At 38.1% G+C, this 72089-nt stretch overlaps 1 protein-coding gene across 1 annotated transcript; it reads left to right on the forward strand.

The window, feature by feature from the left end:
* Positions 1–41273: 41273 nt before the first annotated feature.
* LOC307058139 (vasculin-like protein 1) lies at positions 41274–42734 on the forward strand (the record flags this gene model as incomplete). Its single annotated transcript, XM_079711534.1, has 1 exon — positions 41274–42734. Exon 1 carries the CDS (start codon positions 41310–41312, stop codon positions 42732–42734), a length of 1425 nt encoding a protein of 474 aa, XP_079567660.1. The 5' UTR covers positions 41274–41309.
* Positions 42735–72089: the final 29355 nt, after the last annotated feature.

Here is a 72089-nt window from a genome sequence, read left to right on the forward strand (position 1 = left end):
ATGCTAATTCTTGCAGGAAAAAAAAACAATTAAAGAATTTAGGTTTCTTTAGAAGCACAATTTAAATCTCAATCTAGTTCTGTAAAGGAAGGAGCACAATTAGCTGAACATTCCCTAAAAGACATGGTCTTTGTGGAGATAACTGGCCAAGCTAAACAGAGATGCTGCAATAAACCACAGGTTAATGGGGAAGAGTGTCTCATGGACTAAAATTAGTTACAATCTAGCAATATTTTATTTTAAAAAATAGCCATCTGTTGATGATACAGTGAGAATATGCATTTCCATTGTAGCAGAAGTGTTACTTCTTTTTTAAAAATCCCTTAGAATATGACTGTTTTACAAAGCAGTTTCAGTAACTTTGGCAATTAAAATGAAAATGTATAGCTGTTTAACCCCAAAACCTATAGAGCATCTGGGCAATTGAGACCTCCAAATCAATAGCCTAGGAGATTTTACAGAGAAACTAGAGTCTGTCTGCCCAAATCTTCAATTCCACCTCATCTTCTATGCCTTTCTAGCACTTGCCACACTATCTGTGCACTGAGTGGGGTGACCGGAGGGGAGCCAGGGGATTCCAGCAAAAGAGGAGGGGGGCAGAAAGGAGCAGAATGGCAGAATGCCACAGCAGGCTCAATTCCCTGCTCACCCACCAGCCTCCTCTCACTCTCCCGACCCCCAGCAGCAGAAGCCAAAATATACAGTGACTGTAGTGACCATGGAGCCACTTTGAAGAATTGCTTAACCAAAAGGTCTTCTTAAGAAGAGGAACATTAGGCATTATAATGGGAAGGGACATGGATCAATGGTAAACAAACAAGTGTACAATCCAAAAGCAGGGTGATTGCACTTGTAGGTGTCTTTACATCCCTCACTCTGGAGAGGGCTGAAGCTTGAGTGTAGCTTCTAGTGAAAACTAAACAATAAATCCTGCTACAATGACAACAGTTTTTTCATAGCAGTCTATGTTGGTTTAGTGTGGCACAACCGATTTTGCCTTTGTTGGTTGCCTTGTTCCTCCAAATTAAGCTATTAAGCACATTTGTTCACGTTAAAGGTAGTTGTTTGCTGTGGTCCATTTGAATTCAGGATCAATGAACAGTACATCGTACAGAATTCTAGGAAGCAGATGCTTCAAAGGAGGATGGGTAGAAGCACCACCTGCAGAGTATCTTGTAAATATGAAGGTTAGGGTGCCCGTTAGCAAGTGTCCTCAAACTCCTCTGCCTGTGTGAGGCCCCCTTACAGGTGAGTCAAGCTTTAATTTGTTTTCCTGCAAAGTGACTTCTTTCTCTGTCACAGAATGACAGAATATTGGGAGTTGTTTACTTGTCATTTTTTCCTGATGTAAAAAGCAAGGCTGAGGGGCTTCCCTGTTGGCGCAGTGGTTGAGGGTCTGCCTGCCGATGCAGGGGACATGGGTTTGTGCCCCAGTCCGGGAGGATCCCACATGCCACGGAGCGGCTGGGCCCGTGAGCCATGGCTGCTGGGCCTGCGCGTCCGGAGCCTGTGCTCCGCAACGGGAGAGGCCACAACAGTGAGAGGCCCGCGTACAGAAAAAAAAAAAAAAAAAAAAAGCAAGGCTGAGAAACATAATTTTCAAATTGCTGAGGAATATATGAGTGTGTGTGTGCATGTGTGTGTGTGTAAAATTTGCAGGGTGAAAAAAAAAGACGATTATAGTTAGAAAGCAGTCTCCTATAATTCAGCATCATGTTTTGATTTGGGGGAAAAATCTCTTCATCTCTCTTCAGACTGGGTTTTGTCCTCAGCACCAAACTAGGGTATATGTTTCCTGCCTGGGCCTATGAAATCGTTTTTAAAGTCCCAGAACCTGTCACCTCTCTCGAAGCTCTTATTCCTGCCCCAGGCAGAATTAAATAGCTCACTTACCTGTGTCGCTATACTGGAACTATATGTACATTCATGTCATTGAACTTTTAGCTATTTCTGTGTATGTTGGTCGCCCCCCTGACCCAGTCTCCCACCCTCCATTCCCTTAACCCCCCCACCCCCAATTCTTAACTCCACTGAGACTTAATTGAAGCCAGGAAGTACATTTTATCTGCTTTGGGATCTGAAGTACTGTGTACACAGCCTGACGCCTAATAGGCCCCAATATATTTTGTCAAATTGGATCAAGTTTAAGAATTCAAAATACATCTGAAGAATAATTGCTATGTATACATAACCTCCTTTGCTTTATGTTGTTCCACCTTAGAAAATATATTTCAGAAGACATTTTAATCTATCTAATCTTACTGTCCCTTCACTATAGTCAGAAAAACAGCCATCATATATGGGATTCCTAAATAATTAAAATTCCAACATATTTCACTCAAAATATGGGGAACCAGTATCTTCAAACCAACAGCCTAGGAAATGTAAAATAGAAACTCCACTCTTTGTTCTCTGCTCAGACCTTCTGTTTTCCCCAACCTTCTACTCCTTTCAGTAAATGACTGAGCTCTCTGTGCAAGTAGGTAGGGTGAGTGGAGGACAGTCAGGAAATTCCAGGCAAAAGAAGAGGGGGCTACTTTGTACAAGGTGCATTGTATTACATGCTCCATGTACATCATTTTATGTAATCCCAAAGTATAAGTGTTAATATTCCAGTTTTACGCATCAGGAAACTGAATCTGAAGGATTTTCAGCCACAGAAGTGAGTAAGCAAGAGAGTCACAATTCAAACATTGTTTGCTCTGATTTTAAAGATTACATGGCTCTTTCTGACTATACACAGCACCTAAACTCTTGCATTTTATTTTTTTATTGTATTGCTTTTTTTTTACTAGTTGGTAAAAAGTATTTCTTGTTCTATCACTAAGGACTTATTGAGTGCCCAAGTGATAAGGGTACATCTGATGCATCCTGTGTTTCAGAGTGAAAATTCCAGAATCAGAGGAGAGAATCTCTTATAAATTTACATTTAGGTCCCCAGCTGTGACTTGATTCTCTATTTAGTAATTTATATAAACAGTGATTTGGATCCACATATTTCATTTAAATCATTTTCATTTTGCACATTCACAGAAAGATGGACAAGATGAAAAGGCAGAGGGCTATGTACCAGATGAAGGAACAAGATAAAACCCTAGAAAAACAACTAAATGAAGTGGAGATAGGCAACGTTCCAGAAAAAGAATTCAGAATAATGAGAGTGAAGATGATCCAGGACCTCGGAAAAAGAATGGAGGCAAAGATCAAGAACATGTAAGAAATGTTTAACAAAGACCTAGAAGAATTAAAGAGCAAACAAACAGAGATGAACAATACAATAACTGAAATGAAAAATACACTAGAATGAACCAATAGCAGAATAACTGAGGCAGAAGAACAGATAAGTGACCTGGAAGACAGAACGGTGGAACTCACTGCTGCGGAACAGACTAAAGAAAACAGAATGAAAAGAAATGAAGACAGCCTAAGAGACCTGTGGAACAACACTAAACGTAACAACATCCACATTATAGGGGTCCCAGAAGGAGAAGAGAGAGAGAAAGGACCCAAGAAAATACTTGAAGAGATTATAGTCAAAAACTTCCCTAACACGGGAAAGGAAATAGCTACCCAAGTCCAAGAAGTGCAGAGAGTCCCATACAGGATAAAACCAAGGAGAAACATGCCAAGACACATAGTAATCAAACTGGCAAAAATTAAAGACAAAGAAAAATTATTGAAAGCAGCAAGGGAAAAATGACAAATAACATACAAAGGAACTCCCATAAGATTAACAGCTGATTTCTCAGCAGAAACTGTGCAAGCCAGAAGGGAGTGGCATGATATACTTAAAGTGATGAAAGGGAAGAACCTACAACCAAGATTACTCTACCCGGCAAGGGTCTCATTCAGATTAGATGGAGAAATGAAAAGCTTTACAGACAAGCAAAAGCTAAGAGAATTCAGCACCTCCAAATCAGCTCTACAACAAATGCTAAAGGAACTTCTCTAAGTGGGAAACACAAGAGAAGAAAGGGACCTACAAAAACAAACCCAAAACAATTAAGAAAATGGTAATAGGAACATATGTATAGATAATTACCTAAATGTGAATGGATTAAATGCTCCAACCAAAAAACACAGGCTTGCTGAATGGATACAAAAACAAGACCCATATATATGCTGTCTACAAGAGACCCACTTCAGATATAGGGACACATACAGACTGAAAGTGAGGGGATGGAAAAAGATATCCCATGCAAATGGAAATCAAAAGAAAGCTGGAGTACCAATCCTCATATCAGATAAACTAGGCTTTAAAATAAAGAATGTTACAAGAGACAAGAAAGGACACTATATAATGATCAAGGGATCAATCCAAGAAGAAGATATAAAAATTGTAAATATATATGCACCCAACATAGAAGCACCTAAATACATAAGGCAAATGCTAACAGCTATAAAAGAGGAAATCGACAGTAACACAATAATAGTGGGGGACTTTAACACCTCACTTAGACTAATGGACAGATCATCCAAACAGATAATTAATAAGAAGACACAAGCTTTAAATGACACTATAGACCAGATAGATTTAATTGATATTTATAGGACATTCCATCCAAAAACAGCAGGTTACACTTTCTTCTCAAGTGCGCACGGAACATTCTCCAGGATAGATCACATCTTGGGTCACAAATCAAGCCTCAGTAAATTTAAGAAAATTGAAATCATATCGAGCATTTTTTCTGACCACAATGCAATGAGATTAGAAATAAATTACGGGGAAAAAAATGTAAAAAACACAAACACATGGAGGCTAAACAATACATTACTAAGTAACCAAGAGATCACTGAAGAAATCAAAGAGGAAATAAAAAAATACCTAGAGACAAATGACAATGAAAACATGACAATCCAAAACCTATGGGATGCAGCAAAAGCAGTTCTAAGAGGGAAGTTTATAGCAATACAAGCCTACCTCAAGAAACAAGAAAAATCTCAAATAAACAATCTAACTTTACACCTAAAGGAACTAGAGAAAGAAGAACAAACAAAACCCAAAGTTAGCAGAAGGAAACAAATCAAAAAGATCAGAGCAGAAATAAATGAAATAGAAACAAAGAAAACAATAGCAAAGATCAATAAAACTAAAAGCTGGTTCTTTGAGAAGATACACAAAATTGATAAACCATTAGCCAGACTTATCAAGAAAAAGAGGGAGAGGACTCAAATGAATAAATTTAGAAATGAAAAAGGAGAAGTTACAACAGACACTGCAGAAACACAAAGCATCCTAAAAGACTACTACAAGAAACTCTATGCCAATAAAATGGACAACCTGGAATAAATGGACAAATTCTTAGAGAGGTATAACCTTCCAAGACTGAACCAGGAAGAAATAGAAAATATGAACAGAACAATCACAAGTAATGAAATTGAAACTGTGATTTAATATCTTCCAACAAACAAAAGTCCAGGACCAGAGGGCTACACAGGTGAATTCTATCAAACATTTAGAGAAGAGCTAACACCCATCTTTCTCAAACTCTTTCAAAATATAGCAGAGGGAGGAACACTCCCAAATTCATTCTATGAGGCCACCATCACCCTGATACCAAAACCAGACAAAGATAGTACAAAAAAAGAAAATTACAGACCAATATCACTGATGAATATAGATGCAAAAATCCTCAACAAAATGCTAGCAAACAGAATCCAACAACACATTAAAAGGATCATACACCATGATCAAGTAGGATTTATCCCAGGGATGCAAGGATTCTTCAGTATACACAAAACAGTCAACGCGATACGCCACATTAACAAACTGAAGCATAAAAACCATATGATCATCTCAGTAGATGCAGAGAAAGCTTTTGACAAAATTCAACACCCATTTATGATAAAAACTCTCCAGAAAGTGGGCATAGAGGGAACCTACCTCAACATAATAAAGGCCATATATGACAAACCCACAGCAAACATCATTCTCAATGGTGAAAAACTGAAATCATTTCCTCTAAGATCAGGAACAAGACAAGGATGTCCACTCCACCACTATTATTCAACATAGTTTTGGAAGTCCTAACCATGGCAATCAGAGAAGAAAAAGAAATAAAAAGAATACAAATCAGAAAAGAAGAAGTAAAACTGTCACTGTTTGCAGATGACATGATACTATACATAGAGAATCCTAAGGATGCCACCAGAAAACTACTAGAGCTAAGCAATGAATTTGGTAAAGTAGCAGGATACAAAATTAATGCACAGAAATCTCTTGCATTCCTATACACTAATGATGAAAAATCTGAAAGTGAAATTAAGAAAACACTCCCATTTACCACTGCAACAAGAATAAAATACCTAGCAATAGACCTACCTATGGAGACAAAAGACCTGTATGCAGAAAACCATAAGACACTGATGAAAGAAATTAAAGATGATACCAACAGATGGAGAGATATACCATGTTTTTGGATTGGAAGAATCAATATTGTGAAAATGACGATACTACCCAAAGCAATCTACAGATTCAATGCAATCCTTATCAAATTATGAATGGCATTTTTTACAGAACTAGAACAAAAAATCTTAAAATTTGTATGGAGACAAAAAAGACCCCGAATAGCCAAAGCAGTCTTGAAGGAAAAAAACAGAGCTGGAGGAATCAGACTCCCTGACTTCAGTCTATACTACAGAGCAACAGTAATCAAGACAATATGGTACTTGCACAAAAACAGAAATATAGATCAATGGAACAAGATAGAAAGCCCAGAGATAAACCCACGCACCTGTGGTTAACTAATATATGACAAAGGAGGCAAGGATATACAATGGAGAAAAGACAGTCTCTTCAATAAGTGGTGCTGGGAAAACTGGACAGTTACATGTAAAAGAATATAATTAGAACACTCCCTAAAACCATACACAAAAATAAATTCAAAATGGATTAGAGACCTAAATGCAAGACCGGACACTATAAAACTCTTAGAGGAAAACATAGGAAGGACACTCTTAGACATAAATCACAGCAAGATCTTATTTGATCCACGTCCTAGAGTAATGGAAATAAAAACAAAAATAAACAAATGGGACCTAATGAAACTTAAAAGCTTTTGCAGAACAAAGGAAACTATGAACAAGATGAAATGACAACCCTCAGAATGGGAGAAAATATTTACAAATGAATCAATGGACAAAGGATTAATCTCCAAAATATATAAACAGCTCATGTACCTCAATATTAAGAAAACAAACAACCCAATTCAAAAAGGGGCAAAAGACCTAAATAGACATTTCTCCAAAGAAGACATACAGATGGCCAAGAAGCACATGTAAAGCTGCTCAACATCACTAATTATTAGAGAAATGTAAATCAAAACTGCAGTGAGGTATCACCTCACACCAGTTAGAATAGGCATCATCAGAAAATCTACAAACGACAAATGCTGGAGAGGATGTGGAGAAAAGGGAACCCTCTTGCACTGTTGGTGAGAATGTAAATTGATACAGTCACTATGGAGAACAGTATGGAGGTTCCTTAGAAAACTAAAAATAGAATTACCATATGACTCAGCAATCCCACTACTGGGCATATACCTAGAGAAAACCACAATTCAAAAAGACACATGCACCCCAATGTTCACTGCAGCACTATTTACAATAGCCAGGACATGGAAGCAATCTAAATGCCCCTCAACAGACGAATGGATAAAGAAGATGTGGTACATGTATACAATGGAATATTACTCAGCCATAAAAAGGAACGAAATTGGGTCATTTGTGGAGACGTGGATGGATCTAGAGGCTGTCATACAGAGTGAAGTAAGTCAGAATGAGAAAAACAAATATCGTATATTAACGCATATATGTGGAACCTAGAAAAATTGTACAGATGAACTGGTTTGCAGGGGAGAAATGAAGACACAGATGTAGAGAACAAATATATGGACACCAAGGGGGGGAAATGGTGAGGAGTGGGGGTGGTGGTGTGATGAATTGGGAGATTGGGATTGACATGTATACACTGGTTTGTATAAAATGTATGACTAATAAGAACCTGCTATATAAAAAAATAAAAGAAAATCTGGACAAAAAAAATCTGTTAAAGAGAAAAAATAATCAAATAATTTTCATTTTGAAAGTTAGCATAGTAATAGTTGTAGCTTGGTATATTAAAACAATATATATTTTCTCACTTGTATATAATCATAGAGAACACTTTATTGAAAGAAAACGTTTATTTATTCTATAGAACAAAGCCTACACGTGTGCCTATATTGTAGCTGCAGAGACTAATTTAAAACAACAAAACCCTTTGCTTTTAGCTGGACCAGGCTCAACTTTTGCCCTTGAAAAGCGAACCCTGTGCCTTGCCCTCTTACTGCTGGCTCTTTCCACATGATGTTTCTCTTGCTGAGAGCACTGTTTTCTGCCTCCTTACCATTATTTGGTTCTTCTTCCTGATTTTTTTTTCCCTCAGAACAAACTTCCTCCCAGGCATTCTTAACCATATTTCATTAAGGTCAGTTTCTTTTGTAATGCTATGCACTTTATTTCATATATTTGAAATTTTTTTCTCAGAAGGGGCTCATGTCACCGAAGAGGTTAAGACAGACCCCTCCTTTACGTTCCCACATTGCCGTGGTCTCATTCCTAGATCAAAACATGATGCTTTGATTTTTGCCTCCACTAAGGGGTAGATGCCTCAAGGCGGGGAAGCAGCTGTGTTCACACTCTATTCCCTCCACCCACACGCTACTTGCACGTGGAAAGGGAACAAGAGATACTTGTGGAAAGGATGGATGAACTATATCAACTCAAAGTGAGAACCCTGGCTATTTTACGCTGCTCAGTAGTTCCATTTGAAATTTTTAGATAAATAAGAATGAGAGCATAAATCCTGATTAAATCCTATTTGATAGAAAAGAATCTTTCAAATACTGCAGTTCCAGAAAAGAACAGATTATGATGTGACTAACAGACCAGGACCCTGAAGACTGTCTGGCTGTCTCAGTACTGTTGCATTTCTCTCCCACTTCATCCCAATTCTGGCCCTACAAAGGATGGATATGAGGTTGGACTTGTAGAGTCCAATTCTTCATGACCACTGGCCTCCCAATGACTAGAGGAGAATGTCTCTGGGGCCAGAGCAAAGCCCGGCCCCTTAACTTGACCACTGTTCCCCAAATCCCTGGGTTTGTTTACCTGACCTCAGTTGCCTCATTGTTACTTAAGAAAATATATTTTACAAGGAAAAGAACGGAGTAGATGGAAAGTGAGGTGAACTAATATTTAGTATGCATGTTATATATGCAAATACTATACTACAGGCTGTTAGGGATAGGTATAATTCTTTTCAAATTATTTTCAAATGGTAAATAATTTGTTCAACATTATGTAGTGATAAAATCAAAGAGACTGAGCTTAACCCAGATCTGTGTGCTCCAAAAACTAGTGTCTTTTCTGCCTAGAATAGGGGTCTAGCTGCTGGGAGAGTTGAAGTCATCAAAAGCAGATGGTTGTAAAACCATCTTGATGTCAATTGATGCAATGCTCCCCAAGTGTGTGCTTGGGCCAGGACTGCTGTCTTCTGCAGATAATTTATTTCTGATTGTTACCTCTCGGCCCAAAAGGTTATTATGAGAATGAAAAAGTTACTCAAGACAGAAGACATAGGTGCTAGATGCATACTAGGAACCCAATTAAAAGTGGCTCCTTCCCTTTAACTTCTTACCTAAACTTTGATTGGCCTTAACTGCCACTTAACGTATCTTCAAAACCATAGGATAATCCACCTGACACTTTCACATTCTACCACCTTAGATGCCAGTTCTTCCCTAAATCCTTTCCTGATTGTTTTCAAACAGAAGTTTTTGTTCACTCTTTTCCAGACCTTAATTTCATTGACGCTAATTCTCCATCAACCATAAGTTACATCCTTATGGTATGCACTAAGAAAGAGAAAAACATTGCCAATTAAAGTATGACAAATCAACTGTAAGGTGCATCCCACTTCAAGCATGTAAAAATGTGAAAAGTGTGCTTCCTAGGATCATTTCAAAATTGTGTATCTGGTAGTAATCTTCAGAGTTTCTCCTGCCTTGGAACTGGGCTTTAGTACTCATGCAGTCAGCAAGTGACTCTTGACACTTCCCGCAATCCAGTCTTCCAGCTGCTGGGCAGAGCAGCTTAGTAGCCCAAAGATAGTCCTTGGAAGAGGACTGCAGGTGACAGCTGTTAGAAGCTCATTCGTAAAGGGGATCCAGTGTAATCCAGTAGGATGACAACAGCATCCACTACTGGGCATATCTAATAAATGACTAAAACAGGGATGCTGGCTTTAATGTGTGGGCTATAAAATCAGACTTCTATCAAAACCACATTTCATGTATCTAAGATAACCTCAATTATATTTTGATCGAAAATAATAAACATTACATAAATTATCAGAGAATTTTTAAATAACTTATGTGTTACTGGTTTCTGTTAAACATCAGCTGTATGGAATTTATTGTGATTTTTACAAATTAATTTTACTTTTTTTCTGGTTTTTAACAAATGGACACCCTTATTGAACATTATATAAATATTCAGATTATATGCAGGACAACCTATTTGGTTGCCTTGTTATCTGGTTCCAGGTTTAATAAGGTGATCTTACTTCCTACAGATTAGCTATATATTGATCGTTTACATCACTGGGCTCAAATCTGAGTAGCCATTAAGATCCTGAGAATCTACTATAGACATTTTTGAACTTGAAGGATGTAGAAATTGTCTATTGCTGATTGTTACTAAAGCAGGTGTGGAAAAATCTCCACTATTAAAATCTCTACTATTAAAACCTTTCTTTCCTAAAAGGGCATGCTGGCTATGCCGATAATACTGTAGCCTCAGGGCAGGGTGTAGCAAGAACAAAACCAGGATAATGTGTGAAGTCATTTCCAAAGACACAGAATTCAGCTGGATCCAAGAGGGAAAGACAGAATCAAGAGGCAAAGCCAAGGTCAATTACAGTGTTGGGCTGGAAGACGCCAACTAATGAAGGAATAAGTACCTGAGTTAATGGTCATGGATGAAAGCCAGAGGTAAATGAGGAAGCAGAAAACAGGGGTACAAGGAGAATATTCAGCTTGATTCAGGCAAAGAGCATCTTGCTGAACTAAGGTTCCTTTAAAAATGTTACGACACTCTTCCTCTGTTGTACAGGGGTGAGAAGGGTATTTAGAAGGCACTGACTCTGTGAGGCTATGGCAGTCTTTGTATTTGACTGAAGTACCACATTCTCTCACGTGAAGTTTGGATTTCTCATATCTGTAAAAGCAGTAATTCAGAATCTATCAGTGTTATTTCATAGAAACACACTCCACCTGGTCTACAAGAGTCACAGCCAACTGCTCTGGGAACTACTGATGAAAGAGCTGAGACCTATTTAAACTCTGACTTCTTGTAGTTTTTCTTAAGCTTTAATACCAGTCTTAAACATCACCTATTTAACAGCTCAGGGGAGAATTTTTTTTAAAGTGTTAATGAGAATGTAGGTCACTGTCATCTCAGTTTCTCGATGACTCAGTTATATGACATTTACTTATGCCCTTTGAATGACAACAGTCATGTCAGCTACTGGCTGAAGGGGAATTTTCCAGCAGCACTTAAATAGATTGTTTAGCTTCATTAGCTCTTTGCTAGAATTCACCCTGAACAGAAGAGGAGGCTGTCATTCATCGAATTCTAGAGCAGCCTTATCCCTGCTTTATGGTTCTGGGGTCTGCTTAGCTATTTCTTTTTCAGTTATTCATTTGAGGTTTAAAATTTTAACTTACATTATCAACATGTTTTAATACATGCCATGCATTAATCTTTATCTAAATTTAATGTTTGTACATGTTTTATCTTAAATTTATGACTACCATATATTTGCAACTCATTTTACTATACATTCTAGTTCAAGAAGATAAGTAGAATAAATGGTAGGAAAGTCTCTAACTAGGATTCATATCAAATTCAGATGCCTTTGTTGATGTGTTACAGAAGTTGTTTATAATCTTTCCTTAGCATGTAATACAGTAAACTCTCAGACATGACGTTTGAACAGTACGCCAGTGTAGTCATTAACAATTTCCCTGGATAAGGTTCTCCATCTGCACTTTTAAAAAATGTATATCATGAAGTCATTTTTTGATCATTTAAATGATGTAGCTTCTATCACTGCACAGAATAAAATGCAGAAGTAACTAATAAACAAGATTTCTAAAGCATGAAGGTTAACATAGAATTTTCTATACACAGTTGTATGACTTTCAGACTTCAAAAAGGTAGTTAGTCTCCCATCTTTGAAGGATCAGCCGGTGTTAATGTTGAGTCAGGTTCAACTAAATGAAAAAGATAATTGGAAAAAAAGAAAAGAAAAATATATTTCCAGAGCTGTTGAGAAGAATATTAATCACAAAGTGCCTACTGGGAATTCCTGGCCCATAAAACTCAACACTGCTTTAAAGAACTCTTCCTCCCTTTCCACTAACAATTTTCTTTACATCCTTAAATATGAAGATACATTTGTAAAGGTGGCAATTTTAAATATTGTTCTGACTATTGTATGTAACAAATAAAAGAGGTATTTTGTTAAGCTAGTTTTCCACAGCATATAATCAAATAGATACCTCCATGTTTTCAAGTAAGTATTGTTTACTACATGCTTATTATATTTGAGGAACTGCTAAGTGTATACTGTCCAAAATTCTTTCCCACTTCAGGGTCTTTGAACTGGTTGTTCTCTTAGCCTGGAAGGCATTTCCCCAAATGAATAGCTTCCCTGGCTCCCTTATAAATTTTAGCCTTTCCTAACAACATATCAAAACGTAGAGCACTCAACCCTCTCTGCCATGTCAATGTGTTTATTTCTTTCAAATTGCTCTTCCAAATCTGTAATTGATTTACTCACTTATTTGTTAACTTGTTTATATCTACCATCCCACTCATCCAATAGAATTTCCAGGAGGGCAGAAACTTTGTCTTATACGTCTCTGAATCTCTTACCCTGATACATCATTATTGTTCAAAAAATATAGATCAAGCAAATGTGTGAATGTTTTATAAGTATTATATCACTTAATCCTCTAAACAATCCCATGGGATCATTGCAAAGGAATTGAGGCTCAAACAGATTAAGAATATTGCCTGAGGTCACTTGAGCAGTCAGTCAGCACAAGGATTAAAGCTATACTCTTAATCTTCATGGATTTCTCACCTCTCATACTAATTTCACTTAGCAGTATTACCAGCCAAAGCAATTTTAAGGAAAAAAAAATGGAGCTGGAAGAATCAGACTCCCTGACTTCAGACTGTACTATAAAGCTACAGTAATCAAGACAATATGGTGCTAGCAGAAAAACAGAAATATGCAACAATGAAACAGGATAGAAAGCCCAGAGATAAACCCACTCACCTATGGTCAACTAATCTATGACAAAGGAGGCAAGGATATACAATGGAGAGAAGACAGTCTCCTCCATAAGTGGTACTGGGAAAACTGGACAGCTACATGTAAAAGAATGAAATTAGAACACTCCCTAACACCATACACAAAAATAAATTCAAAATGGATTAAAGACCTAAATGTAAGACCAGACACTGTAAAACTCTTAGAGGAAAACATTGGCAGAACACTCTTTGATATAAATCACAGCAAAATCTTTTTTGACCTACCCCCCAGAATAATGGAAATAAAAACAAAAATAAACAAATGGGACCTAATGAAACTTAAAAGCTTTTGCACAGCAAAGGAAACTATAAACAAGACGAAAAGACAACCCTCAGAAGGGGAGAAAATATTTGCAAACGAAGCAACGAATCAATGGACAAAGAATTAATCTCCAAAATATATAAACAGCTCATGCAGCTCAATATCAAGAAAACAAACAACCCAATCAAAAAATGGGCAGAAGACCTAAATAGACATTTCTCCATAGAAGACATACAGATGGCCAAGAGACACATGAGAAGCTGCTCAACATCACTAATTATTAGAGAAATGCAAATCAAAACTACAATGAGGTATCACCTCACACCAGTTAGAATGGCCATCATCAGAAAATCTACAAACAATAAATGCTGGAGAGGGCGTGGAGAAAAGGGAACTCTCCTGCACTGTTGGTGGGAATGTAAATTGATAGCCACTATGGAGAAAAGTATGGAGGTTCCTTAAAAAAACTAAAAACAGAATTACCATATGACCCAGCAATCCCACCACTGGGCATATACCCAGAGAAAACCAAATTCAAAAGAACATATGCACCTCAATGTTCAGTGCAGCACTATTTACAATAGCCAGGTCATGGAAGCAACCAACCTAAATGCCCACTGAAACACAAATGGATAAAGAAGATGTGGTACATATATACAATTGAATATTACTCAGCCATAAAAAGGAATGAAATTGGGTCATTTGTAGAGACATGGATGGACCTAGAGACTGTCATACAGAGCAAAGTCAGAAAGAGAAAAACAAATATCACACATTAACACATATATGTGGAACCTAGGAAAATGGTACAGATGAACCGGTTTGCAAGGCAGAAACAGAGACACAGATGAAGAGAACAAACATACGGACACCAAGTGGGGAAAGTGGAGGGGGATGGGGTGGGATGAATTAGGAGATTGGGATTGACATATGTACACTAATATGTACAAAATAGATAACTAATAAGAACCTGCTGCATAGCACAGGGAACTCTACTTCACTTTGCTGTACAGTAGAAACTAACACAACATTGTAAAACAAATATACCCCAATAAAAATAAATAAATAAATAGAGCTTTAGAAGAACACACACACACACACACACACACACACACACAAATGATATTACCATCTTCCCAGCACCTGCACTAGAAACCTGAAATCCACTCCCGTCTTCCTTTCTTTTGCACCCCAACCCAGCCAATTGGTTACCAAGTCCATCTACCCTCCAGATCTAGTTCTCCTCTCTAGCCCAGTATACACAGCCTTAGTTTTGGCCTCACCATTTCTCATCAACCTTGTCCTCTGCCTCCTAACCGGTCTCTCTGCTATTCATGACTTCCTCCAGGACGACAGTAGAGATTTAGCACTTCTGTTGGAATTGCTGAGAGGCTTCTCCATCTTTCAGATAAAATCATACTCCTTAGCTTTGCAAACCCCTTGAGGACTTGGCTTCTGCCTTCTTCTCCATTCTCACTTCCCTTCCTCCCTGCATTATAACCCATGCTCAGTGCCTAAAACACTGGCATTCTTCCATATCTCTGTGTTTTTATATTGTTTCCTCTGAATGTGTTTCCCCCACTTGTCTGCCTGATTCATATCTAATCATTTGTCAGGACTCGAAACAAACGTCACCTCTTTTTGAAGTCCTTACCTGATCTAACCCCTATATGACCATCACCACTAAGCTGAGACACGTCCCCGCTCTGGACTGTCATAAATACCTAGAACAAGCCTCAATACTATGGCATTTCACAGCATGTACTAATTGTCACACTGTTGTTTGTGTTTTTCGTTTGTGTTATTTCATTTTAAAAAATCTGGCAGGCCTTGATGGACTCCCCGATGTCCCTAGCGTAGTACCTAGTGTGCAATAATTACTCAGAAGTTATGTGTTGAAAGGATGAACCGAAGAGTGAATATATTTTTTAACATGATTGCAATTAAGTTCAATAAAGAAAAGAAAGTGAAGTATGAATTGTGCCATGAATGTATTAAATAGTGTCAATAGTTGTACACAGGGTATTCTGTTTCTAACTGTGGCACTAAAGAACCCTGTATGGGAGAGCACGGTGGGTGTTCTTCACTGCATCAATCCAGTCCCCAAAATAGCTTCAAACTGCTGTTCTAAGTACAATGGAAGATACATAAGTAAGACAGTCAGCTGCTCTGGAACTTCGCAAACCAATGAGAGAGACATCATTTTCCAAAGGAATTCATATGAACCCCATGACTTCCTCAAGCATAAGACCTGCAAATGTATCAGAAATTATTTGACCTGGTCTTTATTTTCAACAAACAAATCGTCTTGAAATACCAGATTGCCTCTAATCATTGATTTCATTTATTTGCTCTAAAACTCTCTTCTTTGAGACGTATTTGATAATTTGAAGAGCAACTCTATGTTCATAAACTCAGCAGCTTCTTAAATGTATGCTTTATTATATTTTTAAATCTCATTGTAAAAAAAAAAAACCTCTGGGTTTGAGCTCTCCTGAGAAATAACTTTTTAGTCACAGTCGCCAAGTCCTATTTTGCAGATTTCAGAGAGGCATAATGTTATATATAAATTTCAAACAGAGATTCCTAGAGAGCAAGGACAGGGCCAGCACTGAACTGCTCAGGGGACACTGAACTGCAAACAAAAAGCAAAGGGGGGATTTTTTTTCTTGTGGGCCTTGAAGAATTATTTTGCTTTGCCTTTGTCCGGGTTTCCATGGAAACTCCTCTCCTGAAAATGTGCAGTTCTTCAGAGCCCTCATCATGAATGCAAGCAGAAGACAAACCTGAAGCTGTAATCTATTTTAGTGCTTCCATGAGTTGATGAAATCAAGGAATAACTGTTATATTCATAAAGAAATCAGTCAACGTGAAAATGAGTATAATAAGTATAATGAACAAACACTGGGTTAGATGATACCTTTAATCTTCCTTTTGCCTTTGGGTAAAATATAATGTAGGGCTATATAAGGTTTAGGTTTCTGATATAATACATGAAATAATAAAAAGTACAGTCGCAGTGAGCGATCCAAAAGTACCAATAATCAGCCCAATCTTTCCCTCATCCAATGAACTTCAGCGAAATAAAAGAAAAATTTCAAAATAATGTAAGTAGACCCAGAAATCACTTTTTTATCTGTAAGAAACAACTCAGGAGAAGCGCTATTAAGGACAGGTAAAAGTAGTAGACATTACATTTTTAGTTCAAAAAGAGTTTGTTGTTGACAAGAAGGCCCAGGCTACACATGAGTAGCACCTGGGAAGCGGTATAAACAAGCAACATGCCAACAATATCACGTATTGTAAGAGAAGCACAGAAATTCCCAAAACTCACAGAGGAACAGGGAAAGGAAAAGAAAACTGTCAGGTTCTGGGTATAAGAAAGAAGGAAGCAATGTTTATTCATAGTGTAGTACATGTCACATACTGCTCTGGCTTCCTCCAGTCGGCACTGAGTTAAGGACGTGCTGGGCACCTGGGACAGCATGCTAAATAGAAGAAACGTGGTTCCTTCCCTCAGGAAGCGTATCTCCCAGCAGAAAGCAGGGGAGACAGACATAAAAGAGCAGATTTTACATTTAATGAATTACAAGCTGCATATTGTGCTATCAAATGAGACGTGCAGGGTTCCCTGAGAGGATGTAAGGAAGAAACCTAACCTTACATGTTACCTCCTCCACAATAATCCCTTAAACTAGATGCTGTAATCCTGTTTCACAGGAGCTAACAGAGGCAGAGAGAAAGGAAGCAATTTCCTCCAAGGTCAGTCAGGAACTAAACACTGTATTGGAGCTAGCCTTTGAGCCAGTGTTGGTCTGTAAGGGTTCATGGTCTTTTTCCTATGCTATGTGATTTTGTGAGTGGTTGTCTCAATTTATTCTAATTGCTAAAGTTAAGAATCTGAGAGAAATGCAACACATTTGTCAGGAGATGCTAGAATTTGTGTAATGTCTAGCACTCTCTGAATCATTTTCTTAGTAAGCAGTGATGGAGTCTCATTTAAGGAATCCTCTGGAATTGGTCATTCCATCATAATGACTCTCATTTAAATATTTATGAATTTGCCCATCTAAGATACAGACACATCCCCAGTTAGGATTCTCAAAGCTAACCAAGTGCAGGGGCTGGGAAGTCAGCAAGTTTACATTGCTACAGTAGTATGGAAGTTTGGAATCTACATGGCTCCACACTCAGCCCTCATTCAAATCTTCTCTCTGATCTGCCAGGGCCTCCTCTCTCTCACTTTATTATTCTGGGACATGCCTGTCACTCTAACTCAACTATAAACAACTTTGAATATATTAGAAATATATCTTACTTATCTTTGTACCAGAGTGACAAGCATGTCACTGTAGGTATTCAATGATTAAATAAAATAAATAAGTTAAAATGCTCTTAGGAATTCCCTGGTGGTCCAGTGGTCAGGACTCAGTGCTCTCACTGCTAGGGTCTGGGTTCAATCCCTGATCTGGGAACTAAGATCCCACAAGCCATGTGGTGAGGCCAAATAAATTAATTAATTAAATGTTCTCCTTCTAATATTTAATAGTAATACTTTTATTAAACATTATTGCTTCAAACCCTGAGGAAAATGAACAAAGCTGGAGGCATAACCCTCCTAGACTTCAGACAATACTACAAAGCTACAGTAACTAAAACCATGTGGTATTGGCACAAAAATAGACATATGGATCAATGGAACAGAATAGAGAGCCCAGGAACTTCCCTGGTGGTCCAGTGGTTAAGACTTTGCCTTCCAGTGCAGTGGGTGCAGGTTTGATCTCTGACTGGGAAGCTTAGACCCCACATGCGTCGTGGCCAAAAAACCAAAACATAAAACACAAGTAATATTGTAACAAATTCAATAAAGACTTTTAAAAAAATGAGAAAAAAACTGAATTTGAATCAAGCCATCTTAAAAAAAAAATAGCCCCAAAATAAACCCACCCACCTATGGTCAATTGATCATTGACAAAGGAGGCAAGAATATATAATGGAGAAAAAACAGTGTCTTCAGCAAGTGATCCTGGGAAAGCTGGACTGTCTCATGTAAATCAATGAAATTAGAACATTCCCTCACACCACATACAAAAATAAACTCGGGACTTCCCTGGTGGATCAGTGGTTAAGAATACACCTGCCAATGCAGGGGACATGAGTTCGAGCCCTGGTCCTGGAAGAGCCCACATGCCATGGAGCAACTAAGCCTGTGCGCCACAACTACTGAGCCTGCGCTCTAGAGCCCGCAAGCCACAGCTACTGAGCCCATGTGCCACAATTACTGAAGCCCACGCACCTATTGCCTGTGCTCTGCAACAAGAGAAGCCACAGTAATGAGAAGCCCACGCACCACAACGAAGAGTAGCTCCTGCTCTCTGCAACTAGAGAAAGCCCACGCACAGCAACAAAGGCCCAGTGCAGCTAAAAATAAATAAATTTATAAAAAATAAACTCAAAGTGGTTTAAAGTCCTGAATATAAGACATGACACCATAAAACTCCTAGAAGAGAACATAGGCAAAACATTCTCTGACATAAATTATAGCAATATTTTCTTTTTTTTTTTAATTAATTAATTAATTTTTGGCTGCATTGGGTCTTCATTGCTGCACATGGGCTTTCTCTAGCTACAGAGAGCGGGGGTTACTCTTTTGTTGCCGTGTGTAGACTTCTCATTGCAGTGGCTTCTCTTGTTGCAGAGCATGGGCTCTAGGTGCATGGGCTTCAGTAGTTGTAGGTCATCGGCTCATTAGTTGTGGCATGCAGACTCAGTAGTTGTGGTTTGCGGGCCCTAGAGCACAGGCTCAGTAGTTGTGGCACATGGGCTTAGTTGCTCCATGGCATGTGGGATCTTCCCGGACCAGGGCTCAAACCCATGTCCCCTGCATTGGCAGGAGGATTCTTAACCACTGAACTACCAGGGAAGTCCCAGCAATATTTTCTTAAATCAGTCTCCTAAGGCAAAAGAAATAAAAGCAAAAATAAACAAATGGGACTTAATCACACTTATAAGCTTTTACACAGCAAAGGAAACCATAAACAAAATGAAAAGACAACTATGGACTGGGAGCAACTATTTGCAAATGATAACACCAACAAGGGCTTAATTTCCAAAATATACAAACAGCTCATGCAACTCAATATCAAAACAAAACAAAACATAAACCACCCCATCAAAAAATGGACAGAAGACCTAAATAGACATTCCTCCAAAGAAGCCATACAGGTGGTCAAAAAGCACATGAAAAGATGCTCAACATCTCTAATTATTAGAGAAATGCACATCAAAACTACAATGAGGTATCACCTCACACTGGTCAGAATGGTCAACATCAAAAAGTCTACAAATAATAAATGCTGAAGATGGTGTGGAGAAAAGGAAACCCTCCTACATTGTTGGTGGGAATGTAAGTTGGTGCAGCCACTATGGAGAATAGTATGGCATTTTCTTAAAAAACTAAAAATAGAGCTACCATATTATCCAGCAATCCCACTTCTGGCATATAACCAGAAAAGAAGAAAAGTCTAATACAAAAAGATACAAGCAGGGCTTCCCTGGTGGCGCAGTGGTTGAGAGTCCGCCTGCCGATGCAGGAGACATGGGTTCATGCCCTGGTCCGGGAAGATCCCACATGCCGCGGAGCGGCTGGGCCCGTGAGCCATGGCCGCTGGGCCTGCGCGTCTGGAGCCTGTGCTCCGCAATGGGAGAGGCCACAACAGTGAGAGGCCCGTGTACCGCAAAAAAAAAAAAAAAAAAAAAAAAAGATACAAGCAACCCAAAGTTCATAGCAGGACTCTTTACAATAGCCAAGGACTTCCCCGGCGGTCCAGCAGTTAAGACTCTGTGCTTTCAGTGCAGGGGGTGTGGGTTCAATACCTGGTTGGGGAACTAAGATCCCACATGTTGTGTGGTGTGACCAAAACACAAACAAACAAACAAAATACAAGAGCCAAAACATGGAAGCAACCTAAGTGTCCATCAACAAATGAATGGATAAAAATGATATAGTATATACACACACACACACACACACACACACACACACACACACTGAAATATTATTCAGCCATAAAGAAGAAAAAAATATTGCCATTTGCAGCAACATGGATGGACCTAAAGATTATCATACTAAATGAAGTAAGTCAGAGAGAAAAAGACAAATATTATATGATATCACTTACATGTGGAATCTAAAAAATATTACTAATGAATTTATTTACAAAACAGACTCACAGACATAGAAAATAAACTTATGGTTACCAAAGGGGATAGAGGCGGAGGAGGGATAAATTAGGAATATAGGATTATCAGATACACACTACTATATATAAAATAGATAAACATCAAGGATTTATTGTATAGCAAAGGGAACTATATTCAATATATTGTAATAAACTACAATATAATGGAAAGTAACCCAAAATATACATATATGTACATACTTATAACTGAGTCACTTTGCTGTACACCTGAAACCAACACAATACTGTAAATTAACTATTCATATATATTATTGCTTTAACCAGATTCAAAGTTCTCATAAAAGATTCACATTATCAACTAATTTTGATTTTTTTCCCCAAGAGTCTCATTGCTGTAAGAAGCTTATGATGTGATGACATTATTCTGAGATCTGATTTGGAATGAGTCAAACTTCCTTCTGCATGAAAAGCTAGAGGAAGGGATGGAATATCAACCCATCTGATATTATCCCAAAACTCCTAATTCCCTGGAAATAAAGGCCTTCATAATTTCTTGTTTAGTTGTTCTGTCACTTTTTTCCTCCTTTCCTGGAACTGTAAGATTTGTAATCTTAGAGGTGGCCTCCCCTAATATACCACTCTAAACAATAAAGAACAGCCTATGGGCTTTTGTTTTTAGACTATGTTTCGGTATCCACTCTGGTGAAAGATGGTGCAAAACACCTTGAAAACACCATGTGACAATGTCAACAAAATATCATCCTCAAGAAAGCAATGCTCCCTTTACCCTAGATTACCCATCCAAGGAGGAGGAGGGGGCCATTTTGGTAAAAAAACAGGCACTGTAAAGAACACAAACCATGACTCATTTCTTCAGATCCTCTTAGTTCAATTCAGTTCAGATATTTACTACTATATTCCACATGCAGTGAGAGATGCTACCAATACAACAGTGAATCAAGGCGCACACACTGCCCTTACCTTAAGTTGGAGGAGACAGACATGGCAATGGATAATACCATCTAGTAAGAGAGGAACATGGTCTCTCCTCCTGTACCTCCCCCCAGCACCCAACCACTACTCCCCACACACAAATGACAACTCTTTTATCCTCATAGGAATTCATGTAGAAAAAAATTACATAAAGCTTTAATAATGTATGGACAATGCAATGACTGCCTCTGACTCATAATCCTCCTCATCCCATATATATTTTCCAAAAATGTCCCATATTCTCCAAATTTTTCTAGCCCTCCATCCACCTATGGACCAGAAGTTAAAAAAGATTCTGACTCTTGGAAATCCCTGGAGATGAACATTAGGAGTACAATAAGAATTATCTAGTTCTTTCAATGTTTGCTTTCAAAATCTTTGAAACTACTAAAAATGATAACTTTTTTCCTCAGTATCACCAAAATCCACTGATCTCTTTGTCCGTCTATTGATTTTTACATGTGTATTCCAACAATTCCTAATATATGTTTTTCATAACATTAGTCCAGGGGATACTAGGGAAAGAAAGGCAGTTGTTGAGGAGAGGGTTCTGTGGTCAAGAAACTTGGAAATGTTTACATACTGCTGATCCTTCAGAGATTCATAAGATATATGAAGACAAAATCTCTGAGAAGGGCTTCCCTGGTGGCGCAGTGGTTGAGAGTGCTGATGCAGGGGACACGGGTTTGGGAAGATCCCACATGCCGCGGAGCGGCTGGGCCCGTGAGCCATGGCCGCTGAGCCTGCGCGTCCGGAGCCTGAGCTCCGCAACGGGAGAGGCCACAACAGTGAGAGGCCCGCGTACCGCAAAAAAAAAAAAATCTCTGAGAAGTCTTGCAATATACAAGTGCAATTAATTTAACTCTGTAGTTCCCTAACTTACTCCGTTAAAACACTCTTTGATCTTAAGACATATCCTGAGAAATCAGATTTTCATGGAACACATTTAGGAAGCATTATTGTAAATTGATACCTCTGGAGTTATTTGGCTGAGAATGGAAGACTTCCATTCTCCAGATCTAAGATCTTACGATCCATTCATTTCTTCAGCAAATATTTATTGAGCATCTACTATCTGTTAAGCACTTAATTTCCACTTGTTCATTTAAGTCTAATCCAAACTTTGGGGATCAATCAGGCCTCTAAACATGTGAAATGTAAAGAACCTCCATAGAGCTCTGGAGTGATCATCAAATCCATTTTGTCATCAGCCCGGTTTTGATGGCATTCCCTTTCCATTAATTGGTATTCAGTCACAGTCCTTTCATCTAGCCTCAGCATCAGCCCTGTATCCAGTGATTGAGTTTCCACACTGTCCCAAACATATCAGAGCTTCTCCTTTGGCTTCCTGTTCAGTTCCTTCTAGACTGAGTCCAACTTATGCCCAAAGCACCCAGGGAATTGGAACCAGGTCTCTGAGGAGCAGTGCTCACATCTAGCTCCCTGATACCTACAGTCAAGCACCTATAACCAGGCCCCCGTGTTATTCTACATTTATTTCTTTCAGACCTTCCAGGATTTCCACTGTGACTTCATATGTATGGCTCTTGGATCCCAGACATTTCCAATTTCCTCTGTCCCCCATCAACCAAGCCCTAAGTGTGAAAATTCTCTCCTCTTTTAGAACTGTGCAACCCTGTTTTGTTTTTCCTCCTTCGTTTCTGAATACTCCTTTGCCACTTCTTTCATGGGTTTTATTTTTAGCTACAGTGTCTTAAACATAGTCTATGCTCAGACACAGTTCCAGGCCCTGTGTTTTCTTTCCCTACATTCTCTCACTGGCAGCACATTTACCCTCAACACTTCAACTACAATAGAAAATATGATGAAATGTTAAAATCTGACTTATCTTTCATCTTTTCTGAACAAATTTGTGAAGACCAAATGTGCATAATCTGAATGAAGCATTCATAAAGAACATGGTAGACACTTTAAAATATCAATATCAAAATACACACTTTTGTATATCAATACATACTCAGAGAACAGAAGACAATACTCATAAATACCATTTTAAGTTGGCATCAAAATTTAAATTAGCTTTTTTTTGGTAAAGATTTACTTATTTATTTATTTTTGGCTGTGTCAGGTCTTAGTTGCGGTATGCGGGATCTTCCTTGAGGCGTGCGGGATCTTTCATTGTGGCGCGCAGGTTTCTCTCTAGTTGTGGCGCACAGGCTCTAGGGCACGTGGACTCTGTAGTTTGCAGCATGCGGGCTCTCACTGAGGCGTGCGAGCTCAGTAGCTGTGGCACATGGCCTTATTTGCCCCATGGCACGTGGGATCTTCATTCCTCTGCGGCATGTGGGATCTTATTTCCCTGACCAGGGATTGAACCCACGTCCCCTGCATTGCAAGGCAGATTCTTTACCACTGGACCACCAGGGAAGTCCCAGTCTTTGTATAATTATTTGGAATGCACACATCCCAAAATATCTACATCTTTCCTCCAGAAGATGTAAAAAGTTTTGATTTCCATTCTGTCTCGTATCATTAAACACTCATCTCAAAAGACATTAAAATAAATACTCCTCCCCATATCATTATTTAACAAATGTCTTAGGTAAATTAAGAGTTGAAATTGTGTTCATATATGAAAATGGTTAATTCATTGACTCACTAATAGAACAACTGGTTCTCTTTTTCAGTTGTAACATTAAAATAATACCCTATATTTGCAATGTGTTATGCCCCTCAAATTCTTCCCGATTGTCCGTCCTCAGTAGATTTCACTGAGAAATGAGGAGTACGAATTAGAATCTCCATTTTATCATTTAGATATTGGGTCACAAAGAGTTTAAGTGACTTATTCAAGGTCACATACATGAACCCCAACAGAATCCAAATAAGAAAACGGCTATCTCCTGTTTCTCAAGTATAAGACTCTGAATATCTTCATATAGTTTTTATAATCACTCCTATGATGAATAAGCAATATATCTGAAAAAAACAATAGTGTACCACAGAACATAAATTTTAGATTGCTGTACCATTTCACAGGTAAAGAAAGATGAGACCCAGAAGTGTTATGACAGCCAAGTTCAAAAAGATATAAAAACCATTGCACAACCAAGGTCACAGAAATATGAAAGCCATTGCGCAACAAATTTAAACCCTGAAATTTCATTTGTATGGGTAAGTATAGATAATGTGATTATATTTTACCCTTTCTAGTGTCTTCATCAGCTTCTGAACACATTTTCTGGTTCATTTTTCATCTCTAATGCTGAAGATAAATTTGTCCTCTAACACTCTTCAGAGCTAATTTCCTGAGAATAAAGTGATTTGAGGTGAGCTATTTAATGAGGTCAGTCACTTAATTTCTTGTACTATTTTGAGGTAACTGGGCTAGTAATGACATTCTAAAGTCTGTCCTTTATAAACTTTTTCCCCCTTTTGTAGAACTGTTGTTGTTAGTACACCAGTAACATTTGAAGTGAACATTTGAAGTTCATAAGTGGATATATCCTGCCAAATCAAAGGTAGTCTGATATTCTCTTTAAAAAACAATACTACACTTTTTAGATGTGATAATGCTTGAAAATAGTCACACATTGTTTTACATATATATATATATATATATATATATATATATATATATATATATATCCCTTCACTATTACATATAATTGATGTAACTGATGTGGAATATATCTATAAAACATGTTCTTTCCACTGGTTTCCAGATCTTTGTTTGACTTTATTCTCAACTCTTCTTCAGTGTATATGCATACTTATTACTTTGGCTTACTTAAACCTGGCTTCTGGATTTCTTAATAGATAACTGAAATGTAATACAGACACCATGTGAGAAATTTCCAAAGACTTGCAACAGTAATAAATGATATTTTTAAGTACATAATATACTTATCTCACAAGCAGAAATAATGCAAAATATGGAAATGTGATAGAGAATTGATGAACCAGTTTTCAACTTGTATTGGACATATAAATAAATACATATCTGGTTTTAATATAGATTTATTCTGCAGCTTTTTATTTGTATATATTTATTTATTTTGGCTGCATGCATGTGGGATCTTAGTTCTCCGACCAGGGATTGAAACTGTGCCCCCTGCAGTGGAAGCACGGAGCCCCGACCACTGGACTGCCAGGGAATTCCCTATTCTGCAGCTTTTTAAAAGTTAGAAAATTAAACATATATGTGACTTTGAAGTAGTAAAAAGGACGGACCCAGATCTAAATTCCAATCCTGACTCTGTTAACCTAAGTCCCTTATATCTTAGCCTCTTCTCTTTAGTAACCATCAAGTCCACCAATGATAAAATATGATAACAAATTGCAGATTTCCTAGCATAAAACATGAAAAATAGTAGATATCTTTCATTTTTCTTTCTTACTACATCATTGCTTTTATACTTCTCCAAGTAGAACCATATTTCTTCAGTTTAAATACCTAAAATTTTTAATGCATGTAATGAAATTTCTACTCCGTTCTAGTATAAATCTTGTACAAGGAAGGACCCTAAACTCATTGCTTGAGTATCAAGAACAAAGGGTATATTTTTGGTTTGTTGTTTTTTTTGGCCCAAAGAAAAAAAACATTTGTTGATTTGTCATCTTCCCGAATTCTATCTCACTATGTTGATGATCTTTTTCATATCTTTGCCTACAAATGGAGTCTTTTTCTTAACTTTAATTTACAGCCATACTATCCCATTTAAGCATTTACCCTATATACTTCAAAACTCAATATCCTATAGCATGACACCAAACGTTTCTTCCAGTAATTCCTCTCGTGTGAAAGTTGCAACGCAAAACAGATCACAGGCATCCACTATCAGGAAAAACTAAGGTGTTTATACCTGACCTCATCCTAAAATTCTACAAGTAAATGGAAATCATGGTTCTCACAGTTACTATTTCCTCCCCTGCTAATTAACATCCTTCTTTGAAAATCTTGCTTGGAGCTCATACTGTTAGAACAGTAATCACAAGTGACATTCTACCTGGAACAAAGCATGCAAGGATTTAGAGATTTGTCATGAACCACACTTTCTTTCTGGGGCCCATTGATCAGCAAAGCTCTCCTGTGACACTTTTCTGGTTTCCTGGAAATGGAAGTAATCCAATCACATCGTGAACACAAGCCCATTCTACTTATCCAGGAGAACTTGTTCAACAGTAATAGGTTAATTTCCACTATCAATCTAATTCCGTATTTTTCAAATTGCATGTTGTAATCTAATAGTGGGTCTTGAAATCAAATTAGTGTGTTATAAACAACATTTTGAAAAGTGAAAGAAAATAGAATAACATGAGATGGATTGAAAGAAAACAAATAGAGACTATCAGAGAGCACCACATACAACAGGGACATATATTAAAACATTACTTTATAAAACTTTTGTTTTCTTCATGTGTATGTGTGCATACGCATGTGCATATGTCTGGGTAGTAATGCAGGAGGTATTTCTTATTGTGGACCATAGCAAAACAATCTTCGAAAGTCACTGAACTGGTATAACAAAGATCAGCCACCCGGATGTCACTTCAAGGAAGGGTTTCTTGCCCAGCTGCTGCAAATGATGGCATCAGACATCTTCAGGGATTGCTTCTGCTGCAAAGAGCCGCCTCCCACCTCAAATTAGATCTTACCCTTCTCAGGAGCTCCTGCATCCAACAGTTGACGCAGGGGAAAGAAGGCCAGACTATTTTGTTCCAAACCAAGACAACACTGAAGGATATTTTAATTTCATATCTCCTCTTGGGATCAGTTGAGACTGTTGTTCAGATCTGCAGAGCACTTCAATCTCTCCCTTTACCCAGGCCTTCTTCCTTCTTCTCTCTTCTACAGGTGTAGATTGCAAGGCACTCCTTAATAAACATTCTACTACACACTAAACTCCACTCTAGCATCTGCTACCCAGAGAACCCAACCTGTGATATCTAGATGATGGGGTAACAAGTTTTGTGGGCCAAGTCAGCTGAGAAGGCCAAACCTATAGGAAGCAAATAATCTTTAAATAAAATATAATACTTAATTTTTCAAGGGAACTGCAAATTCAAAGGCTAACATTGTAACCCTACCGTTTACCCTAATGGCTACTGATGCCTTTGATCAAAGTGAGCACATCCATTTATTAACAATGGTTAGTCCGTTACCATTTTTTCCTTCCCTTGCACAGCTGTCCTATCCCAAAGGAAATATGCTCAAGGGGCTATGAATAGTGCTTCATTTCTTCTGCCAGCACTGCTCCCATTCATCCCAGCTTAGCGGCTCTTTGGTTATTCTTGCCATCCTTTGTCTCACAAATATGCCTACATCAATGCAGCTGAGAAACAGTGAGCAAACCAGTAATGTCAACTATAAGGAGGGGTGGGGAGCAAGGAGGCATAGAGGGTGTTAATAGTGAACCATGCAAGTTACTTATATTAAGTATTATCCAAGGAAAAATGTTCAGAAAGCTGTTTAATACCTGAGCTGTGTTTTCTGGGACAACCAAATAAAATTCTTACAGCAGATGAAATATTCTCATAGAAGGTTATTTTGTTTTCTAGAATATAAATATTGGCAACAGAGACTGACTCAACTATTTTGACTGACTAATTTGGTCAGATCAGTTTTAAAAAAAAGACATTAGTTTGTTTTTTTTAATTTATTTACTTTTAAATTAAAATATTTGTATTTGCTCAGTTATCCTGCTGTCACATAGGATATTTCTAACATCTTGCTCCAACTCTGAGACGTCCTGTTTATTTTCTTCCTCAAGTATATTTTGATGTGTGTCCTCTAGATAGGAACCAATGGTGGTAGGTGGGTTGGGTGTAAGGTGGAAGTTTTTTTAACAAAAAATGGAGAAAGTCAAAGAATTTTTAAGATCTCCAAGTAAGGACATTAGCAAAGTGCATGTAAACTTGATAAAAACAGGCATTTAACTCTTAATATTTTGGTCCAGTATAATTATTGTATAAATTCCAGCAAAGGTGGACATTCTCACATTTCTTTTCATTTTATTTCCAAGGGAAAATAATGGTCATTTACTTTTCTTTTTTCTTTAAGTAAAGTGAGATAAATAGAAAGACTAAGAAGTAGCAGTGTATCTGTTGTGCTTTCACTAAAATGAGGTTTATTTTCTTCCATTCTGGGAATCTGCTCAAAGAGGAGATGGAATATCAGGTAGGTTTGAATAAGGGGAATGGAGTAATAAGCTTGCAGCCACAATATGAATGAATTAGAGGAAACAGCTGCCACCTAAGGTTGCTCAATAAAGTGATGCAGGGATTCCATGTGATCTGGCATTTCCAGTGTCTCGATGGTCAGCCAAATTTCTTTGTTTCTCATGCATTTTCTATGCTGGGAATGTTCTCCTAGCTTTTCAGTCTCCTCCCAGACCTGTCACTCCACTTTGGAAGTGCAGCAACTGTGGCTGCCTGAAGTGGTGACAACGAAACAGGGGCCCCCATCTGCTTTTTCTTTCACACTGTAAATAAAGCTGTTATCTATCATAAAATGATTGAAGAGGCCCAGAGATACATTGGGGGTTGAAGGAAGACCCTTCAAAGATTCACTTGCAAATGGAGCTGTAAACTAACTTGCAGGGGCTAGACAGCCTGTAGGAGGTGACTTCTTCTCATTGGAAACCCAGGTCCTGTGTGTCTACACTCACTGAAAAGGAGAAAGAAGCCATATTCATACCTGTCACTTTCCCTGTCACAGCCAGAGGAATCACATTGTTCCAGATGAAGGACAATGAGTAATATCCATTCTGCTGAAGGTCTGACCTCTAGATCACGTGCACAATGTCAAGCTTTTCTCATAGAGACATTTCGTTTATCATAAGACCTTTCTATTTACTTGAGGACTTGGATTCAACAAAGAAACCAAGAAGATTGAAGGGACTTCCCTGGTGGCACAGTGGTTAAGAATCCGCCTGCCAATGAAGGGGACATGGGTTCGAGCCCTGGTCTGGGAAGATTCCACATGCCGCAGAGCAACTAAGCCCATGCACCACAACTACTGAGCTTGCACTCTAGAGCCCACAAGCCACAACTACTGAAACCCACGCACCTAGAGCCTGTGCTCCACAACAAGAGAAGCCACCGCAATGAGAAGCCTGAGCACCGCAACGAATAGCCCCTGCTCGCCGCAACTAGAGAAAGCCTGTGCGCAGCAACAAAGACCCAATGCAGCCAAAAGTAAACAAATTTTTTTTTAAAAAAAGTAAATTATGGTAAGAAAAAAAGAAGATTGAAGATTATTTCTGCAGCTGTATACCTACACTGAAGATACATACTGTGTTATCTCAGTGTCATTCAGTTACTCTAATGACAATTAAATGAGTTTCATGGGGTGGTAGGCTATCGCTGCTACCTCTTTCAAAGTATAAATTTTAAGTCACTATACATGTCAAGAGAGAAATGTCTAGGACCCTCCTAGGTGGTAAACCTGTGGATACTCAAAAACAAATATAAAAAGAATGAGACAATCTAAGTGAGAAAACAACTTAAATAATTCAGTCATGTAAACTCTAATCACACTTTCTGAAATAAATTACGATGTCCTGTCAATGAATAATGAAACCTGTCAATGAATAATGAAACCTTCACACACTGGCAGCTATGAAGAGCAGCATTATAGACTCAGGCAAACTCATAAATAACAAATATTTTCTGCTGTGAGTTAAGTTCGAGACAATTTGGCACCCGGTCTGGTACAGAGTTATCCTTCTAGCTTTTGGCCACATTTACGCTCTTTTTACATTTTAGCTAGAGTCTATCCCTCAGAGTCTTTCAGTGGTTTTCTTTAAGTAGTTTCCAAACAGTTTAAATTAACCATCCTCTTCAAGAGAGAAGAGTTTAATCCTTCTCTAATTATATGACCTGATTGTGAACTGTGAAAGTAAACGATGTTAATTAGTAGGACAGACTGGGAATAAAAGAGGCAAAATAAATGCTTTTTTCTCCCTCTACCTGTTAACCCCCATTAGTCACTTTCCTGTGAATACTTTGGTTTGTCTCTTAAAAGAATTTTCAAAGCATGTGATTTCTCACTTTTCTACTTCTCTAAATAGTAAGCATAATCCAGGCTGGACCATTTCCATGATCTCTATTGTTTAAAAAAAAAGTAAAGTTTCTCAACAATATTAGGACAGTTTTCTTTGTTTACATATATAACTCAGGAAAAATACCATGAAAAAGTGTATTTGTTTTCTATTAGTGCATAACAAATTACCTCAAGCCTTAACAACTCAAAGCAATAAGCATTTATTACCTCACACATTTTCTGAGGGTCATGATGGAAGTGTCATACCTGAATGGTCCTGGCTCAGGGTCTCTTAGGAAGTTGCAATCACAACCTCGACCATGGATTTCAGTCATTTCAAGGTTCCGCTGGGGCTGAAGGATCCATTTCCAAAGTGGCTCTTCTGCATGGCTGTCGGCAGGAGGCCTCAGCTCCTCACCACATGGACTTCTCCGTGGGACTGTTTGATCATTCTCATGCCATGGAAAATAATTTCCCCTAGAGTGAGCATACGGGAGAGGGCAATGCCTTTATCTCCTAGTCCTAAAGGTCACATAGCATCATTTGTGCAATATTCTCCTTGTTAGAAGGGAGTCAGTTAGTCCAACACAGACTCGGGGGAGGACTCCTAGGTTCAACCCTTTGAGTTTGTGGACATGTATTCAAATCACCACAGAGGGGAATCCTATGGGAAGGTCAGCTCTCTCAGCGATCTCATATACAGTATCTGGAATCTCTATCCCAAAATAATCACCCCTCAAAAAGACAGATGCATTATTCAACCATAAAAAAGATGGAAATCCTTCCATATGCAATAGTATGGATGAACTTTGAAGACATTATGCTAAGTGAAATAAGCCAGTCACAGATGGACAATTATAGTATGATTCCACTTACATTAGGAGTATAAGTAGAATAATCTAACTCATAGAAGCAGAAAGTAGAACAGTGGTTGCCAGGGGCTGTGGAGAGGGGGAAATGGGGAATTGCTAGCAGTTCAAAGGGCATAAAGTTTCCGTTATGCATGATGAATAATTTCTAGAGATCTGCTGTACAACATTGTATATTGCGCACTTAAAAATGTGTTGGGAGGGTAGATTTCATACTATATGTTCTTACCACAATAAAAATATAATTAATTTTAAAAGAAAAAGTGAATAATTCACAATAAGAAGTTACTCTAGCTGGTTTCCCTGTGGTTAAATACAGCTACAGGTAACTTGTCACGTATGCTAGCACTTTCAGATGATTACATTTTTGAATTTTTTTAATTAAAGTTGTTAACTTGACCTACCAGTTACGAACTTAATAGAAAGATTTTCTAATAAAAATTCCATTATACCATTGTTTTTACAATACAAATGTATTGGTTTTCTATTGCCGCTATAATGAATTACCACAAACTTAATGGCTTAAAACAACAATCATCTGTTATTTTATAGTCTTAGAAGTCAGAAGTATAAAGTAGGTCCACAGGGTTGTGTTCCTTCTGGAGGCTCTAGGAGATAATGTGTCTCCTTGCCTTTTCTGACTTCTAGAGGCCACCTACATTCCTTGGCTTGTGATCCCTTCTCTTCTACCTTCAAAGCATCTTCTCTCCTCTTGACCTCCTGCCTCCCTCTTCTAAGGATCCTATGATTACATCAGGCCCACCCAGATAATCCAGGATAATATATCTATCTCAAGATCCTTAATTTAATCATATCCACATCTGCAAAGTTACTTTTGCCCTTTCACAGATTCTAAGAATTAGGAAATGAACAACTTTGGGGGGCTTTTATTCTGTGTCCCACAATTGATTTTAGGAGGATGTCACAGTTCAATTAAATTGTGGAAAATACCCTGACAGATTTAGTTAATACCATAAGAAAAAGACTTAAATTGATTTGACCTATCTGTTAACACATAACCAGTGACCAAAATGATCGACTTTACGTACAGAGATCACATTTGGTCTTCTTTCCAAAATCAAGCCTTAGGAGGCTGGAAAATTGCCTTTACTTCTAATACTTGTTTATAGTTAACATCTTGGATAAACTAGAAATGAAGCCTGAAATACGTGCAGGTAATACTCTCAAAACATCAGTTTCTTTTACCAGTGGCTCCCATCCCACATTCTTATCACAACCAACCAACAAATGATGAAGAAATACAAACTGAATATTGGGAAATGTTCACTTTGAAACATGAACTTTGCCAAAGAAACTCTGGACAATTTCTTTTGAGACTGGAGAAGAGCTTTTCATACACACAGAATCATAGGACTTACAGAGTGCAATGGGACCTAGGAAATTTTAAATAATACAGTTCTTCTCCACTCCTGATGCCCACCCCACACCCCTCATTTTATATGTGAAGATGCTAAGGATCAGAGAGATTAACATACTTTTAACCTCTTAGTAAAGTTAGTAAGTGACAGAGCTTGTCCTAGAGGCCAGGTCTTCAGACCCCTGACCCAGTGTATTTTTACTTTATCATATACCCATCACATGCCCAGATTTATTCCTTGTTTAAAAAAATGCAGTGTAACGTGTGTGAAGGCTGTGCATGGCATGGGGCAATGGCAGGAATGGCTGCCACGTGATAAGACCTCAACGTGTGCTGGCTTCTATAACAGACGCCTTTAAATATGTTATCTATCTATATTTTATCACAACAAGGTAGGAAGCATTACCCCTGCTTCTAAAATGAAAAATGAGATAAAAGATTTTTAGAAAAGTAAAAAAAACTGACCAAAGCAAGAGTGCTAGGATGTGGCCTGGGCCTCTCCTTTCAACAACAAAGTTCACAAATAAATTCTCACTACATTTCTGAAGAAAGAATAAAGAACTATGCAAGTTGAATATACAATTTCAGCTGTCAATAACATTATGAGAAGAAATTGCTACCAATTTCATGCATTAAAAGTTGCAAAACCACACGGTGTTAATAGATTCATTTGTTCATTAAACAAGCACTCACTGAGTGTCAATTATGTACCAGGTGTTATCTATATAAGACGTGAAAAAGATAAATTAGGTGCCACTCTTATTTAATAAATAAATCATAAAATTTTAGGTAGTGATATATATTTTAAAAGAATCATATAATTTCAGCAGGGTAGAAAGGGAACAGAAATTTACAGAAGAAAGACCTCTCAATAAGGTGACCTTTGGGAAGCAATCTGAAGATGTGAAGGAGATAGACATGAGGAGGCTTAGGAAAGAGTGTGCCAGACAGTAGGAAAAGCACTGTAAAGATCCAGATACAGGCAAACCTTGACCTGCTTAAGGCAGCAGGAAATCCAATGTGAGCTAAAGCCAAGTGGCTCAGGGTAGGACATCAGGCAAGGTCTTCTCCATGTAGATCATTGAAAATACTTTGGCTTTAATCCTGAATATCATGGGAAGTCTTTGGAAAGCATTGATAAGGAGACTAAAATGACTGAATTTACATTGCAAATAGGTTAAAAATTGCATATGAAGAAAACATGGTAGGTGGGCAAATATGGAAGTAGATCAGGTAGGTTGTACAGTAATTCGTGTAAGAAATAGCAGTGCCTGGGGTAAGTTGATAATGATGGAAGGTGTGACAAGTGGTTCAAATCAGAACACAGTTTAAAGGTAGAGCCAAAACACTAGCTGGTGGGTTGGATTGGAAAGAAAGAAAAGTTAAAAATGATTCCTAGCCTTTTAGCCTAAGTACATGGATGAAAATAAATACCATATACTGAAGTGAGGAAGAGATGGGGAGGATTATATTTTAAGTGAGAAGGTGAAGGTCAAGAGTCCTATTTTACATATATTAATGTGAGAAGTTAATTGGATGCCAAAATAGAAATAAGGAGTAAACAAATATATTTAGGAGTCTGGGATTCAAAAGAAAAGTCAGATAAAGAGATTAGAGCAAAAGATTCATCAGTATTAAATGGCATTTACAGCCATGAGATTGGATGAGTTCCCCTAGGAATTATAACTAGGGAAGAGAAAAACACCTCCACTATTTAGAAGTTGGGGAAAGCAAGAAGGAGCAGTAAAAAAGATCATGAAGGAGCAACCAGTGGATAAGAAGAGAATGATGGGAGTCTAATGCCTTGTAAGGCAAATGAAAAAAAAATGAATAAGCATAGGGAGATTTTCCTTTTGTAGAAAGGCACAGATGATACAGTAGAAAGATTAGAGGAGTTAGGGAAGAGTGGGAGATTGGGCCATATTAGGGGGTACGATATCAATGACCTGGGTAGCCTGGACTTCCGGTCGTATCCAAGGTAATCTAGACTGTTTTAGTTGAGAGCATAGAATGATTAGTTAAAGGTATGAAAAGATAGCTCACACTTTCTAAATAAAATTGAACTATGCTAAGTATTATTATTAATATCATAAAAATTCCAATTTGTGGAATGCTTAGGAATTGTAGTTTTCTGCTTACTGACTCTTCTGCATAGCTGCCAACTAGGGTTTCAGCTTTCAAATTATTCTCAAATATATCCATACTTTGGTATTCAGGGTACTTTAGTATATTAAAATGAACATGAGCTAACACTCTTTCTAAATATTATTCTCATGTTGAATAATTTTAGGTAGCAATTACACTGGACCATTCTCACATTTAGATTCAGGGAAAATCGGATTAAAATTAATGTCTAGGAAAGCCTTTAGACAGTGAAAAAAAATTCAAACTGGTTATATTAGAATAAATTCTGGTACTCAGAAAAGGGAAGAAAATTCCAGCATGACCCCTCTGTCTTGGTGACCCCAAGTGGCTGACAGATTTATCTATGCAGAATTACGTAGATCTTTCAGCATTAGTTGGCACTGCTTAATCTGATAAAATGGTTTGGTAAAGGTACAGATGCCAATCACTGCCACAGACCTAAGGAGTAGCCCTGAGGATCAGAAACTAGATTAAATTTGAGGTGACAAAAAGAAGTACCAGGGTAGTTTTTCATCCCTTATCCTTCCTTGTAGGAACTTTTTATTTTGTAACTTTCCCCTATTTTTATTTATAATCAAGTAAATAATAAATTTTTTTTTTTTTACGGTATGCAGGCCTCTCACTGCTGTGGCCTCTCCCACTGCGGAGCACAGGCTCCGGACGCGCAGGCTCAGAAGCCATGGCTCACGGGCCCAGCCGCTCCGCGGCATGTGGGATCTTCCCCGACCGGGGCACGAACCCGTGTCCCCTGCATCGGCAGGCAGACTCCCAACCACTGCGCCACCAGGGAAGCCCAATAAATAAAAATTTTTAAGAATATAGGGAACATGAATCTCTGCTTTATATCAAATACCTTATACTTTCTTAGACCTTAAAGTATAGTACCAAAATATTTTTTATTTATGCATACAGCACAGCTACATCTGGGTTATTAGTCAATTAAACTCTAAAAACAAGGAGCTCTCTTTTCCTATACAAAAGAAATTTACACAAGGTCAGGTAATATTTAAAATATTTTAAAATATTATTTAAAATAACTGAAACTGAATTCAGCTGCACATTACAAGGCTCATTCACCATGATCAGTAAATGGTTCAGTATAGTTGCGAGATAAAAAAGTTGACATACACAATTCAGTAGTGTTTCTCTACACTAATGACAAATTTTCTGAATAAGTAATAAAGAAATTGATACCATTTACAGTAGCATCAAAAACAATAAAATACTTAGGAATATATTTAACTTAGGAGGTGAAAGATCTTTACTCTGAAAAATCCAAGGCATTGATGAAAGAAATCAAAGAAGACACAAATAAATGGAAAAGTATGCCATGTTCATGGACTGGAAGATTAATACTGTTAAAGTAGCAAAACTACCAAAAGCCACCTATAGATTCAACACAAACCCCATGAAGATTCCAATGGCATTTTTTACAGAGGTAGAAAAAAAACACTCCTAAAATTTATATGGAACCACAGAAGACCCAGAATAGCTAAAGAAATCATGAGAAAACAGTTCAAAGCAGGAGGCATCACCCTTCCTGATCTCAAGCTATACTGTACAACTAGAGTCATCAAAACAGTATGGTACTGGCATAAAAACAAACAAATAGACCAATGGAACAGAATCAACAGTGCAGAAATAAACCCAAGCATACACAGTCAACTAATATATGACAAGGGAGCCAGGAATACTCAATGGAGAAAAGACATTTTCTTCAATAAATTGTGATGGGCTAGTTGGATATTCACATGTAAAAGAATGAAACAGAACCCATATCTTAAACCACTCACAAAAATTAACTTGAAACAGATTAAAGACTTAAAACATAAGACCTGAAACCATCAAACTCCTAGAAGAAAACATAGTAATAAAACTCCTTGACTTGGGTCTTGGTAATGAATTTTTGCATATGGCATCTAAACCACAAGCAACAAAATCAAAAATAAACAAGTTGGACTACAGCAAACTAAAAAGTGTCTGCACAGCAAAACAAACAATAAACAAAATGAAAATACAACCTAAAGAATGGGAAAATATATTTGTAAACCACACATCTGATAAGGGTTTAATATCCAAAATATGTAAAGAACTCACACAACTCTATAGCAAAAAAAAAAAAAACAAAAAAAAAAGAGAAACCCACAAATAACCCAATTAAAAAATGGGTAAAGGTCCTGAATAAACATTTTTCCAAAGAAGATACATGAAAAACCAATAGGTACATAAAAAGATGCTCAACATCACTAGTCTTTAGGGAAATGCAAATTAAAACCACAATGAGATATTACCTCATGCCTGTTAGAATGGCCATGATTAAAAAGACAAGAGATAGCAAATGTTGGTGAGGATGTGGAGAAAAGGGAACCTGTGTGCACCACTGGTGAGATTGTAAATTAGTACAGCCACTTTGGAAAATACTATGGAGGATCCTCAAAAAATTAAAAACAGAACTACCAAATGATCCACCAATTCCACTTCTGGGAATATACCTAAAGGAAATAAAAACACTAACTCAAAAAGATATCTGCAACCTCATGTTCATAGCAGCATTATTTACAATAGCCAAGACATGGGAAAGACCTGTGTCCATCAATAGATGAATGGATAAAGAAGATTGTTGTATACACAATGCAATAATACTCAGCCATAAAAATTGAGGAAATCCTACCATTATGTGACAATATAGATGGACCTTGAAGGCATTATGCTAAGTGAAATAAGTCAGACAGAGAAAGACAATACTGTGTGATCTCACTTATATGTGGAATTTAAAAAAGCTGAACTTACAGAACCAGAGAGCAGAACAGTGGTTGCTAGGGTTGGGGGAGGGTGGGTCAAAAGGTATAAACTTCCAGTTATAATAAGATAAAGAAGTACTAGGCATGTAATGTACAACACAATGGCTAGAGCTAACACTGCCCTATGATACATAGGAAAGTTGTTGAGAGAGTTAATCCTAAGTGTTCTTATCACTAGGAGAAATTTTTTTTCCTTTTTTCTTTCTTTTCTTTTTATTGTATCCATAGGACAAGACTGACGTTAGCCAAACCTATTGTGCTAATCATTTCACAATATATGTTAATCAGACCACCATGCAGTAAGCCTTAAACTTATATAGTGACATATATCAATCATTTTTCAATAACACTGGAAAAAATTTAAATATAATAAAATAACAACAGTAATGCACAGTAGACATCATTGTGTTACGTATACAGTGTTTTCCATATAACTTAAAACTGTGTCGTAAATACAATTATAATCTAAGACATTAAGGTAATTCTGTCAACATGTGAAAAATACAGTTATCTTCATTTTTTAGTTTAGATTTTGTAAAATTTCATAAGCTATATATATATATATATATATATAATAGTATAATTGATAAGTAAAATGGTCAATATTCATTGTCTAAAAGACAAACTGCTTTTAAAACATTCTTATTTTTTATCTCATTTCAGGAATGGAACTCATACTTACTGACTATTGTCAAATATAATTTTATTCACTTAAGAAATGTTTCCTATATTCTGAAAAATAATGTGAAATAATTCATATGATAAAACATCTGTTTTCTCATGCCAATAATTTTTTTTTCTTTGCATGAGGGATTACTTCAACATCCCTCAGAAATGGATTATATTTATCACTATCTTTATTTTTTTATCCTGATAAATTAGGGTTCAGAAAGTTTGGATGGCTTGATTATAATAAAAACAAAGACATAAGTGATGTTCAGTTTTCTTTATTGAATAATACAAAAATGAAACACTACATCCTCTACCTGTTTATTGTTCTCAAAGGATCAGACATAATCCTCTGCTTACTACAAATAACTCTTGGAACTCACAAATTCCTTTGAGGTGAACAGAGGGCCAGGGATGTGTGGATGATAAAGACTTTAAAGGGATTTTGATTCTTAATGCACCTTTGGAGGTACACTTTATTTTGTACATGATAAATATAAACTCCGTAGGCTCTCATGAGAAAGCTGCATTATTTTTTTAGATTAGAAATACCTGTACTTATGTTTTTTCACATTTACCCATGCCACTCAAGCACCTAATTTACTTGTAGCTACTACTTGCTTTACTAGAAATAATTAACAATACTTCTTTTCCCTATTTGTTCCAAGTGCAGCCTCTTGGCCTACTAAATCTTACTGAATTAGATTATGCCTACTTTTATGCTATATCTCTTGGAAAAGTAGCTGACCGTATTCTTGTTTCTTAAATTTACCTATGCTGATAAAGAGCAATAAATTTTGGAACAGAATTTAAAGACATAGTTTGGGGCAGATACAAAGAGATTCTGTTTTGTTTGTTTGTTTGTTTGTTTGTTTTCTTCTGTGGTTGTTACATAGTGTAAATCATCCTCTTAATCCTCTTATTTTGATGGTTGACAAAATTAACTGTACTGCAGTACATATGTGTGTATACAAGTACACAGAATACAAGGGGGAAAAAAACCCTATCATTTCCTCAAGACTGGCTTGGAGACAATTCTCTCTCCAAATTCACTCAGGAATCAGGAAGCAGAAAGGGTTGTTTTTCATAGACAAGAAGAGGGGAAAGGAAGGTATATGCTATAGAAACGAACCACAGTATTCCTTGATTTCAAGGGTCACACAGAAATCTAGAATTTTTAGGCTTCTATGTAGTTTTGTGTAACAGAAACAGATCCACAATGGCTGAAGCAAATAAAGGTTTACGGTTTCACATAATAGGAAATTCTAAAGTGGGCCATTTAGGGCTGGTGCATCAACCCCAGGATCTCATCAAGAAGCTGGGCTCTTTTTCTCTCCTGCTTTGCCATTTTTAATATGTGCCTCTCGATTTTGGGAAGAGCTTTGTTATGGTTGTGGACTCTACACCTCTGCCGGATCAGGAAGCTGGGGACGCGCCCTCAGACGCCGCGACTGGTCCCTAGCTGTAGCCCCGCCGCTGCCCGTGATAGATCCCTGTGGCCTTTAAAATGATTGAATAACGATGGACATGGATGCAAAGTGACTTCTCTACTGAAGCAGAAGATTCTTATTACCTTCCATTAACTCAGTTTAGTCTTCAAGAAGGGGCAGAACGAGTGAAATACAGAAAACTGAAGAGAAGAAAACCTCACTTTGGAACTTTCTCCATGACTGTTCCTTAAGCCCTATCTTTCTACTTGTTTTAATTTTGCTGTGAATTTATAAATAGTGAAGACCAAAGAAATAGAAGAAACATTTGAGAGCTTTATACCAAGAAATTTGCCTTGAGAGCTGCTATTCTTAGGAGGGAAAAGCATATCAAGTTCCTGTCTGATTTTTTTGTTGTTGTTTTTAAACAGGTTTCTTATGTCCTTAGATTTTGAAGGATAAGTCAAATATAAATACATACCTGCACACTATTTTTAGCAGCTGTGTAAGAATAATGAGATTTGTAAATTAAGGGCTTTGTAATGTGGATGTTTTGCTACTAGAGTTGACTACTCAGAAGATCTTTTATAGCTCTTCAGTGTTTTATTTTTGATTTATCACTTCAATGACATTATTTGCCCAAACAAAAGTCCATCTGTCTTTCTAAGCTATGACCTTTTTGTGAACAGTGTTTGCATTCAATGTGCAAATGTCCATGTATTATCTATTTAAGCAACATCATAGGGCCATCACTCAAGGAAGTTGAATGAGGTGAACATTGATATAGCTCTTTCCCCTTCCCCCTATTTTTTAAATGTAACAAATACTTTTCATGTTCCCCTCCCCCTTCCCCTTTCCCCTTAATTTAACGAGTCAGGATCTAGCTAGTTTAAGATGAGCAATTGAGGGGACTGAGAAACTGATCCACACAGAGCCTGGCTTCTTTGTGCTTCATCATAAGGTGTGCTGCCGGCCAGCCTAATTTTAAGTACCCTTTTAACAAGAGAACCTCGTGGAAATCCAGCCGGCAGACTCAAGGAGTTCAGGAAACAGGACCGCAGAGGTTACGCTCTGGGATCCTGGCCATGAGGTTGGATGCCTCACCTTGTTGAAAAGAGACACTGGACCTAAATGGCGCAGCATGACTTTGTTCCTGCTTGGCTAAATTTCTCAACACCACAGTCAGCTAAGTCACCTACAGCCACCTTCGAAAAACACGGAGAGCACCTACCCCGAGGAGATGGTAGATTTGGAGTAAGCCGTCGTCGACATAATTCCTCTGATGGCTTTTTTAACAATGGACCTCTACGAACGACAGGAGATTCCTGGCACCAGCCCTGCCTGTTCCGGCACGATTCCGTGGACTCTGGTGTCTCTAAGGGAGCATATATTGGAATCACAGGGAACCTGTCTGGTTGGCACGGCTCTTCCCGAGGTCACGATGGCTTGAACCAGCGTAGTGGGGGTGGCACAGGGAACCATCGCCACTGGAATGGCAGCTTCCACTCCCGGAAAGGCTGTGCCTTTCAGGAAAAGCCACCTGCAGAGATTAGGGAAGAGAAGAAAGATGATAAGGTAGAAAAGTTGCAGTTTGAAGAAGATGACTTTCCTTCTTTGAATCCAGAAGCTGGCAAACAGAATCAGCCATGCAGACCTATTGGGACCCCTTCTGGAGTGTGGGAAAACCCACCTAGTGCCAAGCAGCCCTCCAAAATGCTAGTCATCAAAAAAGTTTCCAAAGAAGATCCTGCTGCTGCCTTCTCTGCTGCATTCACCTCACCAGGATCTCACCATGCAAACGGAAACAAACTGTCAACCATGGTTCCAAGTGTCTATAAGAACCTGGTTCCTAAGCCTGTACCACCTCCATCCAAGCCCAGTGCGTGGAAAGCTAACAGAATGGAACACAAATCAGGATCCCTTTCCTCTAGCCGGGAGTCTGCTTTTACCAGTCCAATCTCTGTTACCAAACCAGTAGTACTGGCTGGTGGTATAGTTTTAAGCTCTCCCAAAGAGAGCCCCGCCAGCACCACTCCTCCAATTGAGATCAGCTCCTCTCGTCTGACCAAGCTGACCCGCCGAACTACTGACAGGAAGAGCGAGTTCCTGAAGACTCTGAAGGATGACCGGAATGGAGACTTCTCAGAGAGCAGAGACTGTGAGAAGCTGGAGGATTCAGAGGACAACAGCACACCTGAACCAAAAGAAAATGGAGAAGAAGGCTGTCATCAGAATGGTCTTGCTCTCCCCGTAGAAGACGAAGGGGAGGTCCTCTCTCACTCTTTGGAAGCAGAGCACAGGTTATTGAAAGCAATGGGATGGCAGGAGTATTCTGAAAATGATGAGAATTGCCTTCCCCTCACAGAGGATGAGCTCAAAGAGTTCCACATGAAGACAGAGGAGCTGAGAAGAAATGGCTTTGGGAAGAATGGCTTCTTGCAGAGCCGAAGTTCTAGCCTATTCTCCCCTTGGAGAAACACTTATAAAGCAGAGTTTGAGGACTCAGACACGGAAACAAGTAGCAGTGAAACATCTGATGACGATGCCTGGAAGTAGGCATATAAATGCTTACTGTTAAATCTGACCCAGTAAACTCAGCTTGTGTGTTTAGGGGTTATACAGAAGAAATCGTTCTTTTCCTTTTCCTTTTCTTATGTTGTTGTTGAATACTTCATGCACAAGGGAAATAATCATATCCCAAAGAGAGCGAGCGATTGGCTTGTTTAGCTTTTGTTGTTGTTCTTCCCTGTTATCTGCTTAATAGAACTTCGTGTGGTGGGAAAGATTTTTAAAACACATACACATACACACAGTATATATGGGGCGATGCACAGGTGGGAGCTGGCAGGGCAGAGAGGAGGAGACACTGGTCTGCAGCAGCAGCTTCTACTACCAGCCCTTGGGGCACTCACCCCTGTGCTCAAGCAATCATTGTCAATGACAAAGTGACTATTGAAGTTATAATTGTATTAAATTAATGCTAATAATTTGGATATTTTATTTTATTTCTGGCTGCTCGGGTAACATTAGCCCTTAACCCAGCATATATGGTTTTTTCACTTTTTTTTTTTTTCCTTTCTGGGTACAGCTGTAAAATATTTGGATATAGGAAATGTTGTGTTATTCTTGCAGCCTTGATATTCAGGGTGGATTGTAAAATATACATTTTTGTGAGATTTCAAAGATTAAGATTATTTTGATAACATTATTTACAGATTTAAAAGATGTGGTTATCACAAGTCTGTTGAGGGGGAAAACTACTGCATAAAATAACTAACTTGGAATAAATATTTTGCATCAGTTTGGAAAAAAAAAAAAAAATGTGCCTCTCATTCTTATAGTCCCAAGATGGCCTCACCTCCTCCAGACACTGTATTTTTGTTTAGACATAAGGAGTAAAAAGCACAGAGATCAAATAGCTAAAGTGAGAATGTCAATTATTTGACATCTAATTGTATTTCATTGGCCACAAATGTGTGTCCACCAACCAGCCTAGCTGGTTGGTAATAAAAGTACTTATATTACTTACTTAATATAAGTAAGCCCCATACAAAATGTGGGACATACTTATACCAAAAAATTATTTCATTGCTTTCCTGAAATTCAAATTTAACTAGGCATTCTATGTTTGTTAAATCTGGCAACTCTAAGAAAGGGAAACTAACTATTGGACAGGCAGCTAATATTATCTGCTATAGAACCTGTGCAAAATTCCTCCATTCCCCATTATAATGTTGATACATTCTCTCCTCAGAGAACCTAACTTCAGAGATTAAATAGATGGTTTTATAATTGCGAACTGCAATGGTTAATTTTATGTATCCATTTGGCGAGGCCAAGGTACCTAGATATTTGGTAAAATACCAGTCTGAATGTTGTTGTGAAGGTATTTTTAGATGAAATTAATGTTTAACTCAGTAGACTTGGAGTAAAGCAGATTACTCTCTGTAATATGGCCGGACCCCAGCCAATTAGCAGAAGGCCTTAAGAGAACACATTGAGATTCCCCAAAGAAGAGGGAATTCTGCCTCAACACTGTCTTCAGACTCAAGCTGCAACTTCATCTCTTCCCTGGGTCTCCAGCCTGCCGGCCAGTTTTGCAAATGTTGGACTTGCCAGCCTCCACAATCCTGTAAACCAGTTCTTTAAGATAAATAAGTCTCTCCATAGATAGATAGATAGATAAATAGACAGATAGATAGATACATAGATAGTTAGGCATCCTTTCTGTCCTGTTTCTCTGGAGAACTCTGACTGATATACAAAGTCAAAAAGTTAAAGAAAATATTTGACTGAAGAAGTTTAAGGGTGTGAGCAGGCCTATAAACAACTGAAAAGTATACAGGCTGGATTCATGTATTCTTTTTATGTTAAAATAAAGAGACGGTAGTTAGGTAATAACCAGCTACAAAGCAGTTTTTTCCCCACTGGATTAAAACCTTCTCTTCAGAACCTCCCTTGCAATGGCAGCTGCTAGCGAATTTAGAGGCACGTTTCTTTTCTTTTTTTTTTTTTTTTTAATATATTTATTTATTTATTTTTGGCTGTGTTGGGTCTTCGTTTCTGTGTGAGGGCTTTCTCCAGTTGTGTAGAGAGGAGGCCACTCTTCATCGCGGTGCGCGGGCCTCTCACTGTCACGGCCTCTCCTGTTGTGGAGCACAGGCTCCAGACGCGCAGGCTCAGTAGTTGTGGCTCACGGGCTTTGTTGCTCCGCGGCATGTGGGATCTTCCCAGACCAGGGCTCGAACCCGTGTCCCCTGCATTGGCAGGCGGACTCCCAAACACTGCGCCACCAGGGAAGCCCAGAGGCACATTTCTTTTTAATCTATACTTCTTTTATAATCTAGTCATAGTAGATGCTTCAGAATACTTGACTTTGAATAATTGTACATACTTTAATAATTTTATTACTCCTCCAAAATGAGGTCTATAAACTTCTCCACCCAATTAATCTACTTGTGGGAGTCAAAATGTCTCAGAGGAGTTCAGTGAAGTCGAGTAAAAAGTGTTACGGCAGGCATGGACTTACATACACTACCAAACGTAAAATAAATAGCTAGTGGGAAGCAGCCGCATAGCACAGGGAGATCAGCTCGGTGCTTTGTGACCACCTAGAGGGGTGGGATAGGGAGGGTGGGAGGGAGACGAAAGAGGGAGGAGATATGGGAACATATGTATATGTATAGCTGATTCACTTTGTTATACAGCAGAAACTAACACAACAATGTAAAGCAATTATACTCCAATAAAGCTGTTAAAAAAATGTGTTAACAGCAATTTTTTAAAGTTTATATCAATGCTATCCTGTGTACTCATTTTCTAATATTTTGCTAGACCTTGTACTCAAAGAAAATATCTTTTTTCTATAAAAAACAAATTTCTAACACTAGTAATGTGTTGATTTCCCTTCACCTAAGAATGTGTCTCTAGTGACAGTTTTATCAATATTTTTAAGAGACTTCCTGGGTGTGGCTGGAGAACCTGTCATCCTTTGATAAGAAGAAGAAAAAAAAAATGTTCTAAGTGAAGGCCGAAAGCAAACCTCTTACTTTGCATTCACTCTCTTAGGTTTATTTAAAAAAAGAAAGAAAGAAAAAGAATCTCTGTGAATCCAACTACTATTAGTTTCTCTTAAAATTAAAAACAGAAAATCCAGAATTACCAACAATTTAGATCAAATCTGTGTTCAGAATGGAACATGTTAAACTCTAAAAGAATAGAAAAAATGAAATTTTAAAAAATGAAGAAAAATGAACACAGTAAGAATTTGAGATTTTTCAATATATTTCCTTTGGAAACAATTATACAGAAGAAAGCTAGAGTATTCCTTTTTGTTCCTCTTAACAGGACAAACCCAACTTCTGGGTTTAGACACAGTGAAACCTGTGTCTAAAATTTTTGTTGATTTTTTTTTTCCTCAGGTCACCCATACCCCTGTTTACTCACAGAAAACATAGTCTGACTTTACCCCACACGTGGTGTTTTCCTCTTGGTGTATCAGCACTGCCTTCCCCCTGCCTGACTCATGTTCACGTGATAGAAATAACCAAGAATGAATATTTCTGTAAAGTTACCAGGACACCCTTCAACTGAAACTCAGGATCCCCAAGTTAACATGAGCTACTGACACCTCAGACCTTCAGTCTCTCTCCCCAGATGCTCACCCTTTGCTCCACGCTCAAGCCAACAGGTCCTACTTTTCTTTAGAAGGTTGGGATAGACCCTTACTCTTTAATGGTAAGGAGATGAGAAAGGAGGAGGGTGACAACATAGTAAATCTTAAAGAATCAGTATTTCTCTAATAGAGAAAGGGTGGCAGGGGAGGTATAAACAAAAACTGGGTGATTCTGAAAGACTGGATCCTGGTTTCCCACCTTGCTGCTAGCTGTGTCAATCTGGGAACTATATGCTGTTTCCCTACCCTTTCTAATCTTACTGGGGGGGATGTGAGTCTTCCTTCCAGATCCTCACAAAACCCCCCAAGGCAAAACCTAAATTCTGTCTATTTCAGCCCAGTCTTATGACCTCCCCCTATCCTTCAGTATTTGCAAAAGGCAGATTAAAAAAAAGAACACAGTAAACAGGTGACATTGGGTGGAAAGAGGACTGTACTTGGAGACACTACATGTGGGATAGATGTCCCAGGCCTGTCACTTAGAAGCTGTGCAACTTTAAAGCATATAATTTTTGTGGTGTTGTGGCTTAGAGTGAAAATGAAAAAAGAATGTTCGAGAAGAATGAATAGTTGCTATTTGAGCCTCAGTTTACTCATCTGTAAAATGAGATAAAAATTCCTAACTCTGGGGTGAGGAAACAGTGGTTGGGGGTGGGAGAGTAGTGCTGTTATGAGATTAAATTATGCATGTACAGCACCAGCACAGCCTCCATGCTGTATTTCAATGAGTGGGTGATTTCCTTCCCCTTTCCCTCTCTGAGAAAATTTCATATCGTGGCTGGGAATTCCGACTTCTCCAGTTGTCTGTGGCTGTCACAATTAGTAATCCAAGATCCCCACCTTCATGGATTGTATATTCTAGGAACTATGGGGGTTATTTGGAGGAGTAACTGAAATGACATACGGTAAACTGATTTTTACATGTGTTAGTTGTTTTTTAAATTAAAATATCCCCTCAAAAATATAACTTTTGACCTGTATATTTATCATATATCAGTCCTTTTCACTTTGGGCAATTTCTTGCAAAGACTGGTTAAAAATTGCTGACAGACTGTAAGAATTCAGAATCCAAATATAGGAAACAGCAAATTTTTTTATGCAAAAAAAAATAAAAATGCTAATCCTTGCACTTTTCATTGTTTTATTGGACTAATTTAGTCTTTAGACTATAATCCCAAGTATACAGGCAAGTCTTTTGGAAATAAATAAAGAAAAAAAAAATCTAAAGGAAGACATCTATTTTTAGCTTCCCACCAAGCCATTTCTTGCTCAGCTGTAGTTATTCCAAAATTGGTCACAGTTTTATTTGACCTGTTCTAAGAGGGAAAAAATAAACTTGTAAAATGGATTTTTATAATATGCACTACCAAATTTAATTTTGATCTTTAATGCAAGTATGAGCAGAACAGGCCCTGTCAGATATTTATCACCACCATTTGCAAAACAATCAATCTATCCCATTCCCAGACTCAACCTGCTGTTGACCCGACACCCCAAAGAGGGCAAGACAGGCTTCCTCCCGCCCACCCCTGCCTGTTGCTAGGGCCGCCCATTGTCTGGCTAATGAAATCCTGGAACCCAGCCAGAGCTGTAGCCTGTGTGCGTGGTTTAGTTTTGCTTTGTTTTTAAGGATCACACACATTTTGGCCTAAACTGCAGACAGAAGGCAGAGGAGGAGGATCTTATTTTATTTAGAAGAGAAAACCCAGAAAAGTGAGCTCTGCCTGAAGTTGTCTCATGTTTTAAGAAACAAGCTTAGGTAAATGATTAAAATACAAAAACATGACAAAAGAAGAAAAAAAGAAAGGAAAAAGGATGTCAAACCTTAATGGAAGAAATTCCCAGACATATCACCAATAAATAGCCAAACTTTATGCATAGAGATATTTTTATGCATTATAAATAAAAACTAAATCAGTCTGCTTTCCTCCCAGAAGCTACAGAGAAAAGTTTCCTTCAAGTAAGTATGCAAGAGTTTAATTTTCTGTTGTTTACGCATAAAATCTGAAAATAAAAAGGTATATACAGTGTTGCTGAGAATTATTTCTAGGCTTTTTAAAGTATTAATGAACAGTTACACTTAAAATCATATAGGTGTGTATGTGTGTATAAAAGTTAATCACATCAAAGAATTTACGTAGATGAAAAGTCTAAGAAACTACCTTCCAAAGATGATGTCAGCAAGTAAAGAGGCAGTACACAGAACTGCTTGTTTTTAAGTAAACTACCATAAAAGAGTTCAGAAAGGCATAAGGCTGGCTGTCAGGAAATGAGCTTAAGCAAAGGAAATGGGAGATGTCTCCTTCAGGGGATTTGAGGAAGGCTTTTACCAACGGGTGCTTTTGTTTTCCTTTTCATGCTAAGTCAGGATACAGGCTTTGTCTTTCATATGTACAAAAAAGAAATACCAAGGTGGTAAGATAACATCTGGGACAGTATAAGGCCTCATGTTTTCTCTAGTATAGAAAGCTGTTGACTGGCAGCCTACTGCCAGTCTTCCTTGATTTGGGCTGAAATACATTCAGGAGAAGGAGGGAATTACTAACAAAGGTTGAGCACTGATGCTTTTTACTCGATAAAAGCAGAAGCTGGGGCAACTATATTCCCTGGCTTAGGAATCTGGAATCAGGACACTGAAAGTCACATTGAGTCATCTACCAGGATACTCACAGACAGGCCAGGGGACAGGGATGCGTGATAGTGCACCTGTGGGTGTTTAAGCCCCCCATCATCCCATCCAAAATTAATATAATGTCTAATTTAAAACAGTTTGCTCGCAGCCTCTGTACACACACCTTACACTCCCTCCACAACCAACATAGGTTGTTGCCCCTAACCCTTCCTGCATAGAAATTCTGGAAGTGTTTACAGGAGATCAGTCTCCACGGACCACAGACTATAGCAGACACCTTAGAGAAGCTAGGACAAGAGACCTTGTGGCCCTAGAAAGGGAGAAACACAGAGAGACAAATACCCAGTTCACCCGAGACCAGCTCTGTGTCCTGAATTTTTCTTTGATGAGAGTCACCAAGATGCTTGCGAGAAAATTCTTAAGCCTGGTTGAGTGGGTAGCATGCAACCTAGTAATTTCTCACCATGACATATACAGGATTTAGAAAGAATAAAACCAAGTATGCTCAGATGGAAGCCCTTTTGCTGTGGAAAAACTAGTGGGCAAAGATGGGGATGCAGTGTCACGTTTCCGGGGTTCAGGGTTTGCCCTTACCCAAACTGGGAAAACTCTCCAACTCTGAGACCTACCATGTGTCTTGTGTCTCATGTTACCTGTTCTGGAGGTGCAGATTTTGCCAACCTCTGGCAGTCCCAACTAAATAGCATTTGTTCCAGAGCTGCTCTCCCTAGAAAGGGCTCTACCCCGAAAATGAACTTGACGAGTATCTTAACACCCACCTCCACCCATCTTTCCCTTCCAACTCATCCCATATTAAAACTTACACACACTCAGGAAAGCTGATCTCAGCCTACTGGCAGAAGGAAATCCATCGACTAAAACATTCAGTTTAAACTAAATAGTGGGGCTTCCTTGGTGGCGCAGTGGTTGAGAGTCCGCCTGCCGATGCAGGGGACATGGGTTCGTGCCCCGGTCCGGGAAGATCCCACATGCCGCAGAGTGGCTGGGCCCGTGAACCATGGCCGCTGAGCCTTCGCGTCCGGAGCCTGTGCTCCGCAACGGGAGAGGCCACAACAGTGAGAGGCCCGCGTACCGCAAAAAAAAAAAAAACTAAATAGTGGCAAGAAGTATTAATCTCCCAGGTAAATTATATAGTTTTAAATCACTTGTAAAGTCAAAAGAACAAATTTTTATTGATGAGATTTCTGTGGATACAGTTTTGGCTAAAGCCTCCCCTCATTTTATACTTTGTACAAAAATTTTATCATGAACAAAGCCAGTTCTAAGCAGACTTAGCCCTTAATGGAAACAGTACTTTGATGACACAATGGCTTCAAGGAAGGCCATCTCCCAAAAGGTGGAGGCATGAGTGAGAAGTGGGGAAAGCTGACCATGGAGGAGTCTGTGAAGGCTACCTATTGGGGGGAGAGGGAGGAAAGCTGCAACAGATATGAAAATGATGGAAGGATCATTTATGAAAGCAGCCGCTTGGAGACAGGGCTGGCTTGCTCTGCATGATGAGGATAAGCAGTGAGGCACCCTGCAAAGTAAACAGACTCTATAGTCAGGAAGGTCTGGGTTTGAACACCAGACTCCACAACTTACTCTACAGGAGAATCTGGGCACATTAATTAATCACTCTGAGACACAGTTTATTCATTTAAAAAATACAGAATTAGATAATTAGAGATAATATAGTCCGTGGCATATATTAGACAGTCAAGATGGCAATAAGTCAATCACTATTTGCTATGTACATCCTGGGAGAAGAGCTAATAACTGAGGCACAGAGGGACGGTGTGAAATACATGATATGAGAGCCATAGGCTTCAAGATTTACGACAGTGTAGAAATGGAGACCTAGGGCTCAAATTTCCTTTCCTCGTAATATTTTCTATCTAGCAGCTGGTTAGTTGTCCTACCAGAATTAACATTCTTCACCAAACCTTACTTCTGACATTATCTACAAAAACACTCCATTGTTTTTTTTGAAATTAAGTGCAAATAGAAATGGGCTATTTATAGCTACCACCCTTGGCTACAAATCTTGGATGCAATGTGGATGCTGGCTTGGGAGCTCAGAGTTCAACCTGGAGTGTAAAGAGAATGTAAATAATTGAAAGGGTGGGTCCTAATGAGTTACTCTCCCACTTATGTCAGAGTATGGGACAAATGAGGGGATAAACAAAAGGATGGAGTAAGCAACCAAATGATGAAAGGTACAGCTGTGGACAAATCAGATGCCCTGCTACAAATCTGGAGGAAGAAGAGGCTAAAGATTCTCTTTGTTATTATAAAAACAACAATAAATAAAACATAAAACAAGCTAAGGGGTCCTGATACATTCATTACAATAGACGCCAGATTTTCCATTAGTTTACAGAATTGATCGACTCTATATTCATAAACCAGAAAGAGTTAAACCATAAGTAAAATACATTTTATAAAACATTTAGTCCTATCCAAATAAAACCCAGTATTCCTTTTGGAGAGTGAAAATATGCCTAAAAGCAGGTTTGTCATATTAAATAGAATAGCAACATACTGTACCTGATTAAGAAATGTTTTTATAATCAAGAACCCTCAATTTTATTGAATGAATAATTTCTTTGTTGAACATCAAAGATGTATAATTCATGGGAACTTATTTTCTAAGGAAAATTTTGCAGATTTCCTTCTCTGAGAGAAATCTCAGGATTTTTAGAACATTGTTCAGTTGTTCTTACTTAATACCAATACAAAGCTAATAAACAAAGTAAGACTAGAGAAAATAAAATTTTGATTTAAGATTTAAGAGAGGACAAATATGCAGAGGAGAAATGGGAAGTTATCAATACTTTGGTCATAATATTCATTCACTTAACGAATATTACTGAGTGTCTTCAACACACTGTGCACTGGGGATGCGGACATGAAGAAGACAGACACGCTCTCCATCATCAAAGTGGAATGTGGGAATAATGGGGAAGAAAGAAATCACAATTGGGATGAATGCCACAAAGAGGAAAAACTGAATCCAAAGGAAGGAGCCCGCCCCAAGGAAATTACTTTTTAATTTTTTCTGAAAACCTGATAGAAGAAAAAAACCTATACAAGAGCAGGATTCTCTAAACAGCTGAAGGCTGAGGGACTTGGTGGGGAGTAGCAGGTGGCAGAACCATAAGCCACACAAGAAAGAAACTGTGTGCAAGCCTGTAAGTGTGCAAAGGAGAGGCTGATGCATTTAAGTAACGAAAGAAATCCAGAATGGCTGGGAGAAAAATAATCAAAAAGGAAGGGTACTGAAAGATGGCATTGGGACTTTAAACTATGGCTAGACACATCACAGGGAGTCATGCTGCCTTATAAAGGTCAATATTGTAAAGATGTCACAAAGCCAAGACTTTTTAATAGAAATGTGATTTGATTTGCATTTGTAAAAGATCACTAATGTTGGGTGGTTGGTGGACTAAAGAGGGTAGTATTGGATCATCACAACAACTAACCCTTATTGGGAGCTTCCTATGTGCCCACATAATACAAAGAGCTTTACACAGATTACCGAATGCAACCTTCACGAAAACACTTTGAGGGAAGTACTATTTTTTCCTCATCTCATAGAAGAAACTGAGGCTTAAACAAGGTGATGACAAGAAGAGATTTTGAAACCTGGAAGTCAGTGTTCAGAGCCTATACTTTACTACTATCTACCGTGAATACAGACTAGTTAGGAGCCTACTATAGAAATTCAAATAAAAGATATCTGTGGCTTAGACTAGGGGGTGTGGCAAAGGGGTTAGAGAGAAGTGTAAAGATTCAAGAGATAGTACACACATTCCGGTGCTGGAGTAGAGGAAGTGAAGTGGGAGGAGAAGGCTGACCTGAGGTTTCAGCATTTGGGTAGATGTTCCTTCCTTTAAGATAAGAGACACTTAGCAGAGGAGGATAAAAAATTTTGCTTTTGAACATCTTGCCTGAAAGCTTCCAGAAGGAACTGCCAGGTAAGCTGTGGGCTAAATAGGTGGGAAGTCCAACAGCAGGTCTGAGTTGGAGACATAGATTTGAAAAATCTTTAGCAAATGTGTGTACTTAAAACCACAGGAGAGAGTGAAATTTCTAAGGCCAAAATTTTCAACTGCAGTTTGTCCAGGACGCACTTGAAGAACTTGTTGAAAATGCAGATCCACAATCTCATCTTCATCCAACCCCAACTATTCTCCCACTGCGTAGCTAGGAAAGGGAAGCCAGGTAACTCTTACACATTTGGTTAGTTGAGCTTTGAGAAACTCAGAGAGGGAGAGGATGAGATAAGAAGAGGGAGGGTTAGGATGGGGTCTGATGAACTCTAACATTTAAAGGGTAACTATATGAAGCGTATCAGAATATGTCACCACAAAATATGTCACTGTGGCATAAGAATTATTCTGACCTGAAGGCAGTCAAGAAACAGCAGACACAGGAAAAGCTCTCTGCCCTCCCTGTTTCTGCCTAAAAGCAGAACATAAATTTCCCATTATAAACATGACATAGGTCTCCATTTGTAAAGGTGTTTCCCGACTCCTGTACCAGGAAGACCAGAAACAGCACAGAGGTAAGTCAGCATAACAAACTTTATTAAACAACCCCTATTTATCATATATTTCCTAGTCACCTTCCCATGATTTATTGCCCTTTGTCAAAATGGTATAGAAGCCCCCAAGGCTAACTGCTTCTTTGGGTTTTCACCTCTTTTCTATGGAGCCCTCATATATGTAAAATTAAAAATAAAATGTTATGCCTATGGACATATATACACTACCAAATGTAAGGTAGATAGCTAGTGGGAAGCAACCGCATAGCACAGGGAGATAAGCTCCGTGCTTTGTGACCGCCTGGAGGGGTGGGATAGGGAGGGTGGGAGGGTGGGAGACGCAAGAGGGAAGAGATATGGGGACATATGTATATGTATAACTGATTCACTTTGTTATAAAGCAGAAACTAACACACCATTGTAAAGCAATTATACTCCAATAAAGATGTAAAAAAAAATGTTATGCCTTTTCTCCTATGAATTTTCCTTTTGTCAATTTAATTTGCACACCTCTGAGACTAAATCTAAAAGTATAAAGGAAAAGTTTTTCCTCCTCTTCATATATGAGGACCTCCAGCAAAATATATGGGGAAAAGAGCAGCCAGATTGATGGGAGGAACATAGATGAGAATTGTGTCAGGAAATCCTAGAGAGGAGAGAGTATTCTAGGAGAAAGTTGTAAACGGTGTCAAATGCTGATATCCTGTCAACGTTTCTGAGGGTCAGTTCTGTTCCTATCCCTGAGAACCCCAAGGAGAATGCAATATAATCATGGTTATGGAGGAGATCCAACTATATCTATCATATTAGGCACTATTTTTCATGCTTTATATACTTTATTTTACTTTAAACCTTATATAGACTCCATATGACAAGTATAAGTATAATTAATTACAGATGAAAAATTGACATACATTGAGGTTCAAATATATTTCTGGGTTTATTTTTAATAAACAGTAGACCCATAATTCAAACCCAGATCTGTGTGATTCTAGAGGCAATACTCTTTCAGGTACAGAGTATCATAGTGCCTTTTAGTGTTACGCCAGAGCTATGGACCAGACTTTTAGGAAGCATAAAGGAGGGGCACCTAATTCACACAGGTGTAGAAAGAAGCGCCAGGAAAGGTTACTGATGAGCCAAACCTTGTATGAGAAGGAATTGGCCAATCACACAAGGGAGGGAAGGATAGGTGTTTTCAGCAAAACAGTACGGGCAGTCACTGATGGTAAAATAGAGCATCAACTTCAGGGAACTCCGTGAAGCAGTGGGTTCATGTAAGGGAGAGAGGGGCTCTGAGGAGGAAAGAGTAGAGGTAGGAACTTTATCCTGAAGAGGAACCATTTACAGATTTTAAGTAGAGGGGCCCCTGGGGCAGATTTGTGTAGGAATCTGTGTCAACAGTGTAAAGGATGAATTGGGGGAGGAGAATAAATGCAGACCAACCAAGTGAGAGCCTGGACAGTGGCCTGATGGACAACAGAGGAAAAGAGGATGTGTCAGAGAGAAGAGAAAGGCATGAAAAAAAAAGAACCGGAGGACTTGGATCAAGGCGGGTAGGCGTTGGGAGTGGTGACAAGGGGAGAGGTATAGAGGATGAGTACCAGTTTTCTGACTTGGGCAAAGGGGCAGCTGGCAGGAGATGAATGGAGGAGAGCAGATATGGAGAGAAAAAACTATGACTTCGATTCTGGGGTTAGAATTGCTTATAAACTTCCAGGAGGACGTGTTATAAAGGTGGCTGGCTGGATGGGACTGGCGCTTAAGAATAGGTCTTGGCCATGGCTGTTATCGCGGAATAGGTATACAAACGGTGATTCCCAAAGTCATCTGATCATAGAACTCTTTATCCAAAGCAAATGTTCTGAGAAGAGTTTATAATTCTCTCCTTCTGGGAAATTTCTGAAGCTTTATCAGCAACTCTTCCCCATTTTTTTTTCAACAATGGAATAGCCATTGAAGAAAACAAGGAAGATGGTAGCGCAGGGATCCATCCAGATCTGAATCTTTCCCATAGTCTTTAATATTCTACCAAAGATTTTTTTATCAGTTTGGTTGAAAACTGGTGGCCATATCATTCATGAGGATAAATGGATTTTATCTAACACAAAATATACTTTATGACTCTTTTTTTTTTTTATTCTCCAGTTTTCATTTGTTTGTGAATTATCTCCATTATCCAATGACTTGTTCTTCTCAGTTTTGGTGTGTAATTTGGATCAGATAAAGGTGGAATGGTGAGGAAATTACAGTTGTTCCATCTTTCATACTGTGACATTTTGAGTAATCGAAACAATTTAGCTATCATGCGAAGAATTCTGTTGTCAAATATACAAAAATCAATTCATGAAAATGACAAGAATCACGTTTATTTGGTGAAGCAACAAACTACTAAAACTGCTTTAATTTCTTTCTAATGGCAACAATGTCCCAGGAAAACAATTTCACATCATTTACTCCTATTGTGACATATATATTAAGAAGTTCGGGGAGAAATGTTGCACAGTTTTTTTAAGTAATGCTTTTAAAAGGGAATTTCCATAACAATTATGTAATTATTAAATGAAAATAGCTGTATTGCTAGACAGGAAGGCCCATCCCAGCAAAAACAAAAAACAAAAAACAAAACCCAGTGTATTTCTCTTTGAAAATTACTGTTGGGAGATTGATGAGGTAAGGAATAACATGAATAATTCTATTCCATGAAGAGAGAGGCTCCTCCCCCTCTTTTCTGGCATGAATGCCACTTTCTTTTAGAAGAATAGATGGGTCACAGTGTACAACCTAGCTTTTCCTTCTGTGATGCACTAATTTAGTATGGATCAAGATCCTGGCCAGCCAAAGAAAAGGTAAATACCATCCATCAGACTTTCACTGAATTGTCAAAATTAAGAGTATTTGTTGTATTTTTTTTCTCACACTAGATTTCTTCTCTTTTAGGGAATTCCTATAGTTGTGCATTTTCCCCCCAATTACTCAGGGTCATATTATAAAGATTATAATTAAATCAATTTTAACACACTCTAGTTGAATTCAAGCCTACTTATTCACCATCACTCCTAGTATATTTGATTACCTCCAAAGAGCTGGTTGTCTAAACTAGTCAGGCACATTCAGGGAAGAAATAAAATCAAATAAAACAAAACTTGCTGGGCTGAGGTTACAGAAAGAGTTTATGTTAAGGAAGGTTGGGAAATCACATAGTCCAAGCTTGTTCTTAATCAACAGTCAAAAAAAAAAAAAAAAAAGAAAAAGAAACAATGGAGCAGGGGAAAAAAAGTTTTTTGACTGTAATCATTACTGATAAAGGCATGATCCGGGCTTCCCTGGTGGCACAGTGGTTAAGAATCCGCCTGCCAATGCAGGGGACATGGGTTCGAGCCCTGGTCCAGGAAGATCCCACATGCTGCGGAGCAACTAAGCCTGTGAGCCACAACTACTGAGCCTGCGCTCTAGAGCCCGTGCACCACAACTACTGAGCCCGCATGCCACAACTACTGAGCCCACATGCCGCAACTACTGAAGCCCACATGCCTAGAGCCCATGCTCCGCAACAAGAGAAGCCACTGCAATGAGAGGCCCGCGCACCGCAACAAAGAGTAGCACCCGCTCGCTGCAACTAGAGAAAGCCCATGTGCAGCAACAAAGACCCAACACAGCCAAAAATAATAAATAAAATAAATACATTAAAAAAAAACAAAGCTTGATCCTTTCTGATTCTTTACATGAATGTTCAAGTCAAAGGGATGATGAATATAAAAATTATTGAAAATTTGGGAAGAGTATATAGTAAACATTATTAGGATGTCTGCCCAAACCATGCATCACCAACCCCTTCTCTAAAAATTGCCTTACTCATAACCAGGGCTGGGGCCTGATTATAGACCAAGACCCCAGTCGCAGTCTAGCTGGTGTGTGTCAGGATGGACTGAGTCTCTTTCCTTGGCCAGGACTAGAGTTGGGATTCAGAAGCCCCAGTCTCTCTATTCTGGCTTCAGCACTGAGAAGTAAGATACAGTAAAAAAGTTAGTCTGTAGAGAACGAAAAAAATGAAAGAGATGTGGAGAGGTGCAGAAAAAAAGAGACCATGAAATAACTTGAACAATAGGGTAAATAGTGTTTTGATTAACTAGGATGGACAAGACTGGGAGAGAAATAATTTTGAGAGAAAATTTAAAGTCCTTCTTTGTCCACATGACGAACATTGTTGTACACACGAAGGGAGATGTGGACCAGACATCTGGAACTAGGGGAGATGTCAGGACTGAAGATGGAAATTTTAGACCCATCAGCGTAGAGATGGATTTTAAATTTGGGGGGCTGGATGAAGTTAGAAATGGATAGGGAAGAGAAACCAAAGTCAAATCCAAGTACTCCAGCATTTAGCAGTTGAATAGAGAAGGAAAAACTAGCAAAGGGGAGGAGCAGCAAATGAGGCAGAAAGAAAATCAGATAAATGTGCTGCCACAGAAGCCACAAGAATAGTGTTTTCAGAAGAAGTGATCAAATCAGCTCACTCTTACCAAAAAAATAAAACAAAATAAAAAACACTTCTTAGGGGCTTCCCTAGTGGCACAGTGGTTGAGAGTCCGCCTGCCAATGCAGGGGACACGGGTTCGTGCCCCAGTCCAGGAAGATCCCACATGCCACGGAGCAGCTGGGCCCGTGAGCCATGGCCGCTGAGCCTGCGCGTCCAGAGCCTGTGCTCCTCAACGGGAGGGGCCACAACAGTGAGAGGCCCGCGTACCGCAAAAAAAAAAAAAAAAACACTTCTTAGAATTATTTGTATTCTGTTTGAGGGCTCACCAAATGAATGATATTTGTACTGTTTTTGTACTGATATTAAAGTCATATGAAAATAAAAAAGTAAAAACATAAGCATACATAAAGCAAATTTTTTAAAAAATGCCTCAGACAGATTCAGTTGGGTTTTATTTAAAAAAAAAAGGCAGGATAGACTGTTGAGCAATATTTCTTGTACAGACTGAAACTGGTAGGATTAGTTTAATTGTGAGGCTTTAGAAAAATGTCAATAATGAATCTTGTGAGACTTTAGAAAAATTTCAATAATAAAACTTTTGTGAGATTCACTTTGCAGAAGGCTTAGAACATAGCTTGATGGATGATAGTGAATGTCCATTCCAGAGAGAGGGATCTGACAGTAAAAAAGGGAGACTTGAATAAGGTCTGCTTGGCTGGAACAAACATGATATCCCAAATTGCTTTACAAAGGTCTGAAGGCTGCAAAGCAATAAGAGAGGCAATGGTGATTCTGCCAAGGGTACGGGGGGCTAGCTAGGCCAGGGGGGAGGGTGCTTAGCTGTCTACTAATGTTTACCAGCATCCCCCCTAAACATCAAATGCAAATACAAATAATGTGCTCCCTAGGCCATTCCTTCACAGCAAGTCCGCTGGCCCCCTTTGAGACCAGAACAGAATGCCAACCCACCCCAAGCCCTCCTTCATGCAAAGGCTGGTGTAATTAATGGGCTGAATTTCTTAGTGGTTAAGATCTTGAGCTCTGCAGTCTAACAGGCCTTGTTAGAACCCCAGTTTTCCCCATTATTAACTGAGTGACCATGTCTAGAGACTTAACACCTCTAATCTCTCTTTCTTTATTCATGAAAAGTGGATTACAGAAATTACTTCATCAAGTGACAGAGAATTAAATGAGAAAGTAAACAGCATTTAGCACAGTGACTGTAATCACCATTCATCAAGGGGGAGTTTTGTATTATCTTGTTGGGTTCAAAAGGTAATATTACATAAGACGCATCTGAGCCTGTAACACACTTTGAGAATAGGAATCCGCCCAACGTCTGTCTCATGAAGATGGCTGGCGCTGCACTGGGAAGCAGCAGGTGAATATTGCCAGCAGTAGCTCAGTCTGCCAATTCAGCCCTCCTTACACTGTGCCACTGCTTCCCTACAGCTGCCGGTGTAGACCAATGGGCCATTCACTATCCGGAAATATATAAAGGCGTATTTGCTCTAAAGGACTATGTGTTGTTAAAAAATAAAAGTATGGATTTTTCTCAAGCAGATTACATTACTCCATTTCTTTCTCATGGTCACTGTACTTTTTCTTTTCCGAGCGTGTAATAAATGTATTTCTGAGCCTGTTTTAAATGATAGAGTCAGTCACTGTTCAAAGCCTCCACCGGCCAGCAATTGTAAAACTCTGCATTGTGACCCAGAGACACTCACTGGCCTAAACTTTACATCACAATAGGCAAGCCACCTCGAGTCAGCTTTGAAATCCCAGGGCTGTGGTCAAAGTAGGACCTCCCGGAAGGACAAAGTGTTCTGTTTGTGTAGCACAAGGGTGTGGCTTTGGTAGCTAGTAAAATAATCTGAACACAAAGGCTTCTAGATCCTGCAGAGAACTCTGCAGTGAACTGACTCAGCGGAAAGTGGTGGGAAAGGAAGCTTGTTCTTAGATTTCAGAACCCCCCAAAGCTACACCCTCCCCACTTAGTTCTGTCCCAGTTCAACAGGAAGGGGGTTTCATCAGCTAATATGTGCGTGCGCGCGCGCGCGCACACACAGACACACACACACCACTACCATCACCAATTTAGACTTCATATAAATAGAGAGCATTTTAGAAACTGTTATGTACTTTTAAATCCTCTGATCCCTGCATCTGGAATTAAGAAAGGAAGTCTGAATTATGCAAAATCAGTCCTTATTGATTAGATTTCCCTCCTAATTACTTAACTCTTAATTTTTTACTCAGATTATTTTGCCTAAAGACCACTTAGGCAACTTCACCCAAAGAAGATGTAGAAACTTTCTTTGTGAAAAAGACTACATAGAGCTTTATATTCTATCAATAAGATTAATGTTCTGTGAAATGTACATTCCAAGGAAACACATATTCAGAAAAAAAAAAACCATTTACTAGGATGAACAAGAAACAATTAATTTATCTTTCCCTAAACTACTAGAAAGCCAATTAACTTAACAACAAATTATTTAAGTTCATGAATTACATATAACACTACATTTACAAAAATTGTTCAAAAATATGCATAGACAGTTAAGAGAAGTTTTTTCGTGAGATTGTTGCCAAAAATCACTTAAAGTTAACCCCAGGAAAACTGAATATGTTGACAGTGTCCTGTGAGTTAAAATTTGATACATTCTCGAATGTTTTTATTAAAGTTTTTTAAATGGTTAAAATATATATAATTGGTAAAATATATGACCTTTTGTTTTATCAAGATTCATAAGCATCATTTGCTTTTATAATGTTTTCTAAATATATATATATATATATTATTTATGTATTTATTTATTTATGGCTGCATTGGGTCTTGTGTTGCTGTGCGCAGGCTTTCTCTAGTTTCAGCGAGCGGGGGCTACTCTTTGTTGCAGCGCATGGGCGTCTCATTGAGGTGGCTTCTCTTGTTGCGGAGCACGGGCTTTAGGTGTGCGGGCTTCAGTAGTTGTGGCACGCAGGCTTCAGTAGTTGTGGCTCGAGAGCTCTAGAGCCCAGGCTCAGTAGGTGTGGCGCACGGGCTTAGTTGCTCCACGGCATGTGGGATCTTCCCGGACCAGGGCTTGAACCCGTGTTCCCTGCATTGGCAGGTGGATTCTTAACCACGGCACCACTAGGAAAGTCCCATATGTTTTTTCCAAAGCTTTTCTTTCTGTACTGGATTACATGACTCCTTTCTTTTTCAAGAAGTTCTGAAGGGCACAACTGGGAGCAGTAAAGGATAAACTGCACTGTCTATAATTGTGTGACAACAGAACTCCAGGAAAGGTGAGGTTCCTTACAAAATACAAGGCAAGCAGAGGATATTTCAGTTTGAAATATTTCAGTTAACATTTGTCTTTGGAAGATGAATATTCACGCCCTGAAAAAAGTGTACTGAGTATCTACTATACAGTAGGCAGTGTTCTAAGTTCTGGGACTACATAGGGAATAAAATAGATGGGGTTCTTACTCTCACCGACCCTACATTCCTATGGAGGAAGAAAGGCATTAAACACACCAACAACCAAACAAACAGGAGAATATTACCTAGTGTTAAGTCAAGGAGAAAATTATTACAGAGTGTTGTATCAGAAAATGACTACAAGTAGGGTTGCCAGGCTTAGCAAATAAAAATTCAGGAAACCGAGCTCAGTTTGAATTTCAGATAAACAATGAATACTTTTTTCGTACAAATAGGTCCCATGCAATATTTGGGACATGCATTTACAACAAAATTATTTGTTGCTTATCTGAAATTTAAATTGAACTCAGCCTCCTGCATTTAATGTGGCAACCCTACCTGGGAGACTTCTTAAACTGGAAGGTTGGGAAAGGCCTCTGTGAGAAGGTAATATTGACAGCACACCAGAAATAAGCACAACTCCTAAAGCAGAAACAAGTGTGCGTGCCTGATAGACAAAGAATGTGTGTGCAAATCACACTGTTGAGAGATTGTGACAGTCAGAAACGACCAAGAGAACTCTTTCCTACCTAGTGCCAGGGACCCGGTAAACAAGGAACATACTTAAGGAAGAGCAGGGACATGGGCTGTGGTGAATTAGACTTCGTAAGAGGCAGGGTTTGGAGTTTCCTGTGTAACATATTAGAGACGCTCCCAGAAAAGGTTAGATGGAGGAGGATGTGCTTGCAGAGAAATGTGCGAACCTGAGGTCTGGAAAACTGAGTTAGGAAGACTTCAGACAGAGGCTCCCCAACGGAGGGTTCCTTGAGAAGGTGTTAAGATTTTAATTGACTTCCTTCTATCACCAGGAAAGTCCTACAGGGCATAACTTTACTCCCTTTACAATGTAGTTCCTTTTTCAAATTGTCTTAATTCTTTAAAAAAGTAGGGAAGAGGAATAAAGGGAATATGCAGAGTCAGACACAGCAATTTTGGAAAAAGGGAAAAGATAACTGTTGAGGAGGAAGCCTGGACTATCCACACCACACTACCGAACGGCCAACAGTAAGGGGTGGGGACACCCTGAACAGAGCAGAGAGCCTTGGGGACCAGCACAAAATGTGTGTGCTGCCTGCAACAGAGAAAATGTATCTATATACAAAACATATATATATATATATACACTTTGTGTGTGTGTTGGAATATATATGCGCAGATTTGCTTTCCATAAACATTTATGTGTTTTAAGTGGTACCATATTACAGCAAACTGCAAATTTCCAAGTTTCACTCAATGACATGTATTGGAGACCTTTCTACAACAGTATATACAGATCTCTTTCAATCTTTTTAACTCCTACATAGTATTCCAGCATACAGATACACTGTCATTTAAACATCCTCCAATTTATGAGGATTCAAGTCATTACCAGTGTTTTCCCATAAATGCTGCTAGGACCATGGTTCCCAAACTGTGCTGGGTACTGTAAACACACAGGAGTGTCATGACTAGTTTTAAATTTTGAGGGAAGAAGAGTAACATTTGCCAGACACCACACAAACTACTACTACAATACTACTATTAAATTTGGGTCTAACTACTTAACAAATAGAACTATTAGATATTTTTTTGTTCTAGGGTTCGCCATGAAAAAATCACCGAGACACTAAAAATGCCATGAACCGCGAATGTTTGAGAATCTCTGTGCTGGGAGCATCCTCACATGTGCCTATGTGTGCAAAATATCTCCGAGAGAAGGTCCTAAGAAGTGGCTTGTTTTTGTTGTATTTTAATTAAGTTGAAACCCATATTAAAAAGAAGTACTTTCAACTTGTCGTTACCTGTTTTTTTTCCTTGAAAACATATTTTACACACTTATTCTTAACAAGTCCTCAGCTAGTAGACTTCCATAATTCAGTTTGGCAGTCATATTTACTGCCCTTGTGAGTTGGTGCATCTCAAATAACTTTTATTCCTCAAACCTTTATATTTTAAAAAACCTATGACAGTTATATGATTGCAGATAATATAATTTAAAAATACACTTACTTTAGATATGTGTTGACAGAAAGAAATGCAGAATATGTTGTTTCTTGATCTTTGTGTTTTAAAAGTTCAAATGAATGAACTGATTTACCAATAAATCATAATTTTCTTATGTAATATTTATACCAGTAGAGTTCTGAAATTGCTGTATTTCAAGGTTAAAGTCTACTGTTGGTGCTTCATTTCATATGCTGAGAGATAGACAGTCTAGACATTCCATAGAAACTGACAACATGCTGGGAGGTTACTGTGAAGAGTTCAAAAGAAAAGGTTCCAACTCCAAGCCAGACTTTATATTTTTAATGATATATACCCAAATATTTAAGAAGCAATAAAATTCAATGATTTACCAAATCACTATAGAATATCATTAGCTAGTAAATCTGAGGACAAAGGTCTCCCTAAACCATGTCACAGAATGTTCCTACAGTGGTTTCCTTGGCTTGTTAATTATACACATTGCTCAAGAGTCATGGGCATTAAAGAGGCAAGTCTATCCTGCTATGTTTTATTATCTCTATCATTACTGATGCTGTTTCCTCAAGGATTTTCAGTAAATGCTTGTCAAAGACTAGTTTAGTTGGAATTTAATCATTATTTTAAAATCACTGGTTATCGTCAGCCTTAATGTTTCTATCACTAGACACAAAGTAAAAATGTAAAAATACTTATTACCTGTATTACCTGAGACTCTGTATAAAAAGTTAGTATTATGATTTGCTGAATATTATGCTTGATAAAACACTTGTAAAAATATTTTATCACAGTATTCTTCTGACAAAGCAATCCAGAAGGAAATTCTTATTTACTCATATGACGTTTATCTTTTTTACCCGAGTTATGAGTGAAACCAAAGGGAATGGGAAGAAAGCTCTAAAAGAATGAACATGGTCATTGTGCTGGGCTGAGTGCCTTTCTAGTTTTAAAAGTAGCAGTGACTTTCTGGTTTTAAAATCATCCAAATCCCAAGTAAGCAACGAGAGTTACTTGTACCTACACTAAGACAGGATTCCAAGACGATGACTGTGGCAGTTTCTAGATATATAGAGATGAGTCATAATCTGAGACCTAGGTGCCCCCAAGATGCAGATAGTCTTTTACGTGGCTACTCAAACATTATGAGTTTACATGAGGTGAGCTATGAACTCTGTGAACTCGTAAGCTATAAGGAAAGTGTCACTGTGTTGTGTCCAAGGTATAACCATAATGGGCCTCTCATGTGGACTTTGCTCTGAGTTTCAACCAGCTTGCAACAGGCTTGAGATCCTTGTTGACATATGACCTACTACCCATGCTCCATATCAAATACAGACAGATCACTGCAGTTGTAAGTAATACCAGTACCTAGCTTAGGAATATCTTTATACTGTACAATATACAATGGGGGGGGTGCAATATGCTTAATATAACATTTAAAGAGTTGTTAATTTCTGTAATGTAGGGGAAAAGGTAGCTTTAATGCATTTTTTTTATTATATTACTATTGCCTTTTTTTGTAAACTCAAAGAATATTTTCTCACTGTAAATTCTTTTTTTTTTTTTTTTTTTTTTTTGCGGTATGCCGGCCTCTCACTGTTGTGGCCTCTCCCGTTGCGGAGCAAAGGCTCCGGACGTGCAGGCTCAGCAGCCATGGCTCACGGGCCTAGCCACTCCACGGCATGTGGGATCTTCCTGGACCGGGGCACAAACCCATGTCCCCTGCATCGGCAGGCGGACTCTCAACAACTGCACCACCAGGGAAGCCCTGTAAATTGATTTTATTTGAAAATTGAGCATCTCGGGTTTTTGAAGGCAAGTGCTGAGAAGGCATAATGGCTCTCTGAGCCAGGATCTGAAACTCAATTATTAGAGCAGGGGTTATATTTATCTCTAAGACGACTTGTGGCAGAAAATAGGTTGACATTCATTCATCTGGATTTATTTATTCTACTTGCACCATATAAAACTGGATCAATTTCTCCAAGTGCCTTAACTTCCCTCCTTGGAAGCCATAGAGCAATAACTTTTAACTGGAGAGTGATAAAGCCAAACCACATATCCATATTGTTGAGAGGCTTAACTAATAAGTATGTTTTAAAGACACTTTATGTAATGAAGAACTCTTTCACTGAAATAATAAAAATTGTAGTGATTTGTCTGTAAAGCCATTAATTATATGTAATGATATAACTGATAGACACAAAAATTCTAGAATATTGGCTTTATTTGATAATATAAGAAATTTTATAACACTGACTTGAAAATCACTGAAAAAATATAGTATTCAAAAGAATTACATGGTATTAAATATGATAAAATTCTGATCCATTGCAGTCAGAAGCTACACTCAAAATATGCCAAAGGCCCCCAAGTTCGGGGCTGGGAGAAACAGGACACCAGAGCTTTAAGGAACAGCTATGTTACCTATTGTTCAGTATCTGTGCTAACTGATCATGGAGGGAGACTTCATCCTAACCTCTGGCCTTCTACAGAACAACAAGAGCAAAACAAAAAGAAAATAAAAAGTGACAATTCAGAAGGCCAACTAGAAATTAACCTATTAGTATGTCAATTCTTACTCTTAATGGAGAAGAAAAGCATTCAGCTGCCTCTGTCAAAACCTACTGGTCTCTTCTCTGTGCCTCTATAACTCTTCATATTCCTCCTCTATAACCCTTATCACATTATCAGGAATTGTGAACATGTCTGCTCTCCTTATCAAATTCTGAGTTCTTTGTAGACTAGGTCTCATCCATCTCTGTATGCCTAATGCCTACTACCATTAAGTTCTGTGAATGAATATATAAAACAAAATAATATGAATATATAAAAACAAAATAATAGAATATACACGTCGGATCTGAAAAACAGTAATAAACTCCTTTTCCAGAACTTTACTTCTATAATACCTATACATTAAAAATATGTGTAAAAAATCTAACTTTAAATTTTAGTTTTAAAAATGTGTTATTCCCTTCCTTCCTCCCTCCCTCCTTCTCTGTCCATTATTTACTATTCAGTGAAAAAGCCATTAGGCAGGTCCAAGAGGGCAGGAACGCAGCCCAGCAAGATCGGCTACTTATAGTTAAATTCAACAAATAATATATTGAGATAATGGAAGCCAGTTTTCCTACTGTCAGAGAAGGAAGGTACAAATATGGAAAGAGAGAAAGTTATAATGAATTCTGTGGTGAAAAGAAATAGGAATTGGAAGTACTGGTGTGTACTCATGTATATAAATTAATAAATAAATATGTGTGTATAAATATGTAAACATATACACATATATATGAGAGAGAGAGAAATAGAGAAATGGTGGTATGTATGTGTATAAATTTCCTTTTTCCACTAGAGGACCCTAGAAGCAGTAATACCCCAGTAATAAGTATATCTTGCACCCAGATCTTAGTTTAGATGCCACTCTCCTATAAGAAATACAGCAAAATGGCTGACCTGAGGGCTGGTACAAGCAGAGAACAGGATGAGCTTGACTGTGCCAGAAAGTAAGGAAGTACTCAAAGAATGATGGGTATGTGTCAAGAGGACCCAGAAGCCAGCCTGAAGGGGCTCCTACTGGTCAAATCTGGGACAATTTGAGCATCAAAATAAATAGTGACAGTACTGAATTATAGCTCATTGAATAAAATAGGAATTCATGAATCCTAATGATATAGATAGCTAAACAATGGGGAGAAAGAAAGCTTTTCCTTACAGTTTAATACTAAGTAATGTAGAAGGAATGAAGGAATTCGAAAATCAACATTTCTCAACCAATTTAGTAATAATTAATCAGGCAAGAGATAGTAATTGATGCTGAATCTAACTGATGAGTGTGAGCTGAGGAACAGGATTTTACAGTCTCAAAAATTTCCTCCTGTAAAATAATTACTAATTCCAAAATGTCAAAAAAATCATACTTTTAGAGTAAAGAAACCTCAGAGACACCATCTCATTCAAGTGATCAAAGTGAACATCACCAAAAATGAAAAAAATTGACACCATGTACCACATGACTGGATGCAAGGAAAATAGCAAACCAACACTTCTGTGAAATTTTGTCCAAAAAAATGCATGATCTGGACATAATTATGAGGAAACATTAGATAAACCCAAGTTGAGGAACAGTCTCCATAATAACTGGCCTATAATCTTCAAAAATAACATAGCTGAGAAACTCAAGGAAAGAATGAGGAACTATCCCAGAAAAACTGAGACAACCAGGTACCACAGTCGATCCTGTACTGCATCCCATTCACGAAGGACATCATTGAGACAACTGGCCAACCTTGGAAAAAGTCTCTGGGAAAAGGGTATACAGAAGTTTTTTGTACTATTCTTGCAACTTTTCTCTCAGCTTGAAATTGTTTCAAAATTATCAATAAAAGTGAAAAAAATGTTGTAAAAGTGCAATTGTTTGACTCCAGTGATTGAATATCCCAATAGTCAAGCTCATATAAGAAATAATCTGACATATTTGCACAACCAAGTTTAAACACTGAACACACAGTAAGTGGTGACTCACCAAATGTCTCAACTGTGAATTACTATTTTGTACTGTCATTATTAGTTCTTAACATTCATCTAACACCTACATTATTATATATAATATAGCAAAAGTAATGGTTCCCTGAAGGAGCTGTTCTAAAAAATAAAAACTTACATATACATAGGCACATATCCAAATATAATGTTTATAAGGGGATGGAGAACCATGGGTCAGATCTCACAAAGACCAAACTCAGGCTACTCCTCTCCCTTTTATTTCAGGTTGAAGGAGGTGTAAACCCAGGTGTTCACACATTACCAAATTACTGCTCTGTAGTTTGAAAGGAATGATGATGACATCCTGTTTGTGGTCACGGCCAATTGAGTATGACACTACACCTGGGCAACCCCAGGCCATCAACATTTCAGCAAGGCTGTGTAATTAAAGTGTTGACACTTGTTGCTTAGAAATATTGGTGACTTCCAGGATACAGCAGAAACCCTCTGTCCACCTGACTTTTGGTTTCAAATGGGGTTAGAGGAACCCAATAAAAGCAGAACCTGGAGAGACCTGGGCAGGCTCCTGGTCCTCCCTTTGAATCAGAGCTCCCTGAATATTCCGCTCCGCAGCCAGGAGACAAAATTTCAGTGCTGAATCTCAAAACACCTCTTTAATTCTCTCATGTTTATTTATGTCAAAACCTCCCCTTCCCTCTTCCAACACTGAGTTTCAAATAAACACTTGTTTATTATTATATAGACCACAGGTTTCCATATATAGAATTGGCACAGATATAAACAATATCATCTTGGAAAGAGCCCATTCAAACTGAATCTCTGAAAATTACACCAATTGACAGAAAGTCAGGAATTGCAGAGATCTTCTATGCAAATCCTATTATAAATGAGGCACTTCAGAGAAAATTTTATTGGTAAACTAATAGTAGTAGTAATTATAATCATAATACTCTATCAAGTCAGAAATTACAACATTTTAAACCTAGGGAATTCAAAATAGTCACTCTAGGATATATGGGAATCCAGCTGTTACTCAAAATGCGTTACCTAGATTAAAATGATATCAAGAATTAAAATATATTTGAGATGAAATTGAAACTTTAACCTAATAATTATAAATGTCAGGTACTAGGGCATGGATTAATGAGTAGAACATCAATATCAATTTTATTACTTTTTTAAATGACAAAAGCTCTGTTTCCCACACCCTCCAATCCATGCCCAGGCTTGTAGGCATACATGTATCCCAGGATATGGTGAAATAAGTGATTTAAGCATTCAGTGTATCTAAAAACACCCCCAAAATGAGAATACCATATAAGCTAGGAAACATCAAATTAAAGGTAGAATCTGTAGTCCAGAAAACAAATTACTCTGATTCTTTAAAAAAACAAATTGATTAGAAAATAAGGAATTATAAAGCACTAAAATTTATCATATACCTTTTTTTTAAACTTCTCATACTTGTGTGTATATGTATGTGTGTGTTGTATGTGTGTGTATGTGAAATGTTAAATCTGTTCATGTACAAATAAAAAGGATTCATATTGGGCTTCCCTGGTGGCGCAGTGGTTGAGAGTCCGCCTGCCGATGCAGGGGACACGGGTTCGTGCCCCGGTCCGGGAAGATCCCACATGCCGCGGAGCGGCTGGGCCCGTGAGCCATGGCCGCTGAGCCTGCGCGTCCGGAGCCTGTGCTCCGCAACGGGAGAGGCCACAACAGTGAGAGGTTCGCGTACCACAAAAACAAAAACAAAACAAACAAACAAACAAAAGGATACATATTCTAAACTAAACAATTGTACAGGTCAGTGGTAAACATCTCTGAAAAAAACATCTCTGAATATCTCTGAAAAAAAGTTCAGCTCAAGCAACTTTGACATCAGTGAACACGAACAATAATAAAAGTTTTAACTTTTTATTATTTACACTTTGTTTTGTGTATAGCAGCAACAGGATATATAAATGCTGCTATATTTGTAGTAAATATAGTCTGAATAGAATATATCTCTGTAACATAAAATGATGGATCTACTTTCTGAAATTCAAGAGGCCTAGATTCAACACAGAGCCCCACCAAACCGTGTGACCTTGAGCAAGTTCCTTAACCACTTCAAGCTAACTTGCTCTTCTATAAAATGTGACTAATAAAACTATCTACTTAAAGGAATGCACAGCTAAATTTAAGTTCCAAATCTAGACCTAAAATAATCAGGATCTTGGGGAAAAGAACCTAACACTGATATGTCAGAGGGACTTCAGGGACTAAGAAAGTGAGATAAAAGCAATAATTGAAGCTAGTAACTAGATAGAATTTAGATCAGGAAGGTAACAGTGGAAATGGAGATGAAAGCCAACTTTGAAGACATTTTAAGAGAAGAGATGATAAGAGAAAGAATTTATTTAAGATCATCTTAAAATGGGAATCAGATTTATGTCAATTCTTAAAACTGTAAAACTTTCCTATTGCTTTTAGAATTAAAATTAAATTTTTTTACTCCTTTTCAGACCAACGTTCCAGCTAAGAGAAACTAGAAAAACGAGACAAGTTTTGTTTTTAAATCTATTTGAAAGGATCGGAGAGCTACAAAGACATTGAGGGTTTGAGGGAAGATCCAAAAGGAAAAGGAAACCCAGAGAGATAATCTAGCCTAACCTTTGTTAACTGCCAGGAAAAAAAAGTAAATTTTCTCTGAAGAATGATGACATCCCATAGAGCTCCAAACATACTGAAATTGTATTTATATGTATGGTAGTTAGTCAGAAGAAAACCAGAAATACAAAAGGGCAAAATTTGATTAAAAAACAGAAGACAGACTTCCAGATAACCAAATGTTGGTGTTATCTGACAGGCGCTTCAAGCCATAACTTCAAGAAGCTCTACAAATCCCAAGCAAAAGAGATACAAAGAAACCACCCCTAGACACATAATCAAACTGCAAAAATTAAAACAAAGAAAAACCTTGCAAGCAGAGTATAAGACATACTACCTTCATAAAAAGCAAAAATTATGCTAAGAGCTGACCTCCCAACAACAACAAAGCAAGAAGACAACAGAATGACATACTTTAAAGTGCTAAAAAAAAAACCCCAAAACCAGAAACTCCCAGCCTAAAATTCTATTACATAATGAAAATGTCCTTTAACAATAAAAGCAAAATAAGTATCTTCAGAAACCAAAAATGGATGGATTTTTTGCCAGCACATCATACTCAAGAAAATATTAAAGGAAGTTTGTCAGGCAGAAGGAAAATGATCCCAGACTATACCTCAAGAGATTCAAGAAAAAATGGAGAGCAAAAAGAATACACAATAAGTAAGAACGTGGAGGATCTTTAACCTGTGGAAATAAAATATACAACAATAATAACCCATATATCACAAGTGAGGTAAATGCAGTTAAAAGTGTTTTGTTTTGTATTGTCCAAAAAGTGGAACTGGCAAAAGTACTAATTTATATTAGGCTTCAGTAAGTCAAGGATGTATGTTGTAATTATAGTAGAAGAATAGTAGAAGAATAGAAGAATTTGTACCGAAGTCAATAGAGGGGAAAATTAATAAATGCTTGCTAAATTGAAAAGAAGGGGGAAAAGGACATTAAAAAAGAAACAAAAATTGTCAAACAAATGTAAAAATATTATGGTAGATTTAAACACAAACAGCAGTAAGTTGTAATCAAGTGTATAAAGAGTGAATAAAAGCAAAAAAAAAAAAAAAGCAAAAATAAGTACTCTCATTAAAGACACAACTGTCAGACTGGATAAATATCTTCTCCTGATCTTTCAGCTTCACATCCTGCCATTCTCCTTTTTCTCACTAGTTCTCACCATACTAGTTTACACTCAGTTCTCAACTCCATTAAGTGATTTTTGATGTCAGGTCCTTTGTTCCCTCTGCCTGAAATCCTTTTCCCTCTAGTCTTCCCATAGCTCTTTAGATAGATCTGAAAAACTCTTCTTCAACTACTTCATCAAAAGAAAGTCAGCCACATGGTTTTCCATTCCTCAGCCCTTTGTTTCCTTCATAGCACTTTTCACATTTTATATTTATTTTGCTTACTAAATTGACTCCCCCGTTAAAATTAAGCTTCACTCATTTGTAAATTATGTACATATGTAAGTGTTTAGTATGTGCATGTGCCC

Source organism: Hyperoodon ampullatus, assembly GCF_949752795.1.
Source record: "Hyperoodon ampullatus genome assembly, chromosome: 9".
In the NCBI taxonomy this organism is placed as follows: Eukaryota; Metazoa; Chordata; class Mammalia; order Artiodactyla; family Ziphiidae; genus Hyperoodon; species Hyperoodon ampullatus.